The sequence below is a fragment of the Bubalus kerabau genome, chromosome 10, assembly GCF_029407905.1.
Source record: "Bubalus kerabau isolate K-KA32 ecotype Philippines breed swamp buffalo chromosome 10, PCC_UOA_SB_1v2, whole genome shotgun sequence".
Classification (NCBI taxonomy): Eukaryota; Metazoa; Chordata; class Mammalia; order Artiodactyla; family Bovidae; genus Bubalus; species Bubalus kerabau.
In genome coordinates this window covers 25549171-25617113 of record NC_073633.1, presented here as the reverse complement: position 1 = coordinate 25617113, position 67943 = coordinate 25549171, and the positions used below count along the sequence as shown (strand labels likewise).

At 53.0% G+C, this 67943-nt stretch overlaps 3 protein-coding genes and 1 long non-coding RNA gene across 6 annotated transcripts; 2 read left to right on the top strand and 2 right to left on the bottom strand.

Moving 5' to 3' along the window:
• Positions 1–10180: 10180 nt before the first annotated feature.
• LOC129620430 (uncharacterized) lies at positions 10181–15397 on the top strand. The gene is made up of 3 exons (XR_008698539.1): positions 10181–10281; positions 11259–11313; positions 12264–15397. It is a non-coding gene; the product is annotated as an uncharacterized LOC129620430 (long non-coding RNA).
• A 9172-nt stretch (positions 15398–24569) lies between these two features.
• ZFHX2 (zinc finger homeobox 2) lies at positions 24570–40647 on the bottom strand. The gene is made up of 11 exons (XM_055537026.1): positions 40508–40647; positions 40103–40256; positions 35733–37825; positions 35024–35541; positions 34218–34461; positions 32704–32778; positions 32208–32266; positions 30496–30696; positions 30027–30153; positions 26155–29619; positions 24570–25908 (listed from the first exon to the last, which is right to left on the bottom strand). Exons 3-11 carry the CDS (start codon positions 37774–37776, stop codon positions 24929–24931), a joined length of 7713 nt encoding a protein of 2570 aa, XP_055393001.1. The 5' UTR covers positions 37777–37825; positions 40103–40256; positions 40508–40647; the 3' UTR covers positions 24570–24928.
• Positions 40648–54607: 13960 nt separating this feature from the next.
• On the top strand, positions 54608–59843 carry THTPA (thiamine triphosphatase). 3 transcript variants are annotated; one of them, XM_055537025.1, is made up of 4 exons: positions 54608–55951; positions 56114–56258; positions 56333–56884; positions 57990–59843. In XM_055537025.1, exons 3-4 carry the CDS (start codon positions 56338–56340, stop codon positions 58100–58102), a joined length of 660 nt encoding a protein of 219 aa, XP_055393000.1. In that variant the 5' UTR covers positions 54608–55951; positions 56114–56258; positions 56333–56337; the 3' UTR covers positions 58103–59843. The 3 variants fall into 3 exon arrangements, with proteins under 3 accessions (XP_055393000.1, XP_055392997.1, XP_055392998.1); XM_055537022.1 differs by lacking the exon at positions 56114–56258 and having other exon boundaries at positions 54706–55951; XM_055537023.1 differs by lacking the exon at positions 54608–55951 and having other exon boundaries at positions 55976–56258.
• AP1G2 (adaptor related protein complex 1 subunit gamma 2) lies at positions 58791–67406 on the bottom strand. Its single transcript, XM_055537021.1, has 22 exons — positions 67067–67406; positions 66489–66693; positions 65962–66086; positions 65679–65820; positions 65463–65559; positions 65217–65293; positions 65004–65099; positions 64532–64612; positions 64144–64242; positions 63918–63973; positions 63636–63749; positions 63328–63468; positions 63188–63242; positions 62985–63107; positions 61512–61601; positions 61294–61421; positions 60928–61032; positions 60511–60634; positions 60295–60430; positions 59481–59644; positions 59157–59255; positions 58791–59069 (listed from the first exon to the last, which is right to left on the bottom strand). Exons 1-22 carry the CDS (start codon positions 67360–67362, stop codon positions 58968–58970), a joined length of 2655 nt encoding a protein of 884 aa, XP_055392996.1. The 5' UTR covers positions 67363–67406; the 3' UTR covers positions 58791–58967.
• Positions 67407–67943: the final 537 nt, after the last annotated feature.

The following is a 67943-nucleotide window of genomic DNA, read 5'->3' as shown; positions in this document are numbered from 1 at the left end:
GTGTGCCCCAGTTGATGTTCATTGCATCGGTGATGCTGTCCAGCCATCTCATCCTCTGACGCCCTCTTCTCCTTTTGCCTTCAGTCTTTCCCAGCATCAGGGACTTTTCCTGTGAGTCATCTGTTTGTATCAGATGACCAAAATACTGGAGCTTCAGCATCAGTCCTGCCAGTGAATATTCAGAGTTGATCCCCTTTAAGATTGACTGGTTTGATCTCTTTGCTGTCTGAGGGACTTTCAGGAGTCTTCTGCAGCACCACAGTTCAAAGGCATCAATTCTTTGGCGTTCTGCCTTCTTTACTGTCCAGCCCTCAGAATTGTATGTGACCACTGGGAAGACAATAGCTTTGACTATATGGACCTTTGTTGGCAGCCAGATTTAGGAACCATCAAGTTAAATGAATTCCTGGGATTCTCTCCAGCTCTAAAATTTAATGACTAGAACTCACAGAATTAGTAATTTGAAAAATAATATTGATTAATGTTAAGACTCAATCATCATATATCATAAAGATTCTCTTTGAAATGCTCCCTGAGAACCAATTTTTGATACTGAATTTATTATTGTTAATACAAATAATGGCTACCATTTACTGAGTGCTTATCTATGCCAGGCCCTTTCAAAAAGTACTTTTTATACATTTTCACTTAAACTTCATTAACTAGGTAATCCTTAAACCAAGGCTTTGGAAAAATTAAGCAGCTTACCCATGATCCAGGGACTGTTAAATGGCAGAGTGAAGATTTGAACTCAGGCCTCTCTTCTCCAAGCTGATGTTCATTCACTATCATTAGATTATACCATACCTGGTGTTTGGTAACTTGCTTTTTTCACTAAAAATATGTCTAGAACATCTTTTGTTTCATACATAAAGGTGGCTTTTACACTTTAGCTCATTTGTAGGTTTTTTTTTAAATCATTATTTACTACACAAAAATACATTTCTAAAACAAATTTCAAATAATACAGATAAGGGAAACCCCCTTTGATCCTCACTCCCCAGTTCTTATAACCACTATAATCGAATTCATGTATATCTTCTAGATTCTTGGTTTTGTGTGTATTTTTTTTTACTGTACTGGGTCTTCATTGCTGTGCAGGCTTTTCTCTCCTTGTGCTGAGCAGGGGCTGTTTTCTAGTTGCAGTGTGCAGACTTCTTATTGTGGTAGCTTCTCTCGTTGTGCAGCCCAAGCTGCATGCGGGCTTCAGTAGCTGCATCACATGAGCTCAGTGGTGAGGTGCCCCGGGCCTCTACAGCATGGGTTCTAGAGCACAGCCTCAGTAGCTGTGGCTTAGTTGCTCTGAGGCATGTGGGACCTTCTGGGACCAGGGATCAAACCTGTGTTTCCTGCATGAGCAGGCAAATTTTTTCCCATCGAACCACCATGGAAGCCCTTGTGAGGGTCTTATAGTTATTATTTTATTTTTACATGAATAAGAGCACACTATACATAGGGTTTTATAACTTGCTTTTCTATCTTAATGATATATCTTGAAAAATCTTTCCATATCACCGCCTAAAAATCTTTCTCAATTTTTTCACTGCTCCGTAATGTCTATAGTTTATGTAACTGTTTCCCTAATGATGGGAGTCATTGGAAACACTGCTGTTGTAAAGAGTGTTGAGTTTTTCTCATAAATGCCTATAGTTGCTGGATAGAAGTTTTAAATGTTAATGGAGACTGAAGTTGCTCTCCAAAAAGGATAGTAAGCCAGTTTATACTTCTACCAGCAGTCCATGAGAATGCCCTCTCCCTTGCCAGTACAGGACACACCACAGCTCTTCCCCTGAATTTGCTTTATGTTAATTGCTTCTCTTGGATGGTCTCTTGCAGAACAAGCCAAATATTGACAGATCTCTTTTGATTAAACTCTAGGGTAATTTTTCCCCTATTACTTTTGACCTCCGTCCTGTTCTCTGGGCCTGTTCTCTGAGATACAGACTTCTTTTTTTTTAAGAGTCTAATTGTCAAAAAAAAAAAAAGAGTCTAATTGTCTAAATCGTGTGTCTCTTCTAGAACATCCTCATTGCCTGTCTGCATCTCCCTCTTGCAGTCTAATACTACGCCTGGTTTAGGCATAACCCTGCTAACAGCCAGAATAACTTCTCTCAACTACCTACTGGCACAGGGAGAAGAGAGTTGAAGAATTACATGACACCTGGTTTTAACACATGGCTTATTTTCTGCTTTACTATTTTGTTTGGTAGCTGCTGTTATTTGCTATTTGTGATCTGTTTAGAATGGCTGGGTCAGGCTCCCTTGAGTGGAAGGCACCAAAGGTCATCACCAGCTCGTCTAAAGGCCTCCTGATTATATGGTACCTTTGGCTGGCACCCAGACTCAAAGTGTGCCTGCCCTGCTGACTTTTGGATCATAAAGCAGGCATTAGTAGACAACAAAGAGAAACAAACAGTTCTAAAGGTAAATGAGGAGAAATAAACATTGTTTGCTACATTACAGCGTTCCTTAGTAGTTGCCCTAAGTAGTTATTAGAGGAAAAAAGAAAGGAGACAGGTGAGTTCAGGAAACTTTCTGTTCCTTCCCGGATAGCTCAGCTGGTAAAGAATCCGCCTGCGATGCAGGAGACCTGGGTTCCATCCCTGGGTTAGGAAGATGCCCTGGAGACGGGAAAGGCTACCCACTCCAGGATTCTGGCCTGGAGAATTCCATGGACTCACAAAGAGTCAGACATGACTGAGCAACTTTCACTTTCTGTTCCTTAAGGGCTTCCATGATTATTTTCCTTGTAAGTAATGAAAGGATAAGTATATGGAGGGGGTAGGCGCTCTTGCAGCCCTGGGGATCTTAGTGTGTGTGTGTGTGTGTGTGTGTGTGTGTGTGTGAGGGGGTGTCCTTGAATAATTTATCGTATTTGCCTTTTTGACCATACAGCAGTTAGATAATTTAGCTTTCAACTCTTGGTGCCATGAACTGATGAAGGAAGAAAAAAGTGACAGTGAGGAGTCATTCAAGAAATTCCAGAGCATGAGAGCTGAAAGGAAGTTTAGAGGTTATTTAACAGTGGCATGTGGCTTAATGGGTTTGGGGATCTGAAAAATCCTGACCTTGACATTCAACCACTCCCTCGCTGTATACTTTTGGCAAGTCGCCCTGAGCCTCAGTTACTTCCTTTGCTTATTGAAGGTACTTTGAACATGTGGTTGTCACATGGACCAGCACCATCATTTGCATGCAGAGACTGGTTCAGGAAGTGATGTGGATGGCATAAGTTCATGAGCTTGTGAGTAGCAGAACCAGGCCCCAGATTAAGATTTCTAGACTTTTAGCCCAGTTTCCTTTCTACCACCACACAATGTAGTCTTTTTTTATTCTTTTTTTAAAAATTAATTAATTAATTAATTTTTTGCTGTGCTGGGTCTTCGTTGCTGCGAGGGCTTTTCTCTAGTTGCGGTGTGCAGGCTTCTCATTGCGGTACAGGCTCAGTAGTTCCCAGCCTCTAGAGCACAGGCTCAATAGTTGTGGCACACAGGCTTGGTTGTTCCGAGGCAAGTGGGATCTTCCCAGATCAGGGATTGAACCTATGTCTCCTGCATTGGCAAGCAGATTCTTTACCACTGAGCCACTGGGGAAAACCCATTCATTCTTTAAGTAGAAAAAGAAAAAAACATGCTACCAATGCTCCTCTCCCCTCTCCCTCCATTACTTATTCTTTGCTCTTCTTTGGGTGTAGAGAGACAAACTGGGACAGAAACCCTCCAGAAGTACAGGACAGGAGGCGGTATTCAGTGGGACAGGCTTCGTTGACTAGCTTAACAAAACTGGCAGCAAACCGGTGTTGCTGGGTCCAGCTCCAGCTCTGAGGGTGAGGAATGCACTTTGAGCGCCTCCCTTCTTTCCTGTTGTGCTCCCGCCAGCTGCGCTTGACCGGGACCAAATGGATGAGGCTGATTGGAGCCAGCATCCCATGGGATACCTCTGTCTCCTGCTCACCAGGAGCTGCTGAGAGGAAAATGTGCAGTTGGACTCTGAGATTTTTCTGCAGTCTGCAGAGGGAAAAAATGGTACAAGGGGGTGAAACTGGAACGTCCAAGGCTGAGGCTCTGGTCTCAGCAAGAAGATGCTAATGCCTGGGAATCTATGGCTCCCTTATAGCCAGATTCTGCACAGATTTTGCCCTGGATGAAGGGAGTCAGGAACGCTCACCCACTCTCCTTCCTGAGCTTGTGTCAGGGACTGTTGGATCCTGTGCTGATTAGCATGGCTGCCAGAACTCACGTCACTGGCACCCTCTGCTCTAGACCTTTACCTGCCTTTCTGGATCATATTTTATTTTTTCATACCCACCCCTCTTCCCAAAAAGCCTTATTTTTGTTAGGAGACAATGAAACAATGAAATCAGCTGGTCACTACTAATGAGTTTGCTTTCTCATGGTATCCTTCCCAGGTCCCAAATGCCATGACCTAGCCTAGGTAAGAGAAGCGCATCTGCCGGCAGAAGGCCTGAGGGAACACTCCAGGCCTGGGCCACTGGGGTGCGTGGTGTCTGCTGCTGCTGCTGCTAAGCCGCTTCAGTCATGACCGACTCTGTGCGACCCCATAGACGGCAGCCCACCAGGCTCCCCCGTCCCTGGGATTCTCCAGGCAAGAACACTGGAGTGGGTTGCCATTGCCTTCTCCAGTTCATGAAAGTGAAAAGTGAAAGTGAAGTCGCTCAGTCGTGTCCGACTCTTAGTGACCCCATGGACTGTGGCCCACCAGACTCCTCCATCCACGGGATTTTCCAGGCAAGAGCACTGGAGTGGGGTGCCATTGCCTTCTCCGATGGTGTCTGCAGCGGGCGGCATTTGCTAGGCGCGCACCCAGTCTTTTCCATTCAGCATTGTCAGGTGCTGAGAGAAGACACCAGCCCTCATGGAGGAATCCACGTCTAGAAGGGAGTCAGGGGCTCTCCTGGTGGCTCAGTGGTAAAGAATCCTCCTGCCAGTGCAGGAGACATGGGTTCAATCCTTGATCCAGGAAGATCCCACATGCTGCAGAGCAACCAAGCTGGTGTGCCACAACTACTTAGCCTGTACACCCTAGAGCCTGTGCCCTGCAAGAGAAGCCGCTGCAATAAGTCCGCAGACTGCAACTAGAAAATAGCCCTTGCTCGCTTCAGCTAGAGAAAAGCCCACGCAGCAGTGAAGACCCAGCACAGCCAAAAATAAATAAAGTTATTAAAGGAAAAAAAAGGAGGCAGGCATGCTAAAATGGTCACTGTGGTATAGAGTGTGTGCTGGAGCAGACCATTTCTATGCGGCCCCATGTGAGATGAACTGAGCAGATCCATTAATCAGGGAGATCTCAGGACCTCAGTCCTGGCCTGGGTGGTAGCCATGGAGAGCCTCACTTTAGCTGTCTGTGGACTCAAAATCTGACGAAGACCTGATACTGTGGTGGATGCAGAACTCTTGAGGGCAGTTTATGCTGGAACAAGCACAGCCTGGCATCTGAGAGGAATTTTCTTGGTGGAGCAGAAGCCTTAATAGCATTGTTCGGTCACACCCGGGGTAGGGACAGTCTCCACGTGCTCTCATCCAGGCCTCTTACCTAGTGGCAGTAGTGCAGCGTTAGTTGCTCAGTCGTGTCCAACTCTCTGCGACCCCATGATCTGTAGCCCTTCAGGCCCCTCTGTTCATGGGATTCTCCAGGCAAGAATACTGGAGTGGGTTGCCATGCCCTTTTCTAGGGGATCTTCTCCACCCAGGGGTCGAACCCAGGTCTCCTGCATTGCAGGTGGATTCTTTACTGTCTGAGCTACAGGGAAGCTGTTACCTAGAGAATAACTTTTAATGAGCACCAGTCGTGTGCAGAGTGAATATGGGAATCAGACGTACAGACTCCTTCCTTGACCCCAAAAGCCCCTGGCCACAGTTCAGGGCAAAGCTTGTAGGACCTAAAAAGGAAGGGTGAATGTTTAGTAATTACTATTAAAACAACTTAATGGTAGGAATTCAGTTACAAATAATAATGTCCTTTTTTTTTTCTTTCTTTTTTAATAAGTACTCTGTAGCTCTTTACTTGGAGCAAGTGTTAGTCGCTCAGTCATGTAAACTCTTTTGCGACCCCATGGACTGTAGCCTGCTAGGCTCCTTCCTCTGTCCACGGGATTCTCCAGGCAAGAATACTGGAGTGGGTTATCATTTCCTTCTTCAGTGGATCTTCCCAACCCAGGGACTGAACCTGCATCTCCTGCGTTGGTAGTCAGATTCTTCACCACTGAGCCACCAGGGAAGCTCTTAATAAATAGTTGAGTAAGATCAATGAAAGATAAGTTGTGTGTGTTTTTTTTTAATACTTTTTTTGGCTGCATCGCATAGCATGTGGGATCTTAGTTCCCGGACAAGGGATTGAACCCATACCCCTTGCACTGGAATCTTGGAGTCTTAACCACTGGACCACCAGAGAAGTGCCATAGGAAAGTCATTTCTGAGGACCTTGGTTAAGTGATTTGCATCCCTTGAAATAAAAGAAATCTCCCTCAACTTTGGGATCCTTGGGAGGAGATGGTGAACTAAAGGCAGAATGCCATCATTAGTCTGGCCCATGCTACTGAAAAAGACTTCTCCTGTGATAGACAGACATAGATAGGTAGGTAGATATTAGTCCTTCTTTATAGATGAGGCAACTGAAAAATGGGCTGAGTCCCCCAAATTCACCCAGCTGGTAAGTGGTGGAAGTGTCTTGTCTGTCATTCATGATCCAAGGCACTTTTCTCTACCCCATGTGACCTGAACTGAAAACATAGGCATCTCACATCTCATAACAGTACATGGTGAAGTAACTGAGGCCAAGAAAGGCTCTGTGACTTCCAGATTATGTTTTGAGTTGACCCTATCTTTATTTCTGAGAAAGATGTTTGGGCAAATGTTGTCTTCTCTGTGATCACTCCATTCAAAATTGCCCCTTGCCCTTCTCTCTATGTAGAGACCCCAACCCCCCTTCTCTGCTTTATTTTTCTCTACAGCATTATCACTATCTAACATTTATATGGATGGGGGAGCCTGGTAGGCTGCAGTCCATGGGGTCGCTAAGAGTCGGTCATGACTGAGTGACTTCAGTTTCACTTTTCACTTTCATGCATTGGAGAAGGAAATGGCAACCCACTCCAGTGTTCTTGCCTGGAGAATCCCAGGGACGACGGAGCTTGCTGGACTACCATCTATGGGGTCGCGCAGAGTTGGACACGACTGAAGGGACTTAGCAGCAGCAGCAGAGAGGGCTTGCCTACTGAACATTGCCTTATGTTCAGTAGGCAAGCCCTCTTTGGGGCTGGCATTTCAGAAACTGAGGAAGGAATACAGTGATCAGAGTGAGCCAAGACATTGTCAGTCTTGGGCCTTGTCTTCTGTCTGAAAGCGGGTTCTGATGAGCAGAAGGGTCTTGGAAGTCTGCTTAGCTGAGCTCAGCTTCAGGTCATGGACAAAGCTAATAGTAGATAACATACGGAAGAAGTGATGTGGGTGGTAGGACTCTTGGGTTCCTTTTCTCCTGTGCTTGGTCCTGGGCTCCGTTGTGGTGAGGGGGGCCGGGAGGGCTCTGAGGGCTCAGATTCTCTAGAGTGAAGTCTACAGGTTTGTCCAGTTATGGATAAACTTCAGATCTACGTAAGATGTGATGGTTATTGAGTGAGGGATTACTCATGAAAGGATTCTGGGCGTCTGTGTGCTGTGGATGCCAGAATCCTCGACTGAGACTTAGCAGCCCCAGGCTCTCATCTTGGCTCAGCAGCTCATCTTCTGGGTGGCTTTATGGAAGGCACGTCAGTTCTCTAAGGCTGGCTTTCCCTGTGTCTTCAGATTGTAAGAATCATGACAGGTTTAAAGGTCTTTAAGGCCTTTGAAGGAAGGAGGACAAGGAATATTAATTAGCACTTATTTGGTGATTCCTAACTGTCAGCTATGGAAATCCCACGGACAGAGGAGTCTGGTGGCCTACAGTCCACGGGATTGCAAGACCAGTCAGACATGACTTAGCAACTAAACAAGTGTCAGCCACAGCATAAGATGTTTTCATTGGGAGAACTAGCTCAGATATTCTTCACAACCACTTTTAAGACAAGGGAACTGAGGCCCAGGGGTTTGTCCTCAGTCAGGAACCTTTTCAGGGTTCTGGGTCTGCTGCATGAGCTCCTTCCTCAGACATGGGCCTTGGCCCTCAGGAGACTTCCAGGTGACCCTGCCCTGGGTGTTCTTTGGGGCACAACTGCTTCTCTACTGAGCTTCAAGATGAATAAATAAATAGATTTTGTTATTCAGTGGTATTAAAATGGAGATCATGAAACACAGCAGTCTTAAGCAGTGTTCTTTGTCAACAGCTGGGGACTGGGGAGGTGTATAGATTAGAGTGGTTAGAAGATCCTGGGCTTTGCCTGAACTCACTTGACCCCAGCATTTGACCTGTTGATCGCTTCTCCTTGAAATGCTTCTCCCTTGGCTTCTGTGACCCACACTCTCCTCTTAGTCTCTGTCCCTCTGTTCTTTCTTGGTCTCTTTTGGCTCAAGCAACTTCTCCCACCCTTTTATGTTAAGATATCTTAAAGAGTCTGTCCTCTTCATTTCTTACTTTACATGTTCTCCCAGAGTGATATCATTCATTCCCAAGGTTCTGACTCCATGAATTTCCTAATAATTCCTAAATCTCTATCTTCAGTTCAGATGTCTTGTTGAGCTTCCAACCCCTATATTCATTCATCTGCTTGTTGGTAATCTCTGTCTGGATGATCCAACAGACTTGAGCGTAACATTTCTAAAGCCAGCTTCGTCATGTTGCCATCTCATCTACTTCTTGTATTCACTTTCCCAGGAGATGGTTCCATTATCTTCTTGATCACCCAAGCTCAGGTCCTGATCACAGAACCTGAGCATCATCTGGATGTTTCTCTCCACTCTACCCGTATGCCATCAGTTAAGGAAAGCCGTAACTACTTCCCCTTCCTATTTCAGTTTCCACTGTTTCAGTTCCTAATCGGCTGTAACTTCTACCAGCCACAACCTCCAGTTACCCCTGCGTCATTCAAATCTAGCCTCCAATTAAATACCAAAGCCATCTCTCTGAAGCACAAATCTTACCATTATCCCCCTGCTTAAACTCCTTCAGTTGCTCTTAATAGGCTGCAGAGTAACACTGATGTTTCTTAATGTGGTGTTCACAGGAGACCTCTGGACCTTCTCCTGTGTGTCTGTGTCTTATACTTTATGCTGCTCAGCAACAATCTGCTCTTGGTCCCATGCGCTCACTGCTGCTTTTTTGCAGGTGTAGCCCAGTGCCTGGAGTAGAATAAGGGCTCATTAGTCAAATGATAGTGAATAGTATAAATATGGGACCCACTGAACCAGAAGTATCCCAGGGTTGGAGCTTCTAGAATAGGATACTAGTGAACCAACTTAGCCCGAAAGTTCCCCCAACTGAGAGGGTGTGTGGACTCTGCTGACTAGAAAATCATGCCACACAGCTTATGGATCTTAGTTCCCCAACCAGGAATTGAACCCCAGCCCACAGCAGTGAAAGCACCAAGTCTTAATCACTGGGCTGCCAGGGAACTCCCTGTAAAATTCTTTTCTGCTCTTTGATTTTGTGGTCAGGACTTGAGTCTCAGCTCTTTTCTGGGATTCAGAACCCTTAGACCTAGTCTTAAATCTGTCACTTGGGGCAAATCCCATCCCATCCCCAAGCCCAGAAGCAGTGAGTGAGCAAAGGAGCTAAGAGAATGATTTCCAGAGTCCAAGCTGCCTGATTGGAGCTCCTCCCTATCGTTAACCTCTTCTTGCCTCAGTTTCTCCATCTGTAAAATGCATGTGATAATAGTGCCTATCTCACACAGCTGTTAAATTAAATGAGTTAATATAGTTCCTGATGTAGAGGGCATGCCAAATAAATGTTGGTTGCTATTATTGTTGTCGTTATTGAAGGAAATATATTAACATTTGGCCTTAGGAGACCTCCAGATGACAGATAATTATGAGCTTAACTTAGCAGAGGTATAGAGGGAACTGAGGGCTCCTTTTCAGTCCCTAGTCCTGGGGTCTGACCTAGCAAATCATGTCTGAGTGACTCAGTGGAATGGGCATGAGTAATGCTTGTCTCTAGTAAGTTCCTGAAGAGTAGAAGAAAGACAACTGGGGTTAAAGAAGCCCTTAGGGTGTCCCCTGTCTCTGTTTGCGTCTTCTTCTTAGATGCTGTACCCTGGGCTCCCAGAGCCCTCATGCTGCTCCTCGGACCCTGGGATGGCCATGATACCCCTTCGTGCTCCTGGCGTGTTTCTCTTCTCCCGGGCCTGTATCCTAGAGAATCCAGGAGTCTCTGTGCTGAGGTCTGATTGCTTGTGCTTAGCAGTTACCCTTCCTGGACAGTCATAGTTGCCCAGGGAGCAGTGGCCTCAGTGTTTGGAATACTGAGTCCCTTTCAGCCCCGTCCATTAGATCCTGTTGGGCAGGAGTGTATGTTGGACCCAGTACTTGGAGGCACTCCAGCTGAGCTCAGGCCCAGGCCACTGCCATGATATATATGCTGGATTTCTCCATATAAAATGGACAGAGGCAGATGATTCCATCATTCTAGACATGCTCATTTTTACCTGCTTACTTTCCAAGGTAAGATACTTAAACTTCGAACCTAACTGCTAAAGAAGCTGTGCAGGATGTGAGGTACAGGGTCAACACACTGGGATGTGGGCATGCTTTACCTTAGCTCTACACTCCACACTGCTCCTTCCTCCACTTCCTCCCTTTCTGTGTTTCTCCAAAGTGCTAATTCTTTGTTTCTGGTAGAAAAGAAAATGGCAAGCCCACCTCACAGGTCCGTTTCTTCTGGTGCTAGAGCCACATCCTGGAGTTAGGGAGATGCAGAGGAAACAGAAATACAGCCCACTTAATCTATTAATAGCGTAAGTCTGCACCAGAGTTCCTCAAGGTGTGGCCCAAACAATACCTGTTCTTGCCATCACCTTGGGGAGTGGAGAGTGTTGTTAATTATTTCTGGATCCTTCCCCTGTCTTATTGAATCAAGAGTCTCCAGGAAGGTGGCTTGGGAATAAGCACTGTAAACCAGCTTATCTGTTGGTTCCTGTGCTTACTCAAGCTGGAAAATCAGGGCTGTAGAGGTTGGTGTTTAGTCTGGGGCAGCTTGAAGCAGGGGACTGAAGTCTTGGGAGGAAGGCTTAGCAACCTGACTGAGCACCAGATAGCAATGTGCTTGGGGTTTGGCAGAAAATATCCCACTTAAACATCCAGGTTTTCCTGAATAGCATGTTCTAGAGGCTGTGATGGAGACAGGAGGATGTGGGGCATTCACCAGCCATCTTGCTGGAAGGTAAGAGAGCACTGAAATGATGACCCATCTCTCCCTGTCCCCAGCCCCAAGTGATGGAATTAGTCAGATGGGGCTGACCAAAACACGCACCCTTCTAACTTCAGCTTTGTTCATTCAGCAAATCCTTTTGAGCTCCACCTATGTGTCAGGCGCTGTTATTGGTGGGTTCACTCATGAACAAAGCCAAGATCCCTACCTTTGTGGAGTTTACCTGCTGGAGGTGAGAGTAGAAAATAAATAATAAGTCAGATAGAAGGTAACAAATGCAATGGATAAAGGGAAAAGTAGAACAGGGTAAAGGGCTTGGGTGGGGTCAGGAGTCAGTGTTGAATGGGAGACCTCCTGAGTAAAGGGCAGGAGGAGGGTGGCGAGCTGGCTGTGCAGTTATGTAAGGAAGTGCACGGGGCTTAGAGAACAGTCAATGCCCAGGCCTGCAGTGGGGAGCAGATCGGGTGTGCCCTTCAGTCTGTGGCTCAAAGTCTTAAGCCCTTTTCCTAGGAAACTTACTACCATGACCCTAATTCTTTTCGTGCTTGGGACCAAAAAGGAGACCGACAGTAGCCTTAGTAGGCATGGGCTAAGCTGCAGAATTGGAGGTCAGTGCTGGGAGGAACCCCCTTCCTGTTCACTGTGTTAGATTCTTCTGGGGAGTTCTCTTTGGGATTAACCCTCACGTTCGGCTGTGGAAGTGGTGGATTCAGAGGACTTTTCATCTTCCCTGAGGGTCCTCCCCCGCACCGAGGCCATTGCTAACCAATCTCTCTCCCTTCTTTGCTGCCAATGGTGGGAGCCCTAGAGAGTGGCTGTCAGGCAGAATAATGGTTCTAGAAGACAATATACGCTCTATCAATATTGAATTTTGTAGCTCGCTTCTGCTGCCACTGTAGGAGGGAGCCGGCCAGGCTTGGCAATGTTATTTGATAATAGAATAATCATCATTTATATTGCAGCTCGGAGTGCCTCTGCTGCTGACAGCGACTCAGTGCCTGGGTGTTGGGGAGATAAAACAGACTAGAAGGGAGAGTGAACTGGCTTGGGATCCAGGACCCTGGAAAGTTGGACTTTGGCCTCTCTCACTGATCTCTGAAAGGGGAGAATTTAGCAGAGATGTCCCCCAGGGATAAAAGCAGCCCTAAAATGCTTTCTATAAAACAATGTAAAAAAAAGGGGGGGGAGGGACCCGTGACCACATCTAGGTCTTACCTCCTGCCCACCCTAGTTGGATAGTTGACTCCACTTTGTCCCCCCTTTATCACATCGTTCTTCAGCTGGGGGCGTAGCCAGCAGCTGGACAGCAGGGCACACTCTGAAGTGGCTCTGTGAGCTCAGGGGCGAAAGGCCATCCTGTTGGGCACATGGGAGGGAAGGAGGAGAGGAGTCAGCCTGTGCACTTACAGATTCTGAGATTAGAGCTCGAGGGACCTTGTGATGTGCAAATTTGGATGTCAATCTCTTAAGCAAATCAAAATTATCAAAGCTATTCTGTCTTTAAATGGTGTGGTGAGTTATCTTGTGAAGAGGGCCATCATTCTTGTGCAGTTGTTGGGTAGTTTATATATTGGATGGGTGGCTGTGAACTGGGCCAGACTCACACAATAGGACCCATGAAAGAAAGTAAAAGTCACTCAGTCGTGTCCAACTCTTTGTGACCCCATGGACTGTAGCCCAATGCCAGGCTCCTCTGTCCATGGAATTCTCCAGGCAAGAATACTGGAGTGGGTTGCCATTTCCTTCTCCAAGGGATCTTCCCAACCCAGGGATTGAAGCTGAGTTTCCTGCATTGCAGAGGTTTCTTTACCTTCTGAGCCACTGGGGAAGCCCTTAATAGGACCCATATTCCCCTGTATATTCCCACATAGTGAGGCTCTCCTGGAGGTCCAGTGGTTAGGACTCCATACTTTCACTGCCGAGGGCTCGGGTTTGATCTCTGGTCGGGGAACTAAGATCCCACAAGCCATGCAGGGTGGCCAAAAAAAAACCCCACAGTTTAATACTGTTCTTCAGCATTTGAGATGTGCCTGACCCCATCAATCTCCATTGTCTGCCAGCTCCCCAAAGGTCTATGCTGGAAAAGATAGGCCCATGCTGTGGCAGAGGGATGGGTGTTCAGAAACTCGGGGGGCTGTGGGCCCTGGCACGTCTCCAAGGCTGGCTCTGGGGTCTCCTCACTCTCGTGAGTCATATGTCCCTGCAGGTTGAAGACAGCCCATCCTCCTAAGGACTGATGGCAAGGCCAAGCAACCTTGGGGACTGCAGGTGCCAAAGTGAGGACAGGAAGAGGGAAAGTTGCTGGGAATATAGCAGGGGGTGTCCCAGAGACATCTGGGATTTCCTGACCAGGATAGGGTGGAGTCTGTGATGGGAGTAGAAGCTTGGGGTCAATACCAGTGATGCGTAGTGGGGTTGGGGTGTCCTGGAAGGGAGGGCAGAGATGGCTCAGAGCTGATGTTGTGAACCCAGGGTACCAGGAACACTTGGAGAGAGTCTGTAAAATGTGAACTCCTGCCACCCATCCACACCCCCAAGGGAGTACACTCTCTGAAGGCGGTGGATGCTGTGGGTTCTGGCAAGCGGGCGGGGCGGGGAGGGTGTTTAGAAGAGGGAGCCGTAAGGGCCAGGGCAGGGTGGGAAAGACAGGCCCAGGCCTTAGTCACAGAGGAAGAAGCAGGTCTGGGTCAAACTTCTAGATAACATGTTTGTGATAAAACCTGTGCTGGCCTTGCCTGAAATTTTAATAGCAGAAAATAGAGGAGCAGAGCTAGAGGTCAGAAAATCCCAGTCCTAACATAAATGTTCAGTGACCTTGGACAGGCTCTGTTACCTTGGACAAAGCACTTCACCTCTCTGAGTCTCGGTTCCTCTTACTCTGAAGTGAAAGGATTAGGCTCAGTGGTTGCTGAGGTGTCTTTCCAGCTCTGAAGATACAGGTCTGTGACCCTAAGGGTGATATCGTTTCTCCTCCGTGAGCTGGTTTGGTGCTTCGCTGTGCTGCACTTGGAAGACCGGAGCCTGGGCGCTGTGCTTTCTTTCTGGAATGCCACACCTGGGGCCAGCTTTTCGAGCTGCTGGCTTCCGGGCCAGGACCACCCCTGAGCACTTGATAGAGCTTTCCCCAAAGTGGGGCACTGCTTCTATGGGAATAAGTACATTACATTAGGAAGATTTTAAATCAGAGTTCCAGGTCCCAGTGAGTTTGAGAATTGGGGTTAAAAGCATTCAACACTTTTTTTTTTTACAGAATTTCTCAGCGCCTTTAACACACCACTCTACATTTTGAATCTCTTAAGATGGAAAATATAGAGTATTTCCCAAATAATTTGATTATAAGATCCATTTTTCTGAGGCGCATCTCATCAGATTCGCATGTCATAGAGCACCCTCAGGAGTTTTGCTATACTGACTGGCATCTCTTTTTCTTTAAAAACAACAACTCAAAATTATTCTTACTGTCTTTTCCCCAAATTCTTGGTCTTCAAGGTGGGTAGGAGTGTCCACTTTTCCTCCTCTGGAACCCTAAAGGGACTGTCTTTGTCACAGTCTAACTAGGGCAGCCTCGCACGCAGTGTTGTTCAGCAAACTGCCATTGACTCCTGTGAAACTGACACCCCTCATGGGTCCCCATACACGGCCGCATGTCTCCCAGCAGCAGAGGCTCACAGGGTGCCCCCCACCTTGACAAAAGGTAGGGAAGGCCAAGTCAAGAGGGCTCCTGTGAGCCCAGAGTCTGGTCTTGGTGACCTAATCTGAGGGTCATTGTGGTTGGATGGACAGGTAGTAGCTGTTGACTGGTTTGGAGTTGGTTTTCTCTAAGAGACAGGATAAAAGCAGCCAGAGTCTCCCACCCTAGGAATATATACTGATTCTTCTCCAGGCTGGATGGGGACGAGCAATAAGCTGTGTCTCATTCGGGCAGGAAAGCCTGGGTCACTCTCACTTGGACTCAGTTTTCCATGCCATTTTCCACGCCCCTGTCTCATCACTCTGTCCTCTTTCTCTTTCCTCTTCTTTTGGGTTCTCTCCATCTGCCCCCACTGTGCTCCTAAGCAGACAAGCTCTCTTTCCTCCTCCCCGATCCCAGTCTCCTCTTCATACCCCTTCTGTCCCCCCAGCCTGGCAGCCTGCCCTTTAGGAATGTTAATTAGCATTCATGGTTTAATTAATTCAGTAGCTAATTAATGATTGGGGGCTGGGAGTGGAGAGCTTGGGTGCAGGGGAGTTGGGGGCTGGAGGTGGCAGGGAGGAAAAGCGGAGGCTGCAGAAGGCATCACAGATGGCTGTGCGGTGGCTGGCACAGTGCCCACCGCCATGGATGCAAACACTCACGCGCACGCACACGCATACACTCATACACAAAAAAGGAAAGGGTGATCGAGGAATAAAATCAAAAGCAGGGAGAGAAGGGCACAGGGGCCCTGGGAACTGGGGGTGGGGAAGGCTCTAGGTCTATTTGAATCTGCTCCGGAAGTGGAAAAGGAGGAAAAAAAAAGAAACCACCACAGGCGCAGAGAGAAGAGAGCTCTCCCGGTACCCCACCCCACCCCCACCCCACCCCAGCCACCCCTCCTCCCTGGCATGGGATTCATGGGCACCAGCTGAGGACAGGGTGCCCTCCCTTTGCCTGCCATAAACATTGGCACCGAGGACCCAGACTCAGAAGGACACAACATTCCCAAAGAAAATAGTTTTCCTTTTAAGTTGCTTTGTAAAATATACATGTATCTGTTTTTTAAAAACATTGCACCCGTCTTGGTGTGAGGGCGAAAGCGAAGGAAAGAAGGTGACCGAGCCAGAAGGAGACAGCACAGATGGCTTGGTGGTGGTGTAGTGTGGTGAGTTGTGGGAGGACGAGAGGGGTCCGGCAGAGGTTGGGGGTGGGTGGGATGAGGACCCTGTTTTCCTCTCTTCGTTTTGCTGTGGATGAAGGAGAGAGAGAAAGAGAGAGAAAGGGGGTGGGGGGAGAAGCGAGACAGATGGCAGAGTGGAGAGGCAGCAGCCAGTGCCGGCACTGCCCAGCCTGGGCGGACCCAGCTCCCCCCTCTGCCAGCCTCCAAATGCCACCCTTCCCCCATCCTCCCTATCCCCATCCCCCCAGCTTGGCACTGATCTCGGAGAGAGAGGGAGGGAGGCTGGGCAAAGAGCATCTGTTCCCTCCATTCTCCCAGCTCCATCGGCTGCCAACCTAGGGCCATCGCCTGCCTCCATCACCCCTCCGCCCGCCTGCCTGCCCGCCTACCCACCCAATCCCAAATGGGTGCTGGATCAGGTGCCGAATCTGGCTGCCTCCTCGGGTATACCAGTCACTATGCATTGCTGTGTGTCTGCCACCGCTGCCTGGCACTCAAGGGGCCGTGTGTGTGTGTGTGCGCGCGCGCGCGTGCGTATGTGTACGCAGAAGTGAGTGTTATATGTGAGCCTCCTGGGCATGGGTGGGGGTTGGCACTGCGGTCGCCAGTCTAGTGTCCCACCCGAAGGACAGAGGGATGGGGTGGAAGGAGGGGAGAGGTTTGGGGCCTGGGCGAGCAGAAGCAGGTGCCTGAGTTGCTTCACGCTGCCTGCTTACAGGCATGGCCCTGCAGCTGCCACCCTTGTGCCTGTGGAGATGGAAGGAGGCAAATGGGGAGGGGGCAGTGGCGGGAGTCCTGGTGCTCTGGGAGGAAGGCTCGGTACCCAGGAGCCATTGGCATCACATCCGTCAGGCTGGCGCTCCGAGCGGGTGCCGCGGGAATGGGCCCCAGGAGGCAGAGAGGAGGGGCAGGGATGTTTCTGATGTTGCTGTCCATCTAGAGCTCAGCTCTGGGAACTGGTCGGACTGTGAGGTGGTTAGTCCTCTTCTAGCCTGGGAACGTGAAGTGGTGGAGGGAGAGGCCAGGCAAGTGCCCAGAGAGCTTCTAAGAGCCAAGAGGAGAGGTTGTGCCACCGCTCCCCAGGGAGACTCTTTGAGCTGGCAGGCCGGCCTTTTGTTGGGGCACCGAAGAGGCAAGGGGACCCGGCAGGAGGCGGGTGGGTGCTGGCAATGCCCAGGGAGCCTGGCACGGGCTCTGGTGTTGTGTGGAGCGGGGGAGGGTGGCAGTGCCTCTTGCCAATCTGGTTGAGAGGCTTGTTGTGCCAGGAGTGAGAAGGGAAGAGGCAAGATGTTGGGTGTGAGAGTGTGTGTGTGTGTGTGTGTGTGTGTGTGTGTGTGAGAGAGAGAGAGTTGTTTGGGAACACAGACTTTTTTCTGCCAGGACCTCCTTCCCGTTCCCTCTTAGGCATGGGGAGTAGAGCGACAGACGGAGAGAGGCGTGAGGACACAAAGGAGAAAGCACGCCATTGCCAAGACCCCAAGGAAGGAGGATGGAGAGGCTGGCAGTCCCGCCTGGCCCCCAGCCAGCTTCCTGCTAAAGATGGCCAGATCCTCTCGCCTGGTCTGTATATGTTACTCTGCGGGCGTGGCGGGGGAGGGAAGGGCTTGCTTGCTAGCCGGGGTCTGGAATGAGAAGGGCACCTTGCTGTGGATCCCATTTGGACGCTCCACTCTAACAAGTGAGATGTCTGGTCTTCTCCCTAGTGCCCTCCGCCCCTCCCCCCTCCCTCCACCCCAGCCCCGTTTCATCTCCATCACCACCTGGGTCCTACCGCTTGGCACCCAACCAACTAGATGCCGCCACACTTGGCAGCGCTGCACTGGCACGTGAACGGCATCCCAGACCCTGGCACTGCAGCAAACCCAAAGCCGCTGAACATGCTCACGACCGCCACTTGGTGGCAGGGAGAGGGGCGCACACGGGCGTGCCAGGTACTGGGTGGAGCCCTGCTGTGGGGCAGCACAAGGATGTCCTCCACTGTGGGGCTGGGTCTGAGCCCTCTAGTCAGCTTCGACTCCGCCTTCCTCCCAGCCAGACCCCCCTGCCTTCTACCCCCACCACCTCCAAGAAAGGGGTTGAGATGGTGCCACTATCCATATCTGAGCAGAATTCCAAGGGAAGCTAGAGCATGGAGGGATCAGGGCATGTTCAAGAGTCACAGCCAAGGCGCCAGGCTGGTGGACTCCACTCCTGTCTGGGGAGCAAGGACAGAAGAAAAAAAATCCTAAGAGGGCAAAATGAGATCCTAGAGAGAGGTCAGCCAGCTCTATTGTCACAAAGATGGTGCCAGAAGAGACTTGAAGGGAAAGACGAGAAAGAGGGAGGGGTCCTCAGGCCTTGCTGTTGGGTCGTGGGGTGGCTGGTGCCTGTGTGGATTTCGTTCTGCCCTCTGTGTGTGATTGGCTCATCTGTGGTTGAGTTGAACCGGTTCTTTCTCCCTTGCGATAAGGCCCATATTCAATAGCAGTCCTAGAAAGATGGAGAAGTGATCAAGGCCTAGAGTGGTGGAAAGGTGTAGGGAAGACAAAGGCACCTTGAACTTATCCTTCCAGAAAGACTACTCTGGGAGATTTTGTGTTTACAAATTTCTCCTTGGCTTCCCAGTTCAAGGTGGACAGATTTTTCTATTTTTGAAGTCCACTCTTGGAAGAGAGACAACAGATCAGCAGTGAGCCCTCTGGGGTAGAACGGAAGCTCTTAGGAGCAGAACCCAAGCATCAGTGGTAACAGAGACTGTCCCTACACCTCCAGATGCAGTGCCATCAGCAGTCCTGCTCAATTGGACTATGGGCCTCCATGCAGCAGGTTGGGCTTTCCTTGCTTCCAGGGTAGTCAGTGACTAGGAAGGTCTTCAAGTAGAAGAACTGGTGGCTCTGGATGATGTCATGGGAGCTTGGGTGGCTCTGATGAGGGCAGGACCTGCCCAGAGGCCAGTAAAGCCATTGCCCGGGCTGGGGGTATTCTGATTTCAACACCTCTGGAAGTGGATGCAGCTCCAGAAGGTGGTTTCCACAGCAGAGGAGAAAACAGGGAGGACTCAGCCAAGGGGGTGAGTGGGTGATGCCTGTAACTTTTTTCCTGTTCAAGAACAGCCACCAGGAGCAAAAGACACAGTCAGACTTCCAAATGTCAGGGTAATGAGGAAGACAATCTGAGGTGATGCTAGAGCCTGTGGCAGCCCTGGGTGTAGCAGGGTTGAGCCTTGGATGCTGGAAAGTGGTGACAGGTCACAGATGTCTGTGGGGCTGAGCAATACACACCCATCATTCTCAGACTTCAGAAAGCACAGTCGCTTCAGGCCTGCAGAGAGGTTATGCTGCAGGCTGGTTTAGTTGGTCCGCAGTGTGGTCTAGGAATGTGCATTTAAGACAAGCTCTCAGGTGACTGTGATGCAGAGGGACAAAACTCTTGAGAACACTGTCCTAAGAGATGGCAGTCACCTTAGAGGACAGTTAATCAGGTCTGGATTTCCCATGTCTTTTGCATCTTCCTTCATCCTCCCCAACCATATTTGTGTCCTTATGTGGTCATTGTGGTGGGATATACGTATTGTGGGTTGTGGGGAATGTGTGTTTTAGGTGTGGGCAGCAGGAGGAAAAGGAGAGATTATGAGGTCAAATCAGGTAGATTTAACTTGTGAAAACTAGGTTTCTCACTGATAGGCATTATTGCAGAAGAATCCCTCATGGGACGCTTTCAACCCCCAGGTTTGATGGTTGGCCGCCCTGTTTCTGAAACCTCACCACTGAGAACCCCTTAGGTTAGGAGTGTTGTCGGGAGATGGCTGTCTGCGGCATAGGCAATTGGGTGTGGACCGTGCAGCTCAGTACGGGCTGGGTCCTAGTTACGCTTCTTTCTGGAAGCAGGTGAAGGTCCCTGGAAGTGGAAGCAGGGCTTGGCAGAGGCCAGTGCTTAGTGAGCTGCAGCCAATGCTGCTGTTTGAGCACTTAGCGGGGCGGTCCTGGTTCGAGCACAGTGAGGGCAAGCTGGCAGAGAGAATATGCTGTGGGCTGGGATATCAGGGACGGCCTATAGATGTGGGCAGTGCTGAGCTCCTGCTGATGACTTGTTCCAGGCTTTTAGCCACTGTCTGTGTAAGAGTCTGTGTATGGCCAGGGTGGGTATGAGTCAATGCTGGTCACCTTTCCCCACCTCACTGTCTTTCTGGTCCACTGATAATCCACCTGCTTCCCTGCTAGTCTCTATCAGACACCTCTCCATGGCTGGGAGCTAAAGGAAGCATGAGGTTCAGACTGCTGACAGGGAATAATGCCGTTGAACCCTTGTCTCTCCTTTGTCTGAGGTTGTGGGGATTCTCTACACGAAGGAGAATGGTGGGGTGGGTCCTCACTCAATTGTATGTTCTTCTCAGAGTTTATGTCTTTCCCTGGGAGGCTTCCCCTGAGGATCACTTCCCATCTTGCTCTAAATTTAATGAGTGGTGGTCTAGGTCTTCTGCAGACATCCTCTCTGGGTTTTCTTTCATTTAATCTTTTCACGGTGTAGCCACGCTATAATGCTGTAACCCCTTGAGGCTGGGCCACTAGACTTTCTTATCGGAGCCAGAGCTTCGTTAGAATCAGGGCATTTCTTCCTTACTCAATCCTCTAGGAATGACATCCTGAGGTCTTACAAGTTTCTTATTAGTTGCTCCCCAGTACCTGGTCCTTCCTGTAACACAGGCTCCCAGCCTAGTTTATCCCTGTGTTTTCCCCGGAGTTTCTCTCTGGTTTCTCTTCTACCTCCCTCTTCCCAGCATCACACAGCAGAGGAGTTTAAGGTCCTCTCCATGGATTAGTGGTCAACATTTGGTCACTCCTCCTGATACTGGTTACATTTCTCTGTTTATAAGCTTTTCTGAGTTAGTGTTGTGTGAAGAAAATGACTGTGTATTGGAGGGTGTTTCTACTCAACAGGAGGGCCGCTGGAGACTCATGGCCCTTGTGCCTGTAAGCCGTGCAGCCTCTCCTTGCTGGCATCCGTGTGTATCCATGCAGCTTTCTGTGTGGTTCTGATGCTGTTTCTGAAGGTGTGCTTGCTTGTTCTGTTGGTGCAGTTGCATTTGCAGCGTGCTGTATTTCAGGTGTATGTATCTATACAGGGGTGAATGATGAGATGATCGAGTGATCAGAGTGGCCAAGATTTGGGGATCAGTGATGTGGTCTAAAAGCCCTGAATATAGGGAAGGAACAAATAGAAGGAATTAAACAGGTGGGTGCCACTGTGCCAGGAGTAACTGGCTTTCTTGGTTCTTGCGTGTGCTTCTGTAAGTCTGTGCCAGGGGCCAGCAGGTCAGGGAAGAACAGCTCTCTTTCTGTGGTCCTTTGGCAGACTCTGGCCCATTTGCCCAACAAGTCTTCAGATTTTCTCATGTTCTACAGACTTTGATTTTTGCTCCTAGTTGAGAATTGGGTACCTTAAGCTATCCCCACATAGGCTCTGGCTTAGAGCAAAGACAGCTAAGATCACAATAAGTAGGATGGACCAGAATTTGGGTGCTTTAGGACTTATGTATGTCAGAAACCCTAGGCCTTTGCCCTAAGCCGTGGAAGACCAATCTTGGGAGCCATGATTCAGGCTCACTTTAGAGCTGGGGGGAGGGGGGGGGCGGGTCCTACAGGATGCGGTGGAGGTACTGTGTCCACCACAGGAGTGGAGGTACAGTGCACGCAAGTTGGTTTACTGCTTCACAGAAGCTACACGTTTTAATCTGGGCAACTTGGCGTTCACCTGTAGCGTTCTTCATGGGGCCATGCCGACTCAGCCTCTCTCCACGGAACTACCCACTCATGTAATCTCCAGAGCATAAGTGGAGGACTTGTCTCGGGAAGGGGTTGGGGAGGAATGCTTCACGCCACTGGGAACGTGGAATGGCACCTTCCAGAAAGAAGCATGTTGATTGGCTTTAGTCAGCAGTTGGCCAGACTCTTGTGTCCCCAGATTACAGGATTCCTGGTAAGGACAGCTCTGTAGTCAGCTCCAGTTCACGACTGTGAATGGACATGGTGTCTCCGCACCAGGGAATCTGGGTGTAAGAGATTGTGTTGAAGAGCAAGAGGAGGATGAATCTGTGGCTATATTAACTCCTGGAGAAAATATTCATAGTTCAAACTAAAGCCAACCTACCCTGGCTGTAAATCCCTAAAACGCATGATACCACACCTCTAATCATGCCACACCAGCTGTTTGCCAGTGTGTTTTATAAAATATTTCCTCTTTTCCTTTTTTTTTCTTCTAATTTTTGTTTGTAACTTTTATACACAAATCACATTCCCAGAAAGCACAGAGTGAAAAAGCTTCTTTCCTTATATACATGCTGCTAAGAAAATAATTTTATACACAGAATTTCAACAGGAGAGAGCAAAGGATGGGCGGTGTGCATGAGAGATGCTGGGGTGGGGCAAGGTGGGGGCCGCAAGAGCAAGCCCGCGGTTGGGCAGTTTCACTCCTCTTGCCTGCATTTGTAACTGGCATATTTAGCATCATCAGGATAACTAATCCAGCCAACCCCTGATTTGCTAGAGTTGGAGCTTTTAATTTCAGAAATGAATGGGCCCGGAAGTGAGATTCACAGAACATATGGGGACTAGAGACCGAGCAGTTTTCCCTCCCCTCTCCCCTCCTGTCTTTTCTGCACTGCTTCAGCATGAATATGTTCGAGGAGTGACTGACAGACCACGAAATCTCAGTCCCAGGGCTGGCTGGATGAGCGGTGTGTATGTATGGAATGGTTAATGGTAGCAGAGCAGCCTGAAAGGAGCATGTGGAAGGAAACCACCTAGAAAGGGGAGGTCTTAGGGGCAAGGGTTGGAGGAGAAGCCATCTGGAGGACTGGAAAGTTTTTGCAGGCTTCTGCTAAATACCTGCTTCTCCACCCAGTGCCACTGCAGGTAGGCTTTGGGGTTGCCACAGTTACCACTTGATTCTTACAGAAAAACAAGGTTAAAGATGGTTAAAGGTTAAACCCTTCTTCTAGCTGGTTCCTCATCTGTTGGTTCCCTGGGGGATCTCACCCTATCAAAGATTGACCTTGGGCTTCAGTCATCTCCTTGCCCACCCAGCCCCTTGGATGTCATCGGCTCTATGCCCTATGAGCCTCATAGGGAGCACCTCCTTTGGGGGGGTACCCCCAGAAGCTTCTGGTTCCTGGAGGTAGATGTGGCTGGAGGAAGCTGGAAGCCAGGGCAGAGGATAGGGTTGGGGCGGGGGGGAAGAACACAGATGGAGAGGAAGGGTCCCCACAAACAAAAAAGTTCAAGAAGTGCCAGAAATGTGAAGGGGGCACCAGGAAGGCAACAGAAGAGTTTTGTGAAAGAAGTGAATGAGAGTAGATGGAGGCAACTACATGCCTAACTGCCCAGTCCAGTCCACCCTTTCCTCCTGAGATGGCCAAGCCACTGTGAGTGACACTGACTTTTCTAACCCGCAGCTGAGAATGAGGGGATGTTACCTGTCCTGAGAAAATACTCAGTTCAGGGGGCAAGGATGGGTCTCTCCCAGCTTCCAGGTTAAAGGTGGTTAAAGGTTAACCCTTTAACATTTTCCCCATTACCAGCTTGTGGCTGGGCACAGTATGGGGCAGGGCTGTACCGCTGGCAGTCTCCAGGACCGCTGTACCCAAGCAAGGACTAAAGCCATTGATCTTCCAGAGACAAGGTGGTTCAAAGAAACCCTTAAAATGGGGTGGGGTGGGGAGTGACACAAACAGGAAAAAAAAAACACTTGTTTGATGGGAGAGTTTTCAGGCTTTTTTTTTTTTTTTTTTCTGTTTTCCAAGTTTGTCATTAGTTCATTCCTCTGGTCTGGTCTCTTCATCTCTCCCACATGAGAGTTCGTGCTCTCTCTCTTTTTTTTTGGTTGTGTGTGTGTTTCAGTTTTTTTCAAAAGAACTTTGGATTTGCCGTTGGTGGGCAGCGCCGGTCCCGGAGGCTGGATCCCCATGTGGCAGGGCTGGGACAAGGGGCAGGCCCACGGCTGCTGAGAGGATCTCTGTGTTTAAAGCCTTTGAGAATAAGTTAACTGCAGTTCCCAGGATGCAGGGTGGGGGTTGGCAGAGGGGTTCCTGGTGCCGGCTTCGTCTAGAGTCCAGGCCGCAGGGGCTCCCCTGTCAGGTGAGGAGGGAGGGCTGTGAGGAGAGTAAGCCGGAGCACTTCTCCCTGCTCACCTCCAGTTTGGTTAGAGTTTCGTGGGCTCCCTGCCCATCTCAGGCTTCATCCTTGGGAGCCAGCTGAGTATTTGGGAAGAGTTTGTGAGCCGTATGGTACTCTAGCCGAGGAGGGTAGGAAGAAGGGGAAGTGGCAAAGTTTATTTTCCTTTCCCCTTCTTTGTCTTGGGTTTTCTTGTTTTCCTTTCTTTTTTTCTTTCTTTTGGCGTTTTCTCAGTCAGTGGAACAGCATGAGATAACATGTATTTGCATGGTTATAGGCGTTAAGGGGTGACTGGGAATTCAGTAGGAAAGAGGCTGTAGGAAGATGAAACCAAGGAGAGATTTTGTGCCTGGTGGGCAGGCAGACCTTAATGGATAGTCAAGATGGGAAGATGGGTGTGTGCGCCCATGGAGACCAAGGGGCAAGAATTTGCGTGTCAGTGGGGGTGGGGGAGGAGGCAGGATTCTGCTGGAGGTGAGGTGTGAAGCCCACTGGGGGTGGGAACGGAGATTCTCGTGAGGTGGGCGGGGCCGGGGGGTGAAGGATTTGCGCTCCCCACACACCCCTTGGAGGAAGAGAAGGAGACCTAAGGCCCACCCTTCCCCCACATCTTGGTTTATCTGTTTATAAAGCTAGAAGTGTAGAGGTAGTAGTCGTTTTGGGGTTGGAGTCCGTGTGAGGTAATCTTGCTTCCTCTTTGGCAAAAGCCACCGCAGCCGTGGCGGCAGTGGCAGCGTTGGTGGCCGTGCCAGGTGGGCCCCCCGGGGGCGGGGCCGCCTTGCGCCTGTGGGCCGAGGAGCGCAGGTGCGAGGCTAGGGCCTCTCGCCCACTCAGCAGCACCTCACATGCCAGGCAGTGGTAGGTACAGACGGGCACCCGCAGCGGGGCGGACATGGAGCCCCCAGAGCCCCGCCCAAAGAAGCAGAAGGATCTCTGGTGAGCAGTGGCCAGGGCCTCCCCGTCAAACGCCATCTTGCACTGGCGGCACAGGTAGCGGTGGGTCACATCCACGGTGGAGATGCCAGGGCTGCCCGTCAGCAGCTCATCAGCCTCCCCAGCCTCCCCCTCCCTGGAAGCAGGCAGTTCGGGTGGCTTCAGAGGCGCTGTGGCTGTGGGCTCGTGCGCCTGGGGCGGTGGCTGGAGGAGTGCGTTGGGGAGCAGTCCGATGAGGGTCTGAGGTATCACCGGGTTCATGGGGAACAGCCCCTTCTTCATGCCATAGAGCTGTTGGAAGTAGGCTCCCGGCAGCTGGGGGCCAAAGACCGCTGGCGGTGTGGCACCCCCTGCAGGAGGCAATGGGAAGGGCAGGAACTGGCCCCCCAACAGGGCTGGGACAGTAGCCTTCAATGCTTTGAGGTTCTTGAGGGCGTCAGCAGAGGAGTTGGTGGGGGCTGCGACTGGCTTTCGCTCACCAGAGACCTTGTCCCCAGAGGGTTCAGGAGGTGGGCCCGGGGCAGAGTCAGTGGTGCCTGCTGGAGAGGGCTTGGTTTGGTCAGGAACTGGTCTCTGAGGTAAAGGGCAGCCTGGGCTAGTGGTCTGGACCACTGTGGTAGCAGGTAGGACCGAAGTGGCAAGGCCAAGGAGGCCTGAGGAGGCTGCAGGGCCTAGGAAGATGAAGAGTGACGATCAGCCACCTCCCAGCACCACCATCCTGCCTGCTGGAGATGACCTCCTGCACATTCACGCCTTCCACCACCTAGCCTCCATGCTCCCTTCCCTCCCGCACCAGTAGGAAACACAGGGAGGCCCAGGAGGAGACTGGAGGCAGAGGAGTCAGGAAGGAAAAGGAAGGACACCCCATTAGAGGGAGATGCCCTCTGAATCCCAGCTCCTCCCAAGCTCTCACTCACCTGAACTGAAAGGAGCTAGGCTGCCCAGTGGGGGCTGGGCCAGAGTTGGGCCAGACAAGAGGACCGGGGCCAGGCGAGGCAGGGCCGGGGCAGCCCCGAGGGGCACAGAGGCAGGTGCAGTGGCGGGCGGAGCCTTGGGAGCCGGGGGTGCCTCAGGTGCCGGTGCCAAGTCGTAACACTTGCTTTCACTCTTCAGCTGGGCTCGGACTGCCTCCTTAAGCTTGGCCAGGTGCTGGCGGGAAAAGAGATGGCCTCGGCAGGAGACATAGAAGTCATATTTGACGTCACAGTAGGGGCAGTCAGTGCGCTGGGCTGCCAAGGGGCTCTCACTGCTGCCCCCAGCCCCACCAACTGCTGCCCCTTGGAGCTTGGCCTTCTTCTCCTTGGCACGAGCATTCTGGAACCAGACCTGGATGACTCTCTTGGGCAGCCCGATCTCCTCACCCAGCACCTCGCACTCCTGCATGGTTGGGGTGCGGTAGGCTTCATAGCAGGCTTTCATGATCTTCAGCTGCAGGCTGCTCATCTGGGTCCTATAGCGCCGCTGCCCCATCCCATCTGGAACTCCACCTCCACCTCCTGGGCCCCCACTGGCCCCTCCAGCCCCAGGGGACTCTGGTTCGGCCAGACTGGAAGCTGACGAATCACTTAAATCCCCTGCTGATGGACTGCAGGCCTCACTCTCTGGAGAAGCTTTTGATGGCTCCTCCGGGCCCTCGTCCTCACAGGGTGGAGGGGGAGCTGGGAGAGGTAGAGGTGGCTCTGGTGTCAGAGTGGGGGGCTCTTTCCCAGGTGGCAGGAAAGGCAGGGGCCCAGCAGCCGGGGTGACCGTGGGGTAGGGAAGAGCAGGTGCATCCCTCTTAGGGGCCTCCCTCCCAGCCCCATCATCTGCTTTGCCCAGCAAGAGGTTGAACTTGGGGAAGGGTGCAGGGCTGGGTGTAATGGGGGGCTTGACTGCCGGATTGGGCACTCCCCCAGGGGTGCTTCGAAACTGGCCCTTCCGCTCCCGGGCCCTGGTGTTCTGGAACCAGACCTGCACCACTCGCTTCTTGAGCCCCACCTCCTCAGAGATGCAGTCGAGCATCTTGCGTGTGGGATTGGAGTCCTGCATGTACCAGCGGTACAGGATCTCCAGCTGCTCGGGCAGGATGGTGGTACGCAGGCGCTTATCCCTGGGGGGCTCGCCCTCCCCACCCACCCCTGGTTCACTGCCCGTTGGGGACAGGCTACCGTCCTCGTGCTTCCGTTTGAGGGGTGGCACTGGCGGAGTGCCTGCCACCAGGGGGTTTCGTTCCCCAAACACAAGCATGGGCAGGTCTAGGAGGTGGGGGGCAGCGCTGGGCTGCACAGGTGACAGGAAGTGGAGCCGGCGGTGGTTGGCCAGGAGGTCCTGGTTGGGGAAAGACAGGGTGCACTGGTCACAGGTATGGACTGGGGAAGGCGAGGGAGGGGCCCTGCCTTCGGGCTCTTTGCCCTCTGGCTTTGTGGCCTCTGCCTGGCCCAGTTCCTCCCTGTCTGGGGGTTCTGGTGGTGGGCCCTCAGGCCCTGCTGGGGGCTCCGGGCCCTGTTCCTCCTCTGCGTCATCCTCTGCCTCTTCCTCTTCTTCCCCTCTTTCTGCCTCTTCCTCCTCCTCGTCAGCAGGCTGGTCGTCATAGCATTTCTTGAGGTGCCGCACCAAGTCAAAAACACAAGAGAAGGTCGCATGGCAGCGCCTGCAGCCGGAGGCTCCCCCGGTGCCTCCTCCACTGGGCGCAGGCCCACCATCGCTGGCATTTTTACGAGCTTTCTGGCGGGCGTTCTGGAACCATACCACCACCACGCGGCTAGCCAGGCCCAAGAGGCTTGCGAGCCGCTCCACCTCGCCGTCCTTGGGGTAGGCGCTGGTCTCAAAGAAAGACTGCAGGGCTTGGGTCTGAAACTCTGTGAACTTGGTTCTGGAGAAGCGGCGGCCTGCAGGCACCAGGGGAGGAAGATTCCCTCTGGCGCTTTCATCCTCCTCTGGGGGCCAGCGTCCTCCAGCCCGACCTCGCTCCTCAGGGGGACGGGCCCCCCCTACCTCAGGCTCTGGGATCAGGAAAGGTGGGCCCAGTTGGGGAGCAGGGGAATCCAGGGGCCCATCAGGTGGTTTGGGGGACTCTGCAGGGGGCGGGTAGAGGCTATCATAGCTCTTTCGAAACTGAGCAGCGTATCGGCTCAGGGCCTCGAAGGGCAGAAAGCGGCGGTGCACGTGCTCCTCGTGAGTCTTGAGGATAAGCATATTGGAGAAGAGTTTCCCACAGGCCCTGCAGGCCAACTTGTCCCCGCCCCCCAGGGCCTCTGGGGGGGGCGGGGTCGGGGGTGGGGGCCCAGTCTGCTTTCCTTCGTTGTACTGGATCACCAGCTCAAACCCGAAGTTTTCTAGAAGGGCTTTGGCTGCGGTGCGGGCGGCCTCGTTGGGCGTTGGGTGCAGGGGTGAGGGGGGCCCTGCCTCAGCCCCCTCTTCTGTTGTAGGGGGCCGCTCCCACTCTTGCTCGGCCAGCTCAGCCTTCGGAGGCGGGGGTGGGGGAGGAGGGGCGGCCGCCGGCAGGGACAGCAGGGGTGCAGGCCCAGCCAGTGCTAGCTTGGGCCCTACCTTGAGGTCGTGGAGGTAGAAGGGCAGGAGCAGCTGCTGCTGCTGGAGCTTAAGCAGTGACTCGGGCATGAGAGGGAAGGGGGGCAGGACTGGGGGGGTGAAGAGTGGGGCTGGGAATCGGTGCAGGTCCAAGGGAGGTGGGGGAGGGGACAGGAAGGGCAGTCCAGATAGGAAGCCACCAGGCTCAGGGCCTTTCTTCTCAGGGCCTGCCTCCCCCTCAGTCTCGCCTTCCTTGGGCTCTTCTGGGCCTCGCTCTGGCCCCTCGGCCTTGGCATCGGTCTTGGCTCCCCTGGAGCGAGTTTGGTGCAGGACGGAGCGCATGTGGATCTCCAGGGTGGAGCTCTGGTTGTAGGAGACCCGGCAGACTGTGCACTTGAAGGGCTTGTCTGTGGCGGCAGCAGTGGCAGGCGTGGTGCCAGCTTCTCGTGCTGGGCCAGAGGGGTCAATGGCGGCCTTCTTCATCTTGTGCAGGTGGGAGACCGAGTTATAATGGACCAGGAGAATGTTCTTCTGCGTGAAGGACTCCTTACACACAGTGCACTTGTAGGGCCGAGCAGGGTCGAGGAACTTGTCCAGGGCAAAGTTGGTGGTCTTCCGATAGGTCAGAGGATGCCGAGAGTCAGCCGGAGCAGGCTCTGCAGGGCGGGGCTCCCCACCAGCCCCCTCTTCCTCCTCAGCCATGGCAGGTGGAGGCGCTACTTCCTCAGCTTGGGCATCAGGACGAGGGGCTGGAGACTGGGCTGGAGATGGGGGCTGGTCAGGGCTTCCCGTGGGCTTGTCTGGGGCCTCGACTGAGGGTGGGGGAGGCTCGGGAAGAGGATCGGAACTGGCTTCTGGGGTCAGGTGAGGGCCTTCTAGGGGAGAGAGAAGGGGTTGCAGTGAGAAGGGAACCATTTCTGAGTCAGACCCCACCCACTTAACATCTAGGGTAACTCCTCCTAGCTTCGGGCTTCCCAGGTGGCGCTAGTGGTAAAGAACCCACCTGCTAGTGCAGGAAACATAAGAGACGTGGGTTCAGTCCCTGGGTTGGGAAGATCCTCTGGAGGAGGGCATGGCAACCCACTCCAGTAGTCTTGCCTGGAGAATCCCCATGGACTGAGGAGCCCGGCGGGCTACAGTCCACGGGGTCACAGAGAGTTGGACACGACTGAAGGGTCTTAGCACACATGGTCCTTGCCTCAGTTGTCTTCAGATCTACTTCGTTCAAGGACCCCAGGTCCCCTTTCCTGCCACCTTGGGAGATCTGCCATCCAATCCTTACCTGCGGCTTGGGCTCTGCTGGGCACAGGCTCAGGTGCAGGAGAGGGGGGCTCTGGGCCATCCCCCAGAGGGCTTAGAGCAGGCCCGGGCAGCACTTTGGTCGTCAAGGTCATCTCTACAGTTGTGGCCTGAGATGGAAGACAGGTCAGTGACGTCCCCCCACTGGCCCTCTACTCCAGAACCCCCGGCTCCACACCTGGTCGTGCCCAGCCTAGCTCTGGGCTCCTCTAATTTCCCACCTAACCCCTGGCTGCGGCCTCTACTGTCCTACAGCCTCAGTCGTGCCTGCAGTGGAAGCCAACTCCTCGTACGCCTCAGTGGTGCTTCCTCCCCAGCGAGCAGAGGCTGCTGGACAGGTTCAGCCCCCAGGTTGCCTCCAGCTCTCAACTCCTGTCAGATCCCCACAGAGCCACTTCCTTCAGCACACACTCCCAGCCACACAGCTGCTGGCCCCCGCCCCCTGGACTCACCACGAGCAGCAGCCTGTCCACACACTCGGGCACCACGTTGTGGAGGTGGCTGAGGTGGAAGTGCAGGGCAGACCGGCCCACCAGCTGCTCCTGGCATAGCGGGCACCGGAACGTGGGCTGCACCGCGTGCTGGGAGAGCGCGTGAGCCCTCACCTGCTCGGACTCCGGGCTCAGGAAGCTGCAGAATGGGCAGCAGAATGCCTGGGGGCACACGGGCGGGGTGTCAGGGATGGGAGGGCCCCACCACCTCTGGGCCCTGGGGTTTGTGGATGTGGCTGGGTCCCCCCACTCCTGATGGAGGAGGAGCCCCAGTCCTGAAAGCTGACTCCGCCCTCGCTTTTCTCCGACGGGAACAAAGGCCCAGGCAGAACTGCTCTCGCCTGCCTTCCTCAGCCTGCCCTCCGCTCCGGTCTCCTTCATTCCGGTTCCTCTTGCTCCCTGTCTCTGCTGCCTGCTCAGGTCTCCAGCCGACACAGGGCCCTGTCCCTACCCCTCTGGTTTAGTTTTCTTTTCTTACCTGCCCCTGCCCTGCCTGTATCTCCTCCGTGAAATGGCCCCCTTTCCCTCTGGCACTTCCTGGACCCCACAGGCTCCCTGCCTGCTCTGCCTCTCTGAGGAGCGGGCGCTCCCTACCTGTCTGCTCAGAAGCCGCCTCATTCTCCCTCAGAGACTCAGCAGCTCCCACATTCTCCGCCTGCCTTTTTCTCCCCTTTCCTTTTTAATGTAAACAAACACGACAGCTCCCCCAGTGGCCCAGGAGAATTCTGGCCTGGCTTGGCTGGCACATTCCTGCCCACACCTCCAGAGGGTGGGGCGGGGAGGCCCCTCTGCTTCCGCCTTCGTCACCTGACTGCCTGATCTCCAGCCTGCATTTCTGTCTTCCTGGCTCACTTCCTCCCCTTGCCAGTGCCATTGGTCCAGGACCGCAGGTGAGGGAGGGAATGGCCAGAATGGAAGGGTATCCAGATGCTCAGCCTAATGCACTCAGGCCTGGGAGCGGACATCTCGAAGTCAGGATGCAAGGGAGCTGAGGACATACGCCGTTACTGCAGTGTCTGCAGTCGTAACACACACGGGGTGTGCGGTCCAGTTTGGAGAGCTGGGAGGCAGGGGTGGCACCTCAGGACCAGAGGCTGGGGATCCCCCCAGAGTCAACCTAAATTACCCTTGGGTCCTGCCTAGGTAGGCATCCAGACTGGCAGAGCTTGCTGTCCGGCTCACCTGGGTCAATGGGTTAGTTCCTCTGCCCAAGGAAGGAGGTGCCAGGGCAGCGCCACCCAGGGCTCTCAAGGAGGTGAACTTCACGTCTCATCTTTCTGCTCCCAACAGAAATAAAGAACTGGGCAGCAGCTAATGTTTTATTTTTGCCTTTCTCTTTTCATTTCTTTCTTCCCTCCCTCCATCTACTTCCAGTCTTTCCTCCCCTCAATACAGTTTCTTTTGTCACCTTTCCCTCAAATTCCCACCATCGCTTCCTGTTTGTTATCTCCCTTGTGCTCCACCCTTCAGGGTCAACTGTGCTCACATCTGTAACCAGACCTAGGTGCAGAACTGTATTCAGAGTGACATGAGTCACAAGCATGACAAAATTAAGTCTACCTTTGGTCTGAAATCCCTTGTCTGTAAAGATCTACAGTTCAGCCTTTAGAGTGTGAGCAGATCTCAGTAAAATCAGAGCCCCCCCAGCTCTTCCCCGTTACCCCATTTCTGACCGTGGTCTGGTTGGCACTGTCTCCAGGAGGGCCAGTCTTGTTCTCTGCCTCTTCAGAAACTGAAGATGAAAAGAGAGATTCAGAGACTGTGACAGCCCTCCCTCTTCCTTTCACAGACCCCGGCCCCTTAAGATGGTCTGATTTGTAGCGCAGGGCTTGCAAGGTAGAGGGTGGGCCCTGGAGAAAGGGCGAAAGAGCAGAAAACTACAGAACTGCACTCATGCAGGGAGCAGGGCTTGGCAGGGCTGACCCCAGGCTGGTGGGATGGCCAGAGGGCGGAAGCACCCAGCTCTCTGTGGCTCTGCCTCCCTTCCCTCTGATGAGCCATTTCTTTTGATCATGGTAGCTCCTTCTGGACAGGAGGCCTTGCTGGGTGTCTGGATTACCAAGAGGTTCCATGAGCACCTCAGAATGTATGAGAATTGTGGGGCGGGTGTTGGGGGGTGGTGAGGAAGACAAGGGATGGAGGGAAAAATGGACCAGATGAGCAACTCACCCAACTGTTCTGTCTTATTCTGGGCATCTTTCTCAGGGGTGGGTGGCCCAGCTAAGAGGGTGACAGGAGTCTTCCCTGTGTAGGATGAAGGGAGAGTCAATTTAAAAGGATGAAGCACTACAGAAGGGAAGAAAAAGGGCAGAGGAAGCAGGACAAGCGGCCAGGCAATGAAGGAGAAAATGGGTAGATAAATCAGTAGGCAGGAGAAGACAAAAAGCTGCCGAAAAGAAATACAGAGAATGAGGGGCAAAATTACAGTGTTAAGACTGGTTACTGTTGTTTTAGTCGCTAAGTTGTAGCCTATTCTTTTGTGACCCCCTTGAACTGTTGCTTGCCAGACTCCTCTGTCCATGGGATTTCCCAAGCAAGAATACTGGAGTGGATTGCCATTTCCTTCTGCAGGGCCCAAGAAATCTTTGTGAGTCTAGCCTGGACACTTAAAGACGAGGGAACAAGCCCAGCAGTAGACAGGAACAAGACCAAACTCAGCTCCCTGTCTTGACTGATCCTGGGAGCAAGGGAGCCCAGAAATGTAGTGAGAGGCACCAAAGTGGGGAGGTGAGGTTGAAGGGAAGCAGCTGTGGTGAGTAGGAGGCGGCAGGTCTGGCTGGGAAAGGAGATTACCACTCAAGCAAGAATTGACAGATGTGTAGGAATTTATTTTCGGTGGCGGCCTAATTAAAGTGTTAAAGTTCCTTAACTCCATTCAGCCCTGCGCCAGAATCGTTAGCTATTGATCTGGGCCCCTCCGGCACTTAACTCCAGCCAGCGTATTGGCAATTCAATTAGCACCAGTCAATGCTGCCTGTTCCTGGTTCTTGCTGCCTGTGCCCTCACCCTCACCCACCGCCGGCCCCTGCAAAGCCCAGACGCCTGTGCCCACGTCTCATAGTCCTTTTCAGGCTCTTCTGCACTGCCTGGATCAGTGGTACCTGGCAGGCTGTTCCCAGTCTCTCTGGTACAACCTCAGCTGCCTAAGGGGGGCCCTTAAGCTCAGCCTTGGGGCTGAAGAGCTCCTCGGAGACAGGAGGAGGCTGGGGAGCTCATCAAGAGCATCCCATCCTGCTGCCTTCGGGCCATACCCCTGGCTCCCACCTCCTTCTGACAAGTCCTGGCCCAGCCCAAAGCTGTCTATTGTTTTTCTGTTCTTCTCCCTCCTCCTTTCCAACCAGCTCCTGCCACCCCCCCCCACCCTCAACCCCGCCAGCACTGCCAGCACACAGGTCACTACTCAAGACTCACTGGGTGGTTCCTTCTCACCTCCCTCCCTGCTCTATTTCTCCACCCCGCAAAATCTCTGCTCTTCTCTTCCTTCTCCTCCAATAGCCTCTTGTCCCCACTTCCCTCGGCTGCCCCAGTGTTCCTGAAAGCCAGTTTCAGCACCCTTCACGGCACCTTTCCACTTGCTCTGGACTGCACACAGACCCGTTTCTCATCCCTGCGCCACTCTCTCCTGGGCCCCCCGCTCCCGCCCGGGCTGCCCTTCCCTTCCTCTCCTGTCCCCTCTTCCTCACCGTGAGGCCGGAGCTGCCCATGGCTGAAGCTCAGGATGCTCTGAAGAGCCGGGAGCCCCTCGTCAGCCGCGGGGCCGCTCTGTAGCAGCTGCAGGCGCCGCTGGGCCTGGGCGTCGCGGTGGGCAGGTGCCCGCAGGTGCTGCAGCACCGCGAGGCGGGAGGGCGTCTCCCAGGCACACAGCAGGCAGCGGAACAGCCCCAGTTCCGGCCCCGCGGTCGCGGTCCCCTCCATCTCCAGCAGCAACTGAAAGCACAGAAAGAGGCTGCTCAGGCCCAGAAGGACGGATGCCCCCAAGTCCAGGGGGCTCCTTTGCTTCCCCCAGGGGAGCCTGACCAGCAGCAGCACCCCCACGTCCCTTCCTCCCTCTTGAGCCCTTTTCTTTCCTTTGGTCCCCTTACTGTGACTGCTTTTGCTCCTCCGCCTCCTTTTCTTCCTCCCACCAATCCTGGATTTCCTCCTAGTTGTACAAATAGAATCGGTTCTGTCTTCTTGAACTTCCGGCGACGAGATGGACTGAGCAGACATGAGAACCCTCCCCCCTAGTCCCAAACACCAGAAAAGCTGAATAAAGTACTGGAGTCACCTGGTCACAATCCACCATCCTTGTTCTCTTTCTCCACATCTGACTCCAAATAGCTTTCACCCTGGTGCCCGAGCCTTTCTTCTCCAATTCCGCTCCCCTGGGTTTTTATCACTTTCTCACTCTGCATCTCCTCACTCCATCCCAGTCCCCTTTTCCTCCTCTCTCTCCCCCAGGCTCTGCACAGTGTCCTTCGGATTCCAGACCTTCCTGTCCCACTCTCACCTTATAGATCTGGCTGTTCTCTTCGTGGGCTGCCCCCCGGGCATGCAGCTGCATCTTCTCCTTGCTGTTGGACTCAAAGTCACAGATGTTGCAGCGCAGGTGCAAGGTGGGGACAGAGCCATAAGGAGCCCCATCTCCCAGAGGCACTGGAGAGGGGGTGCCCATGGCCCCACCCCCCTCCCTCAGGTGGGCTGCCAGCTGGTACTTCTGAGCATGTTTGTCGGTCTTGAGGTGGAGTTGGAAGTTGGCCTTGAGCTGGGTGCCGTAGCAGCAGAGCTTGCAGCGGTGGGTGTCACCGGCCACCTCCTTCCACTCGGCCTCCGGGAGGCTCCGGCCCATGCTGCAGTGGTAGAGCAGCAGCTCCAGGCTGTCTGTGCTGAAGGCCTGGCACACCAGGCAGCGGAACACCTTCAGGGACGGGCTGTCGTCTGGGGGCGGCGAGGTGGGCAGCCCGTCAGACAAGGCTCCCAGGAGCTGACTTTGAGGCAGGTGGGTGTCTGGGGAAGGGCTTCCAGGGGCTAGGGAACAGAGACAGGTTAGTGACCCTGGGAAGGAATGGGGCAGGATTAGCTTGCTGTGTGGCAATGGAGGGGTGGGTGCTGAGGGAGCTGGCATTAAGTAAGGGCGGGGGTGCTGGCCCTCAGGAGAAAGCAGGGAACCAAGTTTGGCTCTGGGGAAGGGAAAAGAGGAGAGCACCCAGGAAGCTTACCAGGTGCAGGGAACTTGCGGGCAGGCGCTCCGAGGTGGTGGAAGCCATTGAGAAGCAGCTGGGCTTCCAGGGGCTTGTCTGGCCTCAGCCCGGGGCCAGGCAAGGGAGCCTGAGGCTGCCCTAGGGCCTGCGGTCCAAAGTACTGAAAGAGGTCAGGGGGGGTGGCAGGGGCAGCCCCCGCCTGGGGAGGGGGGCTGGGCCCCACCAGCCCGGGCGGCAGGCCCAGCGGCAGCCCCTGGTGGAGCATGAGGACGTTCTGCAGGTGCTTCTCAGAGGTCATGTGGATGCGCAGGTTGCGGGAGATGTTGGTCTCGTAGCTGCACACCTTGCACTGCCACGATGACTTGGTCTTGGGCTCCTTGTCCCCTGCCGGGGTTGGGACCACGGCTTCCTGGGGGCTCCCCTGGCCTCCGGGCCCAGCCTGGAAGCCCTGCAGGTTGGCCAGGTGCTTGTCAGACTGCATGTGGATGCTGAGGTTGCCCTTGGTGGTGGTGGAGTAGTTGCAGACCTCGCAGCGGTAGGGCTTGTAGCCGCAGTTGTAGCTCTCTCCCCGGGCGAGGCGGGGGTGTGCGCCCCCTGCAGTACAGTAGCTGCAGTGACTGTTGCTCTCAGGGTGCTTCTCCCGCATGTGCACATCCAGGGTCTGCTGGTACTTGTAGTGCCAGTTGCACTTGGGACACTTGAGCGTCTTGCAAGAGTTGCGTGAGTGCAGCAGAGACATGTGGCTGGACAGGCTGAGGCCCTGGAAGGCTGACGGGGCCAGGCTGTAGTCATCGGCCAGGCGATAGGGCTGGGTCGGGTCGCCAGGGTCTTCAGGGGAGCCCCCCAGGGCAGGGAGAGTGCCCCCCTCCTTGGAGGCGGGTGAGCTTTGGTTGAGTGGGGGGCAGAGCCCGCCATCTTCCTCATGCCCCTCGGGGAACCAGTCTGGCCCCGCCTCGCCTGCCAGTGTTGGTGATTCTTTGGCTTGGGTTGGGCTGGGGTCCCAGGTGGCTGGAGTGGTCTCGGGAGAGGGTGGGCTAAGGGCCGTGACTTCTTCCATGGGCGGGACAGGCGCCTGGGCTTCTGCCGCAGGGGGCCCGTTCTTGGTCTGGGCTGCATTGGCTTCCGCGTTCACGGTGCTGCTGTTGTCAAGGGGTCTCTCTAAAGGGCGAGCAGGCGGTTTTGGTTCCAGGAAGCTCAGCAGGGCCATGCAGGCCTCGTCCCCCTCCTGGAGCACGGCTGGGTTGCCTAGCAGGCCCTGGTGCTGAGCAGCGGTTAGCTTCGCCCCGTGAGACCGTGTGTGACCCACAAAGGCCTGGGGCCTGCTGAACCCCAGGCGGCACAGGAGGCACAGCCAGAAGAGTGCCCTGGGGTCTCCTCCCCTGCTCCCCGTGGGGCCATCTTTGGGATCTCCGGGTGGGTTTGGAGCCAGCTGGTAGCTCCAGAAGGCTCCGTCCCTTCCCTCACAGGTGGCCGGAGATGGCGCTGAGGTATCGTGGGACAGAATTTGGTCAGAAGAGCTAAAGCCTTGGATTGGGTCAAAGCCATGTTGGACGTGAAGGGCAGTGAGGTGTACAGGGGGCAGGTGGGCAAGGAGGGGCAGGCTGGACTCTTGCTTGACGCCTGCCTCACCCCGGGGGAAGCCCTTTGGTAATGGGAGCTCACTGTCACCTCCCGGGAACAGCTTGGCCACTAGGCAGGCCTCACCTCCAGTTGTGAAGAATAAGTGGTCACTCAGGTCCACAGGAGGGAGCTCTCCCTCCTCCTCCTCCTGCTCCTTGTCCTCGTCCACCCCCAGGTCCTTTGGTGGGAAGCCACCACAGCCAGGCTCCTCCTGGGGCTCCCCTATCTCCTTTGGTGGGACAAGGCCACAGCCTGACTCCAGGGGCTGCCCCCCTGCCTCCGAGGACCTCATGCTCTCAGAGGGGGAGGGGGCATCAGGGGGATCTTTGGTGACAGGATCAGAAGGGGTGCTGGGGGAGGAGGTGTCCAGAGGCAGGGACGGGGCATCATGTCCAGGGGAGGGTGTGGTGCCAGTGACAGAGGACAGGTTAAGGGTGGCCATGGCAGACGGAGGAGAGCTGGGGGTTCATTTCAGCGTGACAGCCAGGACCCTGTGGGGGAGACATGGAGAGAGCGGAGCAGTGAGGTGGCAGGAGAGACACTCAGCCAGGCGGCTGATTCTCCCGATACTCCAGGCCCACCTACTTCCCTCGGCACCATTCAAGTACCCATTGCCAACCTGAAGCTTCATTAGTGTCTAACAGACTTCAGACTCAACATGTCCAAAGTCAGAACTCTACTTCTGCCCAGAACTTGTTCATCTCCATCTCTCCTATCTCAAAAATTGGTAGCACATTTATCTGGTTGCTTATGCTAAAAACCCAAAGTTTCCTCTCACCCCTGTCCACAGGCAGGCCATTCGACAGTAACCTCTCAAGTGAGCTCAGTCCTCCATTCATCCTCCCCACGAGCACCACCTTGGCCAAAGCCACAACTGTCTCTTTCCTAAACTAGTGCAAGAGACTCCACATTGGCCTCCATTTCCACTACAGCCCCTCCTTCCACTCAGAATGACCTTTCATTTAATTATTTAATTCTTAATTATGAAAAATGCCAAACATAAAGATAGACCAAATATAAGGAATCCCTTTGTTTTTACTGATCACCCAGCTTCAACAGTCTTCAAACTTGGGCCAATGTGGGTTTTTTTAAATTAATTAATTTATTTGGCTGCATCAGCTCTTAGCTGCTGCATGCAGGATCTAGTTCCCTGACCAGGGATCGAAGCTGGGCCCCCTGCATTGGGAGTGCACAGTCTTAGCCACTGGACCACCAGGGAAGTCCCTGTTTTTTGTTTTTTAACTGAAATATAGTTGATTTATAATGTTGAGTCAATCTCTGATATACAGCAAAGTTACCCAGCTATATACATATATACATTCTTTTATATTCTCTTCCTTTATGGTTTATCACAGGATACTGAATATAGTTCCCTGTGCTATACATTAGGGTCTTGTTAACTCAGGGCCAGTCTTGTTTCATCTGTATCATCAGGCACTTCCCCTTTCCCTGTATTGTTTGAAAGCAAAATTCAGACATTATAATCACCTTTCAAAATGTAAACCATACTATATTCTTAGAACCCATCAGTGATTTCTCACTGCAAAGTGAATAAAACCCAAACTCCACTCCCTGATCTACAAAAAGGCCTGTTTGATCTGGCATCTGCCTACTTCCCGCACATCTTTAATACTCTCCACCCCACCTGGCTGGCCAGCGCCAGCCCACTGACGCTCTTCGTTCCTCAAACACAGCAAGCTCATCCCACCTTAGCGGCGGCCGGAGCTGTTGGCTCTGCCTGCAGTGCTCTTCCCCCAGTCTCTGCCCAGCGGCTCCTTGTCATGTCTGCTTAACAGCGCCTCTTCCAACAGGCCTCCCCTCTCTACAGACGCTAACACAGCCTGGGGGGTATGTTTTCTCCAGAGATCTATCACTACCTGATATTTCCTGGTTTCTTTATTTTTCCCTTCTAGAAACTAAATTCCATGAGAGCAGAAACTCTGCTTTATTGATTGTTCCATCATGGGTACCAAGAAAGATGCCTGCCACATATCCATACGTATATGTTGAGTAGATGAACTCTGGAAAAGACCCTCAGATTTTCTACACCCCGAAGAGGTAATTTCCCTAAGTCAAGATCCTCTTGCCAGAGAGGCCACAGTGAATTTCCTCTGGCCCACAGACCCCATGCTACTCTCAGATGCCTTCCAGATCCATCTCTGGTCACAGGTGGGAGCTTCTTGGCCAGTTGAAAGACAAACGCTTGTCTGAGATAATCATCCTCCCCAGAGATTAAAACAAAAAAAGTAACAGTAATAATATTAAGCTGTCAAGGTACATATACTATGGTCCCCGCACTGCAACCTTCTTTTATGGGTGACCAAGAAAGAGAGGCTGAATGAGCTGCTGACTGTCACGAAATTCCAAAGTGAAACTAGAAAAGGACTGGTGGGGCGCAGAGCTACACCCCAAAGCTGTGGCCTGGGCTCCACCCTCTACTGGGACTGGCCCTCAGACAGAGTACGGGCAAAATGAGCCTCCAAGTCTAGAAACCAGGATTCCTGAGCTCCCTCCAGCTGATTAAAACTACGCAGCCCTGCATGCTGCTCCCAAACTTTTTAATCTTGGTTCCCCACCTCTAACTCACCAGTTTCCCACGCCTCACCTTCCCATACCTCTTTCAGTGTCCCATGTGTCCTAACTCCTCTTCAGTTTGTAATATCAGCAGGTCCCTAATGATTAAACCTTTAGTGCTCAGGCCAGAGTGTTTCCAGAAAGTGGTGGGGCTGCTGGGGCTTCTCCCTGCTTGGACCACGTCTTACCCTCACCTTCAGATTCCTTGATTTGGAATGGGTCCTCCATCTGGCCCCAGTCAGCCTGGAAGCCTCCATTCCCACTTTCCTCCTCCTCCTGGGGGACCAGCCAGGCGTGAAGTCAGAGTAGGAGCCATTAAGGAGCTCCGCGTAGGGCTGGCTCCGCATGCTAATGAAAATTCAAATCAGCACCTGGGCCAAGGATAGGGGGTTGGGGGGGCTGGAGAGCTAACAGGGAAGTAAAGGAATTGGAAGGTGGTGGGGGGTGTTATCTTAGATAACCAGAAAGCAGAGGCCCTGAATTTGTGGGATACAGGCATTCCTCCTATGGAATTGTTGGGGAGCAGGGGGAAGTGGGGGATACATGTGCTGGACTGGAGGGCCTGATATTCCACTGTCACCCCCATAATGGGGGCTCACCTGCTAGGAAAAGCTGAGGCTTGGCAAAAGACGCTGAGGGCTGAACATGGTGGGTGCCGTGTCCCTGCTGGCCCACCTCACGTCCATCAGCAACTTCTCCCTAGCCCCAGACTCACAAACTCTATATCACACTGCAGAGGAGGGCTACGAGGGCCTAAGCCCCAAATCCTCTCTCCAAGCTTCTACTTCCCAGGACAGAAGAAAGACAGCTCATTCCTAGCTAGAAACTAAAGGAGCTTAGCTTTGGGCTAGCTAGTGGGTGAGACCTGGATCAGTGGAGGGAGGGTAGGTCTGCAGCTGTTTAAAATTGCAAATCTCTTCCCCACCTCCCCCTCTTCCTCAACAGGAAAGAATTTCAATTGCAAATTTATCTCTGCCTCAGTGCATCTCCGCCCCCCCCCTTCTTCTCTGTGCTTCTCCCATCACCCACTGTTTATTACAAACCTTTAACTGCAGCAATTATTTTTTTTCACTTTTTCCCCTCCTTCCATTTTCCTCCGCCTCAATCCTTTCTTCTGCCCCGCTCTGAATCTGTGACCCTTTCTTTGCCCTGCCTATCTTGACCTCAGTTTTCACCTCCTTCTGGAGATGTTGTTCAGTCTCTAAGTCGTGTCCAACTCTCTGCGAGCCCATGGACCGTAGCATGGAACCACATAACAGGTCCCTACTCACCACCCCCAGGACCAGAGTCCTGTTCTCCCTCAGACCACGGACATCCCTGCTGTGGTTCCAGGCTTTCCTTAAGGGCCTCTCCTCTCCCTCAGGGTACATCTTAGCTGTGGGGCTAGGGAGAAGGCAAGCCCTCAAAGGTCTTGGCATTCCTGTGTGTGGAGGACGGAAGGAGGAAGAGGGCAAATCAGGTGCAGGGTGGAAGTGGGGGCAGTCAAAAGGAAGGACCTGGGTAGAGGCGAGGGCCGGGGGCCCTGAGGAGAGGGGTTAGGGGAGACAGAGCAGGCGGTGGCGGCAGTGTGATTAGAGCAGAGATTGATGTGAAGGGGCGCCACAGACGGCAGAGAGAGTCAATAAAACGAGAGGATCACATTAGAGGCGACAGAGAGAGCTTTAAATTACAAGGCTGCTGCCACCGAGGGGGATGGGAGGAGGCAGGCCTGGAGCCAAGGGAGGGTGGAGAGTTCTGAGGGTGTAGTCATCCCCGGAGATGAATCTTCCAGCTCCAAAATGGCCCTCAGTCTCCAGAGCTCCCTCGCTGCCCCTCCATTCCATCTCCTTCCCTAACGCTTCCTTCCCTCTCAGGGTGGGGAGAGAGGGGAAGATGGAGAGGAAGCTGTGGGAGACAGAAGAGATTGGTTTTGGTATTGCCTCTCTCTTCCTCGGTGCAGACCCCACTCCCTGGCTGTTCCTCAAGGTGAGCAGGAAAGGATGGAGTGCTTTCAAATTTCATAGCTGGGTGGGGGGGTGGCGCTGCTAGCTGCCCCATCACGATAATCTCTGAACAGATATTCCTCAACGGGAGGAGGGCCGAGAAGCACCCTGTAAAGAGCTAGACATATGCCCTCGCTGTTCAGGGGGGCAGATACACTGTACTTAGAACAGGAAGAAGCCAGGGAACTTCCAGGAATCTTCAGTACAGCCTGTAGGACCTGAGAGCTACTGAAGATGTTACGAGAGTGACAGAAAGGCTTGGATGTGAAGCGGAAAACTGCAAAGGGGGTCTCTGAGACCACACTTGGCAGAACAGACTTCAGAATCTTGAGAATTAAGGAGCCAAAGGGACAAGGGCAAAGGAAGGACCAAAGAAGTGAGGCCTGAGGAAAGAATGTGCCCCTCACCAAGGGGCGTGGGGCCAGGCTGGCCAGGGGCGCTTGCTCTGGAGCTGGAGCCCCCTCCCATCTTGGGGACAGCTGGAGCGGGAAAGCAACAGGAGTGCTCCCTAGTGGCTACAAAGGGAACATCACTGAGGAGGGGACACCTGCTTGGTGATACAGTGGCTTTCTCCACCCAGCTCCCCTCCTTTTAAAAACAAAGCCTCCTCTCACTTTTCTTCAAACCCACTGGCAGGGCAAAGTCTTTCCCAGCAAAGTCAGCCAGAGGGCACCAGACATATTTGCTTACAATTTGCATACAGTGATTTCCAGTCAGAGCCCTCTAGACTTGTTTGCCGACTTTTCAATTGTTCCATCTATTCTCTTTCCTTGGAGCCCGTTTTGGGGAACTTTCCTTTCCTTCTCTGAAACCCCTGACTCCAAGCTGCCCCCTCCACACTCACTTTGTCCTGCCTTTCTCTCCTTTTGGTTTCAACCTGTTGCTTTCAAGAGGCAGCCACAGAGGGAAGGGGAAGATGGGAGTCTGTGAGCCCACATTAGGGGGATCAGTTGGTACCAACAGCAAATAAATTCTAACCAGATGAGATTTCTTTTCTAAGGCAGTGGAAGAACATGGGCTAAGGATTCATGCAGACCCAGGTTGAGTCCTGGCTGTCCCCACTCACCAGTCGTGCAACCTTGGAAAGTTACTTATCCAGTCTGTTTCCTCACTTGGAAACTCCCTGGCCCTCTAAGAGTGCTCACACAGAAGGGTTCAGAGCTGGCTTCGTGTCCTTTGCTGAGCATGGGTCTCTCCAGTGCATCTGCAGGATCACACAGCTGTCCTATCCTGGCTTTTGTGAAGACTAGTGCAGGTAACATGTGAAAAGTGCCCATACTGGTGTCCATCAGGTCATTTCCTTTCCTTCTCTCTGGCTTTCCCTGCACTGCCCCCCATTCCACCCCACCTCTCCACGAAGAGCTGGGCAAGATGTGTACAGCTAGGCCAATGCTTTCTTTGGTCTTGCCCCTTCTTGACCTGGCCTCTTCCTCTCATCTCTGCCCTTTAACTGAGGGCAATTCTTTGTTGAGTAGGATTTCAATCTAGTCTGCCCAGCAGCACTGTTCATTTCTCACAGGCCCTCTTGATGGCTGGGTCTAGATACACCCCATTATCCCGAACCAGAGACTGGAAGCTCTGCCCAGGTTCGCACTTGGATCAAAACTATTATGTCTTCTCCCTGCATTAAAATTATCACTGCCTCTGTCTCTAAAGCTCACCTTCTATATTTAAAAAGAAAACAACAAAAAAGGTATTCCTATTCCTCCATTTTAATTCTACCTATCTCTTTTAGATCTCTCCCTGGCACCCCAACATTTAGGGAGTGCTTACTTTGTGCAAGAGAAGTTTTGTCCAAAAGAGAGAAAATAAGAATGGCAGGGATTGAGGCAGGCAGGGAAAGGAGTATCAGAGAGAGTGAAGAAAGGGACAGCCAAGGCAGATAAGAGGAGGGAGGGAAAAGGGAGGGAGCGGTAGGGAAGGGGCAGGGAGTTGGGTCTTGATCTGCACAGGTAAATACTGCAATCCGAGTCTCCTCAAGACCTCCCAGCTTTGGCATCATATTGGGCAGAGGCCTGTCCCCATTGAGAAGGATGGAGCAAGGAGGTTATCTCTTACACTTTGCAAGATGCTGAAGGTGGGCAGAAGGGAAATAGGTGGGGTGTGAGGAGAAAGGAGAGGCTGAGAAGAAGATGGGGGAGGGAGGGAGGAGATGGGGCTAAAAGGGAAGCTACGGATTAAAACCACAAGCAGAGAGGGACATCCGTGCACACTTGTGTCACTTTGCTGAGATGTGCCGCAGCATGCCGGCTGCTGGAGTTGAGGATGTCCCAGAAAGAACAGGAGCCTCTTGCCAATGTGTCTCCCTCAATGATGCTGCAAGTGTTAGGACAGCAGTGTGCGGAGCTGTGTGGTCTTCAGGCGCACTGGAGAGACCCAGGTTTAGATAACCGCACCAAGTCAGCGCTGAACTCTTCTTCTGTATCAGCACTCCACAGTGAGAACAGGGGGCTGCACCCTTGAATTCAGATTCCGGACCCTGTCTGATCCTGGCACGGGGTCCTCTGTGGAAGATCTTTGATCTCCCTGAGCTTGAAAAGAATTACATGCAATTCTTCTAGAATTATTTGGAAGGGTACCATTGTAAATGGCTGTCTATATAAAATCCTTCTCGTTCTTTGATTCTCATGAACCCTTGTGATGGTAATGACTATTTAAATGCTATTAAAACAACAACAACAACAAATAATATCTTTAAATGTTTATCATGTGTCGGGCACTGTGCTGAGCCCTCTGGAAGCATCACGTCACCTAATCTGCCACTACAATCTGATAAAATAGATACAGCTAGTCATTCCCATTTACAAACATGGCAGCAGACTTAGATGGGTTATATAATTTTCAAGGTCTCTTACTTGGAAAATAGAGTCGAGATTGGCCTCAGGTATCCTGACTCCAGCACTCTGCTCTCAAGTTAATTTGTAAGCCTTTAAGCTTGGGCTGGTAAGTATTTGAATGAGATCTTTGAGTCTGAGTGTGCTCCTCCACCCTTGTGTGTGTTGCCTTGAGCATACGTGCTGTCGAGCTCTTCTTTGCGCTTGTCAGGGCCTTCTCCCAGTTGTTACAGTAAGATGGGCCACTGCTGTCTGTGCAGGGGCCCTGGCCATTCTGGGTGCATGTCTGTGTCTGTCTGGCTACTGGAGGTGAAATGGAGATAGCTACCACAGATTTGTGATAAATTCTGAAAGTCTACACGTGTATTCATAATAGTATATGAAAATTGAAAGTGAAGTCACTCAGTCGTGTCCCACTCTTTGCAACCCCATGGATTGTAGCCTACCAGGCTTCTCCGTCCATGGGATTTTCCAGGCAAGAGTACTGGAGTGGGGTGCCATTTCCTTCTCCAGGGGATCTTCCCGAACCAGGGATTGAACCTGGGTTTTCCGCATTGTAGGCAGATGCTTTTACCGTCTGAGCCACCAGGGAAGTCTCAATAGTAATATGAACTTAAAAAAAAAAAAAAAAAAACGGTATGGTATTGTCTGGAATCAAATTCTAGTTCTGTTCCCTATGATGTAAATGTCCTCAGGGTGGGTTGCTTAAAGCTTGTTTCTTCATAAATAGAATGGGGAATAGTTCCTTATAGAGTTGTGCCCAGTGAGATGATCATTATTGAGACTGGCACTTTGTATGTGATCAATAAATGGGAAGGATAATTGCTCATCCACCTACCTAACTCCCTGAGCTGGGGTGTGTGTGTGTTTACTGCTTTCTGCTCTTATGTGTGGCCGAGGGCCTGGCTATAGCCCTGTCCGGGCACCTCTTTGGGGTTAGCGAAGGGGCTCCCCAGGCTCTCGGTTACACCCCCTGGGGCCCTGGGTTTCCCATTTAAAGGTAGGGGTGTCCTGTGCGGGTGTGCTGCCGCGTGCCTGTTTGTGCGCGGTGGCCCGGCTGGCGCGGGCGTGTTTGGGGTGGTGGTAATTACTGGGATGGCCCAGCCCTAATGAGTGTGATCTCGTTACACTCTCACCGCCTCTAATGGAGCTAACCTCATTTCACAGCCATTAGAGATGGAGATGAGGCCCCGCCCCCAGCCCCGCCAGCTGCAGCTCCCACAGCCCCGGCCACGTTCTTCCCCTCCGGCTCGCCATTTCCCCTTGCCACCGCTCCTCTCCCTCCCGGGCCTCTGCTCCTCCCAGGCTTCCCTCTCCCCTTCCCCATTGTTCTTTCCCTTCCCATCTTTCCGCGCTTCCCTCCCCTGCCCTCCTCTCCTCCATTCCTGGCTTCCTTTACCCCTCCCTCTGCGTACCCCCGGTATGTCTGTCCGTCCGCTGCGTCTCCATCCCCCGTCCCCTTCTCCGCTCCCCTCCCCCGCGCTTCCCTGCTGCGGGCCCTCCCCTCCCCCATGGTGCCCCGTCTGGCCAAAGGACAAATTTCAAGGGGAAACCTGCAAAGACAAACAAGGAGCAGTGACTTCATTATCGTCGTTAATTTGCCACTTCAGTTCCTCCCACAAGGGTCAGAGCCGGCACTGCTTGAACTCAGGACTGAGGCGGAGGCCGAGCCAGCCGCCTGCCTTTTCCGCCTTAAGCCTCTCCCACAGCCACACGGCCTCCCTCCTCCTCTCGGCCTTCATTTCTCTGCAGGGGGTCAGGCTCCGGGTTTTACTCTTCCGTTTCGCAGACCTCGCAGCCTCAGCCTACCGCCCTCCTTTTTCATTTAAATTGTGGCCTTCCCTCCGGCTCTCCTGGCTCCAAGACACTTGGTTTTTACCTTTCTTGTTCTATTCTGCCGGTTTCCCCTTTTCCCACCCTTCCCTGCTCTGCCTCCCTGCCTCCCTGTTCTGGCCTTCCTCAGTCTTCCCTTTTCCTAACCTCAAGCACACTCCTGTCCCTAAAGCACTGGGATTTATCTCTAGGTTTGAAGACCACATAGCCTGGTGACGCGGGGAATGGGAGGAAGGAGTCTGTGGTACAAGCAAGAAAAGTGATACAGAAGGTGGAAATGGCTGGATTGAAAGGAAGACAACTGTGATAAGGGATGACAGGCACCTGAGTCAAGGCAAGCAGCAGAATCCAGACTCAGAGACTCAAGACACACTGGGTTCCAGAGAAACCACCTTACCAAGACCAGAGGAAGATGGGCCAGAGGGCCTTGGGGTGGGGGGTGGGAGGGTGTTACCGACAAGACAGGGAATGAGAAATCTGAGGATGGAAATGGTGCTCACCCCATCAGTTCCCCAGGGAAACACAGACTAACACTCCCCTCCCACCCTCTGCCCTCCTCCTTGAGAAGCCAAATGACTGACAATTGACTCTTAACCTTTAGCCCAATCCCTGCCCCAAAGGGAGAAACTGAAGGTAGCTGGCTGTGACTGGAGGAGGCACCACAGAAATGTCTACACAGGAAGTAAACATTTCTTCACCCACCCCTGCCCTTCCAACTGCACACTTCCACACGCTACACAGGACCACATTGCATATGAATGCTCTCTTCTCTCTGCAGAAACCGCGTGCTACTTATGCTTTCTAATTGCTCAGGCCCCAGTGCCATCACTGTTCCAGTGGATGGCCCTGCTGTGATTCCCAACCTGGAACCTTGTATTCCTGCCCCAGTGCAGAGGCAGCTCCTATTCTCTCATTTGACTTTGAAAGAGATATTTTGAGGGGGTGCCATGCTGTCTTGGGAGGGATTAGGAAAAGGTGCCTTCTTCCAAGTATGTACAGCTTGGTGACAGGAGAACAGGTGGATCTCGGCTCTGTCAGCCCCTTAGCTGGGTACCCTAGACAACTGGACACAGAGGCCCTGGTCTGCACGTGTGCCTGTAAGAGGGGGGCAGTGAGAGCCAATGGGATTACCTCAGGGTGCTGAAAGGCACCTCTAAATCCTTCACTCTATCTCACTGGCCTAGGGTGGAGGAGGGGTGGGCAGGCAGTCCCCTGGAGCTTTCCACAGAGAGGCAAGGGGCTCTGGAAAAGTGAGTGGTGGGATGACTGAGAAGCCAGAGAAGAAAGATGGAAAAATCAATGAAATGAGTTTCTAACGGTGAGGTAAAGGACCGCCGTGTCGACAGCCTGTCGCCTGCTGCAAAATATGAGCTGCCCAAGTCCATGGCAGCGGCTGACAGTGCATCCACCGCCACCGTCCTCGCTGGAGGCCCCCGCCCGCCAGACCCTTCTCCAGCTGCCCTGGCCATTCTTATTATAGACAGGCTCTCCCTCAGGGCTCCCAGTTTGCGACCTCTCCTCCAGGGCCTCTTTCCTAGATTCCTTTGATCCATTCAGGGCATTTTTGACTCTTCACCACAGGCACAGGTTAAGTTATAATTCCTGATTGGGTGCATCCTTTTCCTCTACGGCTTCTGTGTTTAGCAGCCTGCTCACAGATCTCAGAGTTGTGATGAGCTGTGCATCTCTTGCCATCTCCTGTTTTACTCTATACCTCTAGACTCCAACAACGCAATGCATAGTCAGAGGTCAAGGCCATCCCTCTCAGGGCTTCTTGCATCTAAGTCTGTGCCTCTTTCTGCCTTTTGGCCCACTTGGCCAACATTGACTTCCTTGTAACTGCCTAGATTTGGGCAAAATTTTGGGTCTGTATTGATTTATGAACTCTGTGGCTAGCATGTTTGCACGCATGCATGCGTATTTACGTATTTACATATGGCAGATTCCATTGTGGTTTCATGACTGGGAATGGGGTGGGTTAAGGATGCTACTTCCAATTCAAATCTCCAAATCTGTCTTTAGAAACAACTCTTAACCTTTTCTGGAAACCACCTCCTTTCTCTGCTGCTGCTGCTGCTAAGTCACTTCAGTCGTGTCCGACTCTGTGCGACCCCATAGACGGCAGCCCACCAGGCTCCCCCGTCCATGGGATTCTCCAGGCAAGAACACTCCTCCATATCTTCCTCCTGGGCTTCTAAGACTGTTTATTCATGTTTTCTCCCAGGATCTCTGCAGACTGATCTCCAGATCTGCTGATCTCCAGATCAGCCCCTAGAATCAGCCCTGGATGCCTCTGAGTGTGCCCCTAACCCAGTGTCTCCTCTCTCTGCCTCAGGTTTCACAGGCACTTCTGGTAACTGCCCTCCAGTCCTTTCCTCCAGTGTCTGCTTTCTCAACTTGCCCATTTATGCAGACTTAGGCCTGAAAGCTGGGGTGAAAGGAAGGCGGGCACCTCTTCCTTAGCCTCCTCTTATTTATTCACCATCTTGATCAACAGATATTAAGCATCCCCTGTGTGACAGACATTGTGGTAGGTGCTAGAAAACAATCAGAAACTAGACACAGGCAGCGCTGGCTCATATGGCCATCAGGACTAACCCTGGGTCTCTCACTGACAGCTTCTCTCAGAGTCCCCGCACCCCACCCCCACTTTTACCTTCACAGCCAAGTTCCATTCAAGATCCTTCCTTTTTCTGTATCTCTGCTTCACACAGCTCTCACATGGCTCCTATCCCCTCTAATCTGCATTTCCAGCTTCGTGTCTATTCCTAAACCCAAAGCCCAAAGCGAGCTTCATCTTACATTTTTAGTAACTCTCCTTCCTGCTCACAAAGCCCTTCTCCTTTCACATTCTGTAACTGCCCATTTCCACTCTCTTCCTTCTTTGCCTGTCTTTCAGTCCTACCATCCCATCCTCAATGCCCTGGTCTCCTGAGATCCTTTCCTTTTGCTCCTGCAGGCTCTAGTGAACCTCAGGTGCCCACAAACAAGACTTCATTTAGAGCTAAGAATAGCTGCAGGGAGGCAAGGTCAAGCTACCAACCTAGGAATCCTACAGATTTGACTCTGGCCCTCGCCAATATGTGTACAGATCCCCAGCAAAGCAGCAAGTTGTTCCTCTGTGGGTTTTAAGGTAACACCCGCTGCTCTGACATCATGGAGGGAGGAACCCTGTCAGGTTGCCAAGGCAACACCAGCAATTTATGACATCAGAGGCTGTAGGTCTTTGGTGCTCAGGGGCTAGAAAGATTCCAGTTCCTATCAGTTAAAGTAAATGGGAATTTCTAGTGTTTTTTTAATCTCTGTGCTCACTGTTGCCCTGGCTTGGGAATGAAATGCAAAGGCCTCCAGTAGTTTAGTGAAGAATTTGGCCAACAGAATGAGCCAAATCTCTCCTTCTCTTCACCAGATATCTTTGCGTTTCCTCTCCTCTCCTCTGGCATCTCTCTCTTTTGGGGATTCGCCCAATGGTATTTCTGCTCTGCCTTTTTTCCAAATTGCCCCTCCTGCGGTGCTCTCTTTGCATCCATCATGCTGTGTCCTCACTCCATAGGCATTTGTTTCCTTTGATACCTCATCCTCTCCTCTTCCCTACCAAGCTCCGTGCAGCTCTGATCTGCTTCAGCAGTCCTCTTTTTGCCTTCCATTCCCCTTCTTTGTACCATGTTTTCCCACCTCATCTTATTCTTCAGTTCCTCCCTTCCCCCATCTTAACACTGTATTTATTCATTTCATATTGCTTTTTCTGTTGACCTTCCTCTTGAGAAATAGTCTATCCTTTCTCTCCCTGTCTCCTTCTGTATCATTTATTAACTCATACTTTGTTTCATTCTCCCAATTTTTCATGAATCACCCCCTGATTCCTCCCCTGCCCCCATCCTGCATGAATTTTCTTCTCTTCCTTTGCAGTGTTCCTCACATCATGCATTTCTCTACCCTGTGCATTTATTTCTCTCCTCTTCCTTTCTGTCCCTGTTCACCGCTGAAATCTTCCATCTTCTGCCCATATCCACCTCCTCCTTTTACCCTTCAAGCCCCTGAAGTCTGGAAAAACAATGAGCTTAAAACAAGGTAAACTCTCCCACTCTTTATCCACCTTTCCCATTCTTTAGGCCTGAATGAACCTGGCCCTTTGCATAAGATAGCTTCTGTGACATGGATGAAAACTGCCTCCTGAAGCACACTGAATCCAAATATGATAAGATCAAGGACCCAGGAAGAAGACAAATTAGAAAGTAGAGAAAAAGCCACCAGGGTCTAGAATGAACTGAAGGACAAGGGGCAACCAAGCAGGGTGGAGCTCTGAGTCCCAGAGAATGTCCCCTTACAAAATCAAAGTTGACAGTGAATGAAACATAATGGCTCTGACTGATGAAGGGGTTATATGCCCCTGGAAGCCCATTAAATTGATTTCTTGGCCTGTTTATGTGCCTTCACAAACCATACTCCCCAACTCTCCCAGCCCCTTTGCTCCCTGGTATTTTCTGCTGCTGCAGTTAAAATGCTGAGTGAGAGGGTAAGAAATACAAGAAACTTAGGGTGACCAAAGAGAAAAGGGAGGAAGAGGGCAGATTACAGGAACAAAGGTGAAGAATAGGCAAAGGAGATCATGGGAGATGGGGATGGGGGAAAAAAGGGGGTGAAACAAAACGGGGAAATGAAAAAAATATATAATGGTAAGGTTAGGGAAGGGAGGAAAATCGAGTCAGTGATGAAGAGCTGTGTGGTGGGAAGCTCCTGGAGAGGTGGGTGACACGCAGGAGACCAGTGGTGAGGTCCTGATGGGGGACACAAGCACATGGCAAAGGGGACAGTGAACAATGCTAGGAAGTTCCAAAGTTCCCGGGGTGAAGGCCAAAGACGAGGCCAGCCTGGCTATGCGGAAAGGGCACTTGAATCCTTGAGGGAGCTACACCTATCCCTCCACTCTTCCAGGCCCCTGACCAGTGACTACCACAATCATCAATCATGACTGATAAGCAAACTCCAAGGCAGCCTGAAAAGGCCAGAGAGATCCATTCAGACCCTGAAGAAAAGGGCACGGAGTCCTAGATGGGTAGACCAGTTAGGCAGCCAAGGTGTGACACACAGTGACAAGAACACACAGCGAGAGGATCGCCCGGATAGGAAGTCACATCCGGAGACAGTGACACACGAGGGACCCGGACCCAGAGACGGAGGGTGGGGAGAATGAATGAGAGTGGCAAGATCCAGAGGTAGGGACACGGACAGCGATCGGCAGGGCAACAGGCGCAGCGTGGTCCAGTGCTCAATGATAGAGCTATTCAGAGAGAGGGACAGACAAGAGCGGAAGGAGAGTTGGGGGGCCAGGAGAGGCACACTTCACCTTGAACAGGAGCGGTGGCCTCCCCTCACCTACTAGTAGCACCTTTCAAAAACCAAAAAGCAACAAACAACCCAACTTCAGGCAAAACCTAAAAATCAAAGATTAAGGGTACCTACCTCCCCTCCCATCCTCCCACCCGTGGTGAGCTTGCCTGCTAGCCGCCGTTCCTCACCCATCCTGAGGCCGGCGGGGGGCCGCCGAGACTCAGGCCCCTCCAGACTGACAGCTCCGAGCCCCCATAGTCACCTGGCCTCCTCTTCCCTCCGGGATCCCCGCTCCCGGTACTGCTCGGCGCGACCCGTCTAGCCTCTCGTTACCCTCCGCCCGTCCGGCTGGCTCCTAGTCCAGCTTCGATGCCTTTCCGTTCCCCGCCTCTGCCTCCACCCCGGCATCTTTCTCTTCGCACTCTCGCAGGCCCTCTCCTTCCCTCCCACAACCCGGTCTCTCCTTCTCAGGCTCTCGGTCTGTCCGTCTGTCGGTCTGGGTCCCCTCCCCCAGTCCCTTTCGGTCCCTCTCCGTGCCCTCCAACGGCAGTCTCCGAGCGCCTCCTCTCCCCTCCGTCTCAAGCTTCCAAAGAGCAAGGAAGGGAAGAAGAGAGGGAGAGGAGGAGGAAAAAAAAAAAAAAACCAACCAACCCAGCAGCATCGGAAATCGATGCACTTACACCTCAGCTGGAAGCAGGGACGGGAGTCGAACCGCGGCCGCCGAGCAGCGCGAGGCGGGGAGGGGAGGGGGTGGCTCTTGGAAGGGACTTCTCCGATGTGTTGATTCCTTTTTTTCCCCTCCTCCTCCCTCCCTCCAGCGCTCACTCCGGGGCGTCGGGGACGGAGATGGAAAAAATAAATAAATAAATTCACGGCGGTGAGGGAAGTGAAGGAAAATAATCAATGCTATTTGGCTGCGGCTGAAGTGTTTTCCCGGCTTCGTGAGGGGGTTTCCATTGATTCACCCTGGGCACTCGCTCGCTCCCTGCCTCCTCCTCCTCCTCGCCCTCCTCCTCCTCCTCCTCCTCCTCCTCCTCCTCGCCCTCACTCCTCCGCCTCATTCAGTGGCTGGAGCCGAGGCGTCCCACACAATGGAATAATCAATACCCAGGCGCCCGGGGCGGCCCCACTGAGCAGGTGCAGGGGCCCGCCCGTCGCGGAGTACGCCGGGAGTTGTAGTCCGGATGCCCCCGCCCCCGCCCCCGCCCCCGCCCGCCGGCCCTAGAGCTTGGTGTCCGCTTCCCCAGACTGTAGGCGGAACCTATGACAGGCGGACTGCGGTGCTGGCCACCTGCTTGACTGTGGCTCCAGGTCCAAGCCGATGCCTGCAAAGAGCATTTTAAACACTTTCCCGAGTTCTCCTCCTCTTTCTTCTGTCTACAGAAATATACATGTGTCTTGTTATTATTACTATTTTTTTTTTAATCAGCTCTAGAGCAAGCCATGGCTTCTACGAGCTTTCCAGAACCACCAGAGACCTCGCTCTCGCTCTCTCTCTTTTTTTTTTTTCTCACTTTAACTCCCTTCTTTTTGCCTTATTAATTCCCCTCCCTTCCAGTTGGGCACTATAGAACCTTGTCAGCCGCAGCAATTACTCTGAGTCACCGGAGCTTCTGTCTCCTTCACGCAGTCACATAGTCCCCAGAGTTGGGTGCGGGTGGGGTGGGGAGAGGGCCTGGTTCCCCATCCTTATTTTCAGTTTATCAGCTCACATAAACTCCGTTATATTCTAATAACTGCTGAAACTTAATGAGTGCTTAGGGACAGTACCAAGCACTTTAACATATATTAACTTATTTAATCTCCACAACTAGTCTCATTTTACAGTTAGGAAGGCCTGCATGTATGCTCAGCCCTGTCTGATTCTTAGAGATTCCATGGACTATATAGCCCAACAGGCTCCTCTGTCCATGGGATTTTCCAGGCAAGAATACTGGAGTGGGTTGCCATTTCCTCCTTCACGGGGTTTTTCCAACCCAGGGATTGAACCTGTGTCTCTTGTGTCTCCTGCATCAGCAGGCAGATTCTTTCCCCTGGCACCAGAAACCAGGGCACAAACAATTCACTGGCCCAAGGTCACATGGCCAGTAAATGACCCAGCCAGGATCCAAATCCTGATGCTCAGACTCCAGAGCCCATACTAGCTGCTACAGCCTACTTCTATTAATAGAAGAAGAAAAAAAAAAGTCCTAGAGTTCACAGGAAAAAAGGAAGGAGAAAGAAACTAATATTTTGAATCTCTATGATGTGACAGTATGTCACTGAATCCTCACACTTATCTGTGAGGGAGTCCACATTTTACTAAAGACAAAACAGAGATTTCAGGAGGTAGAGTATCTTTCCCAACACCAAACACCAATAAAGTGAAGACCGGAGTTGACTCCAGGTCTGACTGACTTCAGAGTCTAATCTTTCTTTCTCTTTAAACTGCTGCCTCTGCCCTACTGGATTTGAACCCTATAACTCAAGGAAGAGATTAAGTCTTCTTACTTTGAGCAACAAAACTTAAAAGCAAAGGACAGATGAAAAGCAGACCAATGAAAGGAGTTAGGGGCTGGGATCCCTCTCTTCCCTGCACACTGGTTCCTGTCATTGGGTGGGTGGGGGTGGGGGGGTGGGCGATTGCAGATAAACATTCAAAACATGCCAGGTTCAAGACACCATGTCTGTAAACCAGTGTCCTCTCCACGGTACTTCCCATGAGTCATGTGTTTCCAAAAACATACTGGGTAAAGGATAAGTGTAAAGAACCTAGCCCTTCTCACCCATCATAGGAGGGAAGCCAGGAGTTGACAAGAACCACTGTTTCTCAGTAAGCTACCTTACCCAAAAAACCAGACATACAGTAGATGCCTCCAGGTAATCATAACCCTGGGAGGGAGTAAGGAGAAGCAGCATTCTCTGTTTTGTCTCCCAAAGCAGTCAGAGGGCCATTCTCATGTCTTCCTATATTTTAAATGAATACAAGTGTTTCTCCTATTCCTGACAAAGCCTGCACAGGGGCCACAGGAAACAGACAAACTGCTCAGTTTGGCATGAAAAAGCCTTTTCCAGTCTGCTCAGCGGTATTTCCAGCTTCATCTCTTTTCCCTTAAACACTGGCCAGGTGCTCTCCAGCTTTTGGGTCTTTGCTCATGCTGTTTCTACCTCCAGTCGTTGCAATCCCATCATGTCTTTAGTTTTCATCCAAAATATCATTTCCTCCTCTTACAGAAAGTCGTTGGGGGAGGGGGCTTCCCTGGTGACCTAGTAGTTAGAATTCTGGCTTTCACTGTGGGAGGCTGGTGTTCAATTCCTGGCCAGGAACTGAGATCCCTGAAGCTGCACACACACAAAAACAACTCTCCCATCCACCGTTATCCTGAACATTCTTGGGGATGTTTCAACTCCCCTTTAAAACTCCAGAGTCTAGAGTAACTAGACTGGTCTTAGCTATCTTTTTTCTTCCCCCAGCTCATTGCCTGCATTTAATGGGCCACCACAATAGTCAATTAAGTATCTGCTGGACAGGGTCTGAGTGAGTGGCTTGTATTCCAGGCCCATCTGCCAACGAAGTGAGAGGGTTGAAGGCGGGAATGGGGTCTGAGTTCCTTTTCCATCCGACTTAACTTTAGATAGACTCCCACAGGCGTCAATCGAAGCTTTCCTGTCACCATAGCGACGAGTGGGGCAAGAAAGCAAAGTTTCCCTTCGGAACTACATCTCCCATCATGCACCCGGGCTCCAGGGTGTCAGGCTCAGCCTGCGGCCTGAGACCCGGGCCGCCCCTCGGGAGCTGGGAGAGGTCTGGAATGAGGAGCAGAGCGGAGGGGGCCATCCTTGCTCTTGGCCCACCGTGGAGGTTGCGGCCCCTCACAACTTAGCAGGCTTTTCGGCCCAAGCCTGCCCTCGGCATCGCTACATCGGGCCTAATATGGCCGCTTGTGCTGGGACCTCCCCCGTGCGCAGAGAACCGGGCCGAGGTCCGGAGCCAGGAACTGCTTCCGGCATTCCTCGCGGGCGTGGCGTGGGCTTCCTTCCCCTTACTCCAGGTCCCGCGAGAGGGAGACCCTAGGGCTTTCAGGTGAGACCCGAGGCTCCGCGGGTCGGTGTTCTGGGGGGATCGGGCGGGGTCATCTCCCGCAGTGAGTAGCCGTACTCCCGGGGTAGCGTATGTCGAGCGAGGGGCGTTGAAAGGATACCCCGCTACACGGCTTGCTTTCTAGAGACCCCTTGGATTTTCCAGGGAATCCTTTGGATTTAGGACATCAGCAGGAGAAGGGATCTAACTGGAGACTTGTGCCTGTTGCTGAGCCTTAAAAAACATCAGAGACAGACAGGGCCATCCATCACAGAAGGAGGAAGGACCCCCGACAGACAGCCCTGCGACGGTGTGTGCCCCTCACAAGTTCTTCCGGGGGGAGGGATCTTCGGGAGCTCATCAGTGTTTGTTGATTGATTGCAGGTAGCATGGCCCAGGGCCTGATTGAAGTGGAGCGAAAGTTCGTTCCCGGGCCCGGCACAGAGGAGCGGCTGCAGGAGTTGGGGGGTACCCTGGAGCACCGAGTCACTTTCCGAGACAGCTACTATGACACCCCTGAGCTGAGCCTCATGCGAGCTGATCACTGGCTGCGACAGCGAGAAGGCAGTGGATGGGAGCTCAAATGTCCCGGAGCGGCAAGTGTCTCAGGACCCCACACTGAGTACACGGAACTCACAGCTGAGCCTTCAATTGTGGTCCAGCTGTGTGAGGTGCTGGGGGCTGAGGTCCCGGGGGCTGGGGGCGTGGCGCCTGTGTTGGGCCCCCTGGGGCTGCAGTTAGTAGCTAGTTTTGTGACGAAGCGCAGTGCCTGGAAACTGGTGCTGTCCGGAGCTGACGGAGAGGAGCGGCTGCTCAGGGTGGACCTGGATACAGCTGACTTTGGCTACGCTGTGGGTGAGGTAGAGGCGCTGGTGCACAAGGAGGCTGAAGTCCCAGCTGCCCTGGAGAAGATCCACCACCTCAGCAGCCTGCTTGGTGAGGGAGAGGCTCTTCTGTCCTTCCCTTGTTCTTCTTCTGAGTGTACCCACTGGGCCAATTGTCGGGGATGTCTCGAGGCTATTTCTTTAAGAGGAATTATTTTAGCAGTTTTCTAGAGGACCCAGTTTGCTCAGGGCTCTATCAAATCCGGTTTGTCTTTTGCAGTAGCTGGGTAACCTGCACTGAATCTTTCCGTGTGTCTCTAATCCTCCCCAGCCATTTGCTCATGTCATTCTCATACCTCCAGCCCCTCCAGGTATCCTTCGATTCCATTTGTCAGTTCTCTTCTTCAATCTTTCCATCCATCCTTTCTCCCCTCAACTCCTGTCCTCTGATTTTTATAATGAAATCCTCATTGGTCCTACTGGCTTGAGTAAAAGTCAAGAATGTTGTTCCCATACGACAGAAAGCGGGGCAAAGCAGGTTGGTTCTGTTCCCAGGCTTAGCTCCCCTGTACACAGTTCATCCATGCAAGTACAGGGTTGTGCCTCCCACGGGGCCTTACAGCCCTGGGATGTTGCTCTTGCCTCCTCAGCAAACCTACACTGAGTTCCCTGCTATCGGCCCAGCATGCTGCCAGGCACTAACAATCAGACACTGGCTAATTGTGGCTCCACACCACAGAGGCTAGAATTCTCTGCAAATCCCTCCTCATTCATGGTCGTAGCTGCTTCTCCTTTCTACACCCCTTGGTTTCTTTCTGTGTGTGCATCTCTGCATGTGCTTCATTACCAAGCTAATGAGCTTTGGCCTGCCTGGAGAGGCTTTAATCTTGATTGGGGGGCAGGAGCAGTAACTGAAATGAGTTGCTATTGAGGCACCCTCTGTCTTCCTGGCACCTGAGTGCCCTTCACCACTTCTCCTTGCCAGAGGAGAGGCTCGTGCTTGGCTTCCTAGGCCCACTTCTGCCTCAAGTGGCCCTCTTCGGCCCCGCTTCCCCAGGCCAATCAGGGAGTAGGCTGGTGGGTTAGATAAGCTGGTTGGCTGGCGTTCGGAATCTCAGTGCTGCCTTGGAAACAACTTGGGGTCCAGCTTCGTGGGCAGGGAGAGGCACAGTATTTGTGGCTGTCTGGTTTTCTCCTCATTCTCCTTTTGCCTGTAGGTGTGCTGGCGCAGGAGAGGGCACCTGCCAAGCTGATTGTGTACCTGCAGCGCTTCCGGCCCCAGGACTACCAGCGCCTGCTAGAAGTGTACAGCTCCAAAGAGAAGCCTTAGGGGACTGGAGATCTGGACATGACACGGGGCTGAGAAGCTTTATTCCTGGGCTCACCGTGCCTCTTCCCTTCTGGCTCCCCTTCCCACAGTGACTCCTCTCGCTCCAGCTCTGCCTGTTCCTTCACCCTACCCTCCGCTATCCTTCCTGGAGCCTTCCCTGGCTGCCTCCTCTCCCTCATCCGTCAGATGCAATCTGTGGGCCGCCCCTCTCCCCTGGCCGCTAAGCAGCCTCCATTGATTTCCGCTCGTGTTTATAGGATTTCCACTTAGCCGTGATCAGTAGTTAAGCACAGGAAAATCCCTTGCCACCCCCCTCCCTTGGTCGATGCCATTGATTCTGCCAGCGGCTCCTAAACTGTCTTACAGCTGAGTTAGAGAGGAGGGGAGGCAGCAGGGATTTCCCTGCCCGGGGCTACAGGGAACAGCAGCAGCTTGGGGAAGCTGGTGAGGATTCCTGTTAGAGATCTAGAACTTCTGGTTTGATGTTACCCCTGTGCCCTGCCCTGGCCTAGAGAGTAGAGTGCCTCCTGTGGAGGTTTAGGGGCACATCTGCTCCCCAGCCAGAAAAGGGGTAGAAGGAAAACCTTCCTTTGTTGAAACCAGTTCCAAAAGCTTAGGGCAAGATACCTACTTCCTGTGTAAGAAGGCTCTTCCCTGTCTGTTATTCACATACATTTTCTACCTCAAATATGGCTTTGACCCCTAGGGCTTTATTGGCTTTCATCATTTGTGGGGTTCCCCCCACCCCAGTTTCTGCAGCAGCAAGGACAGGACCAGAGTGCCACCTGCTGGTCACCCTCAGATATGGATCCAAGTAGCTCCTGATCTGGGGGCACAGGAGTTCAGGCTTTGAGTGGAGGCTGAGTTATTGCCATGTCTCCACCGGCAAGTTGTTCACCTCAAAGATTTCCTGTACCGACTGGCCAAAGTGGTCGTAGGTGAGGCGCAACTTCAGCCGCAAGGGGGCCTAGGAATAGGAGAGCGAAGACCAGGGTAAGCACAGATGACTCCTCCCTGCCCTAGGTCTTAGCCTCGAGGGGCTCCTGGAGCTCACCTTGTTAGGATTGAGGATTCTGAGCAGTTGGGTCATGGGAAGGCCACCTTGGGCTGGAACAGTGTCTCCACTGGGGGCCTGTAGCTGCAGCTGGAAACTCTGAACACAGGAGGTTGGACAGAGCACACAGTAAGGCAGCTGGCTGGCTCAGGCAACCACTCCACACCCAGTAGTTTTACACCCTCTTCCCGCGACTCCCCAAGTGCCTGTCTCTGCAGTCGCTCCCTTCTCATCTCACCCTCCCTCCACCCCCAGCACCTCCTCTACTTAGTGGCTTTTTCTCCTGGAGTATCCAGGCTACCTGAGTCCTGGTCTTCTACAAACCTTAGGCACAGCCGCCTGGCAGATGAAGTGGGTGACGTCACCCCCTGAGGTGTTGGTGGCAGTGACAGTGATTAACAGCAAAGTAGAGGTTCCAGGGGGTCGAACAAAAGAAAGATTCAGCTGAAGTCCTTCACGCTCAAATACTTTGAGATTTGGGATGGGAGCTACCGTAGGGAGAGAGAAGTGACTCAGTATATGGGCTGAAGATAACAGTTCATTCATTCATGCAAGAAAAATTAAATGAGCACCCACTGGGTGCAGAGAACTGCTCCAGATGCTAATGATCGAGTGGACAAGAAGATGAGGTCCCCAGTGGAGCTCATAGCTTAGGAGAGAAAAACAATAAACAAGAAAACAATCACAGTCTGTAACTGGTGCTTTCAAGGAAATAACCTGTGGGGGGAATTAACTTAAGCAGGAGAGGGAGGGAAAGCATCTGACATTTCAGCTGAGGCTGAAGATGGAGAATGAGCCAGTTATTTTAATGTGCTGGGGAAAGAACATTCCATGTGAAAAGAATATGAACACCAAGGGCTTGAGGTAAGAGGGCCTGGGAGTTGAGAGGGGCCAGTGGAGCGGGCAGTGGGAAAGCCTGTGAGGTGGGCAGGGAGGAAGCAGGACCCCGGGGCCAAAGACATTGGAGGGTGTCCAGGAGGGGACTGTATGATCTAATGAATCCTTTTACTAAGATGGGGATGTGATGGGAGCACACAGCAGGGACGAGGGAATCCGAATCTCGGTCCTCAGCTTAGAAGGGGAAGCATCTATTTCCACCGCCCCTTCTTTAAGACATCTCCCCTTTGCTGAGGCTTACCAGGGGGTGGGGGAGTGCAGGGAAGGTCAAGGAGGTGTATCAAAGTGTCTCCTGGGCTGGGATCCAGAGGGGGAGGGTGCTGGGCATTGTCAGAAGGGCCATCCAGGAGATCTAACAGATCCAAGAGCTTTGAGGCCTGGAGAGAGGGCAGAAGGGTCAGGGCTCGGTATGGAAGCTGGACCATGCTCTTCCCCCAGGGCTCCCCTGGCTTCTCACCTGGGTCTCTGTGGGGACAGGGGCTGCTTCCGAAAGCTGGGCTACTTCTTTGCTTTCCTTTGCTTCCTCATCGACCTGAGGGCCACCCCGCTCCACAAGAGGCATCTTTTCCAGGACGGCAGCCCTGAGAGGAAGAAGGCAGGTGTACCCCTCTGGGTAGACCCTGGGGTTTTCACAAGAGATGTGTGGGAGGAGGGGTAAGAATATGAGAGACCTGGGCTCATGGTGGGTCAGAAGTACCCCTCTGATTTCCTACGACGGAACAGTTTTACTGGCTTTCAGATGAACAAGGAGGGTGGGAAGCCCACTTAGCGTCCATGAACTGTGGGCGGGCACAGGTAAGGCTGCGACCCCTGCACCCAGAAAGGGACATAAGGAGCGAGCTGGGGGTTGGGTCCCACACCGTCAGCGGCGCACCTCAAGTGGTCGTACTTCCGGAAGAGGGCGTTATACTCCACCGCCCGCTGCTGCAGCTCCACGTTCTGGCAACTCCCGTAGATGGACATCACCTGGCAGATGCGGCTGGGCCACAGGATGGTCTGTGACTGGGACGGGCCATCTGTCCTGCCCTTCACCTCTAGGATGCAGCAGGGAAGGAAGAGGCCCCCACAGAGCAGGGAGAGACCCACGATACTTGGCTCAAAAGGACCCAAGGACAGGGGGCTGGGGATGGAGGTGCAGGCCTGGAGGGTAACTCAGAAACTGGGGGCCATGGTGAAGGGACATCTCTCGCTGGAGGTACGAAGAAGAGGCTCTGTGGGAGGGGCCGGGACCCAGTCTTACTTGTTGTCCCCATGGAGCCGGGTGCTGAGCTTCATGAGGGCCGTGAGGGCATATCCCCTGGTGGCTGGCAGGGACATCTGGGACTGCAGCACCCTTTCCAGCAGTGCCAACACCTCCTCTTTCTCCACCTTCCAGGGAGCACACAGAGAGTGATTCTGGGGCCGGCTTTGACTCCCCTCACATGTCCCTCCTCAGTGTACCCCCAACGCAGGACCCACTTGCAGGGGCTCGGTTTCCTCACAGGTCCCCTCCAGCAGGAGGTCTCCGTATTCCCCGATGCACCAGGCTGCCACCTGCACCAGTGGCTGCTGTGGGGGATGAGAAACATGCTGAGAAACAGCGTCTGGGTCCCCTCCTCACTTCCAGACCCCGTGACATCCCTTTAGGCAGTGCAGAGATAGTAGAGTTTGCAGGGGTGGGGAAAGGGAAGGGCCTTGGCACAGGGAGCAGTTATGAGCAGTTGTGTTAGTTCCGGGCTCTGTCCTGGCTCCTGGGCTTCCTCTGCCCTCTAGTGGCCAAGTATAAGAACTACATGGCTTACAACAGATCTCACGATTATACTAAGTGAAATAAGCCAGAGAAAGACAAATGGTATGATATCTGTGAGAAATCTAAAAGATATTGCAAATGAATCCATACACAAAACAGAAACACTCACAGCAATAGAAAACAAACTTATGGTTACCAATGGGGCAAAGGATGGGAAGGATAAATTAGGAGTATGGAGATAAACTGATACAAACTACTATATATAAAATAAATATGCAAGGGTTTACTGTATAGCACGGGGAACTACATTCAGTATCTTGTTATAATCTATAATGGAAAATAATCTTGGGACTTCCCTGTCAGTCCAGTCATTAAGACTTTGCCTTCCAATGCAGAGGGTATGTGTTTGATTCCTGGTTGGGGAGCTCAGATCCCACATACCTCAGGGCCAAAAAATATATATATATATATAAAACAGAAGCAATATTGCAACAAATTCAATAAAGATTTTTAAAAAATGATCCACATTAGGAAAATAATCATCTTATAACTGGATCCCTTTGTTGTACGCCTGAAACTAACACAGTATTGTGAATCAATTGTTTCAGTTTTTAAAAGTGCTGTAGGATAAAATTCAGAAAGAAATACCAAAAACAAAACAACCCCGCCCCCCTCCCATGGCCTAACCACAAGGGGTGCGGTGAGGATGAAGTGAGGGGGTCCTCCTTTGAGGAAGGGGTAGGTGGTTTCTGCCTAGCCTACTAAAGTAATATGGAAAGGGGTATTGGCATATTGGTTATTGGTTGGCATCTGTGAATTCACTCAGCATTCAAGGTAGTAATAAGAACTAATACATGCAAAAAGAGCTTTTATCTATATCCTGTTTGACCAAGACAGCTCTGGGTGGTAGGCAGGGTAGAATGCTGAGTAGACCTGGTATGAAGAAAGTTCAATGAGTCATCTGTGGTTGCACAGACAGTAAGTAACAGAACCAGGACAGAAGTCCAGGTGTTCTAACTATAAGCAGGGCTCTGTACTTCATTGACTCCTCTACTAAGTAGAAAGCTGTGAGGATAAAAAAGAGAGCGAGACAGAGCTGTGACTCTAGGGGAAAAACAGTTGGGAATCTGGTGTATGGAGCAGGTAGCCCAGGAAGGGATGAGACGGGTGGACAGCCCTGCGCCTGGTGGAAGGAGCAGTACCTGGGAGATGTCCTCAGCCAGGGCGCTGTAGAGGCGGCGCACAGAGTAGGCGTGGAGCTCCTGGGCACCCCCAATCAGCTGGATCAGGTTGGCCACTGCATCATCGCGCACATAGGTGCCTGCCTGGAGGGGTGAATGTGGCTTGGTCAGCGTGGTGAACCCTGCCCGCCCCCACCCAGCTCTCAGCCCAGCCCCTGCCTCACCGTTGTCAGCACACGGAGGATGGCATCTATGTGCCACCGCTTGGTTGGGGCGAACCTAGGGAACATCATGGCTCTTCAGTCCTGGCAATGACCCTCCCTGGATTCCACCCTCTCTACCTCCTGGGCACCCATCCCCTCACCTCTCTGCTGCCAGTAGGATGCCAGAGGCACAGTCGGCCCGTAGATCAGGGGGGCAGGACTCCAGAAAGCCCTGCAGTTCCTGGGTCATGGCTCGCACGTTAGAGCTATTCACCAGGGCCAGGCTCAGTTCCAGGGCCCGCCTGGAGAAGAAACGTGTGTTTAGACAAGGTCTCCCAGGTCACCCCATGACATTCTTTGGGGCCCCCTTTCCCAGGCACCTGTCTCCTTAGTCCCTTTTCTCCAGCTGCTGAGCTGGCCTGGTGCTTGGGCCCTCTACTCTTTGCTATGGTTCCTCTGCCCTGCTTACCGGCTGAGGGAGGCATCAGGTTCCCACAGACATTCCACCACGGTGGGCCGGTGCCGCTGCACGGCACTGTGGTCAGACTGCACCAGCTTCAGCAAGGACGTCAGCGCCACATATCTGGTCAGAGCACGAGGGTCCTTAGCATACCCTGCCGTCAGCCCTCTACCCACCCGTCCTGCCCTGGCATGGAAATAAGAGGCTGGTGAATCCGGAGATTCTGGAAGAAGGAGGGCAGAGGGTCAAGGACTCAGTGGCACAGCCCTGCCAGACACCTGGGCCTATTACCTAATGTTCCTGTCACTGTTGAGTAGGAAGCGGCCAAGAATGTTGACAGCTAGAACCTATGGGAGGCAGAGGTTGGGAGTCAGGGAAGGAGCAGCCTGCTCATTCAGCAGTGGGGACTGCATGGCACAGGGTGCCCAGGGTGGGGAGGAGAAACTGGAGAACAGGACCTGTCTCCCTGGCTGGCGTGGGTGGGAGGGGCCCAGGGGAGGGGCCTCGGGGACGGTACCCTTAGGCCCGCGGCAGAGCGGATGTCCATGATGGTCAACACCGTCTCAAACAGAACCGCATTGCCTGCATTTCGGCTGGTGTCCGTGTTTGTGGCTACCTGCGTGGATGGGAGAGAAGCTCTAAGGGGCTCCGTCCTTTCCTCATGTCATCCCTCAAACAGCTTACAGAAGTCTAGCCATCCCCTCCACCCCCGCCCCCCCTCCCCAACTATGTGCCAGGGACTACTGCACTGCAACAGACTGTGTCCCTGACCTCCGGAGAGACCACAGTCCAGAAAGAAATGGAGACACGATCATTTGGCCACTGCATGGGGAGTGGTCATGGGAGGGACGCCGAGGCCAGTGGGATCACAGAGCAACACCCATAACCCAGGCCCCCACCCCAACCTGGGCCAGCAAGTCATTCATGGTCTCACTGCTCTCCTCGTGGTTCCGGCCCAAAATCCGAAGCAGACGAAGTATCTGGACCTGAAATTGGGTTAAATAAAAGTTGGGGGTAAGGGGCTGAGGACAGAAATCCAACGTTGAGAGCACTGTGAGGGGTCTGGCTGGCCCCCAACGGCCTCCTTGCGCTCCCTCCTCCCAGCCTCCTCTGTCCCCTTGGGCCCTGGGAGGGTTCAGAGATGAGTGAGGCCAGGAGATCTGGGGACAGTCTTTTGAAAAAAAAAAATTGTTACCAAGTTGGATTTTCTAGTTTTCAGGCACTCCCCCTCCCTACACTGGACCTGGGATGACCTGGTGCCTGCTACCCTCCTGCCCAAGTTACTGATGAACCAAAGTATTGTCTGGGAGGGGACCACTGGCCATGGGCTGCCTAAGCTTTTTGTTCCAGGGATGCAGCAGGGAAGGATCAGCCCACCTGCAGGAATGGGTCGCTGACTCCAGACACGCTGTGTTCTGCGGAGCATCCTGTCATCACCAGAGTCCGGAGGGTGTGCACCAGCTGGGGTACCACCTGCAGGGAGGGCAGAGCCTGACCTGGGCATTCTTCCTAATCCTCTCTCCCTTCAGCCCCCTCCAACCCCACTGCCCTTCTCCTCCTGGCCCGGGGCCCACCCCTTCACCAGCCCACCTTTCGAAAGTGCTGGAGGGCTGCAGGGCTTCGTTCGCAGAGCTCGGTGATCAGCGTGACAGTGCCCAGCAGGATGCCTGGGTCAGGGCGAGGGAGCGAATGGTGGACAGGGCGCAGGGGAGTCTACTGTGTGCGTGTTTGCATGCACATGCTGCCCTTCACCTGGGAGCTACTGTTCCTGTCCTAGGGCTCCCTGCTGCCCACAGCCAGAGCTGAGGCAGTGGACGAGGAGCCCTGTGGCCTTACCATGGTGGCGTTCATGAAGCAGCTGGGCACAGGGTGGGAGGAAGATGTCAGAGAGTTCAGGGACCTTCCGGATCATGTGTACTGCAGTCAGAACAGCCTGCAGAGGTCAGGGGCTCAGAGAGGGCGGGGCTCTGCCAGGATGGAATCCCCCACCTCTATCATGTGGCAGACAGGACAGTTTGTGCAGGAGCAAGAGCCTAGAACCTGCTGTCTCACCTTCTTGCGCACATAGGGGCTGGGCTGCAGGAGCAGCTTCTCCACCTCTGGGGCCAAGTCCCGGCACATCTCAGCAGAGCCCATGGTGCTCAGTGTGCACAAGGCTAGGCCTTGGACAGCCTCAATCCCCTGGCTCAGGTCACTGCAGAGTTTGGGGAGGACAGTCAGTCAAGCCTCTGAGAAGTCCAGTCCTCCAGTACCTACAGCAGGCAAACCCCTGGGATTTCCCAGTTCCCCACTCTCCCATCTCCCTGATTCCAAGTGCTTCCCAGAACCCTCTCACTTCTTGATGCTGTTGGTAATGAGCAGGTGGGCATCCTGCCTCTCATCCAGTAGAAGCATGGCCCCCAGGTAGCCCACCCTCTTGTCTGTGAACCTGGGGGAGGCGATCAGTTTCAGGCACTCCATCTACAGGGAAGCGGGCAGACCAGGAAGGGGTAGGGGTGAAACCGGAGGCACTAGCGTGGCTTTTCTTTCTCCTTTACACCAGGTTAACCTGTGGGGGCAGCATACCCCAGGACCGCCCCGTTCAACAAGAATAGAGGTTTAGGAGATTTAGTTTCAAGGAAACCGAAGACTGGGAGAGAAGAGGAGGGGCCTTGAATGGCGCTGGCCAGAGAATGAGGGGTTCAGTCCATCTGATGACCAGTTGGGGTTGTAAGGGCAAGGAGATCTGCGGTACACCCTGTGAGGGCCCAGAAACTCCGCAGAATAAAGAAATCGAGAAACAAGTAAGTGAGGGGGTGTTCGCTACCGTGCCCCACTAGCTTCTCTCATCAAACTCGGACGGGAGGCGTCCACGCCCAGTACCTGTCCAAAGTGGGCGGGGTAGCCTAACATGTGGACGTAGAGCAGTTTGGCCAGCTGGCGGTGGTTGTGCAGGGGGTCCCCATCGCGGAAGGAGGCCCGGATGTGGGCGCACTCTTTCTGGATCACCTCCCGCTCCTGGGCCTGGGTCTTGGCCCCACGAATCTCCTGGATTAGATCCTGAAGCTTCAGGGAGGACGCCACCATCCTGGCGGGCAGAGCCCGGAAACGGAGAGGGCCTTAACCCTCTGGCAGTAAGCATCCGGCCTTTTCTGCACAGGCTTGCAATAAACCAGATTCCTGAGGGCCCGGGTCCCAAGACACCCTAAAACTGATCCCTGTCCCCAAATCCCGCCCGAGACCTCCATTACGCATGCGTCCTCGCCCCACCCCGCACCCGTCGCTACCGAGCCTGCGCTGGAACCCCGCCTATTTCCCCCCAAAGGCGGGTCTCCACCTGGCTTCCCATCCCTAGTTCAATTATTCCCTTCCTTCTAGAGCCCGGCGCTGTTTCTTTCGCAGAGACCCCCGTCCCCTTCTCAGGCGGTGTCAGCTTCCCCACACCAGGACGCCAGCCTCACCTGGCTTCAGTCTCAACTCCGCTGCTCTCCCCCCAGCGCTTCCTGGTCCAAGCCCTGAGGAAGGTCCGGGCTTGGTCTGATCCTTCCGTCTCCCCGCCCCTATTGTGGGACCCCGCCCCTCTTTGGCCGCCGTGCAGAGCAATCTTGAATCCTCTGACCTCAGGCCTTTGTGATTTAGAGTTTAAGGGAAGGATCTTTTTAACTACTTCGAGGCGGCGAGACTGTCTAACAGGCCTGGGACTTCCCAAGAGGCCTCCTTCACTGGAGAGCTTCTGAGAGCTTGGGTTTGAATCCATCGCACCCAAAGGAGAGGACAATTCCCCCCCCTTTTTTTGAACTTTTTTATTAATATATTTTTTTTGTTAAATTTCTTTTTTTTTTTTTCCTGCAAGACTTGGTGTTGGCGGCACTGCTGTAGTTTAACGTCAATCCCAAATTCCATGAAATAGAAATCAGAAGTAAAGGTTGAGAGGGGAGGAAGGAGGGAGGCAGGCCAAGGAGTAAACAGAGTTTGACTAGAAAAAAAAGAAGAGTTTGTGTGTGGTGGGCATTCCCAGGCAAGGCCATTCCTTGAGGGAGGGGGTTGGCAGGCAGCTTGCCTCTGCCTCATGCAGGGGAGGGAGGAAAGATCCCCTGGGGACCCTCAAGCCCCCTCTTCCTAGGGCTTCCTGTCCCCAGGGGAAAAGCTAGTACCAGGGATCAGCCACAACCTCCAACAGAGCTCTCTACCCACCTCTCACCTGGGTTTGGCTCTCACCTCTCTGCTCTGCCTGGCAAGTGTGTGAGAGATTGGCTTCCTTCGATCCCCTCCTTCCTGTTTTTTTCCATTTCACAAGATTCTGATATGATGGGGGAAGGGATCTAACCCACTTAGAGA

Excerpts from the sequence above, each read along its gene's own strand:
- ZFHX2 (XM_055537026.1), bottom strand. The coding sequence starts at position 37,776 with ATGGCCACCCTTAACCTGTCCTCTGTCACTGGCACCACACCCTCCCCT. Across the intron at positions 30,154-30,495 it reads TGGACAGGCTGCTGCTCGTG|GCCACAACTGTAGAGATGAC; the intron begins GTGAGTCCAGGG and ends CTTCCATCTCAG. Across the intron at positions 25,909-26,154 it reads CCTAGCTCCTTTCAGTTCAG|GCCCTGCAGCCTCCTCAGGC; the intron begins GTGAGTGAGAGC and ends TCATCTTCCTAG.
- THTPA (XM_055537025.1), top strand. The coding sequence starts at position 56,338 with ATGGCCCAGGGCCTGATTGAAGTGGAGCGAAAGTTCGTTCCCGGGCCC. Across the intron at positions 56,885-57,989 it reads CCACCTCAGCAGCCTGCTTG|GTGTGCTGGCGCAGGAGAGG; the intron begins GTGAGGGAGAGG and ends TTTTGCCTGTAG.
- AP1G2 (XM_055537021.1), bottom strand. The coding sequence starts at position 67,362 with ATGGATTCAAACCCAAGCTCTCAGAAGCTCTCCAGTGAAGGAGGCCTC. Across the intron at positions 63,243-63,327 it reads ATCCTACTGGCAGCAGAGAG|GTTCGCCCCAACCAAGCGGT; the intron begins GTGAGGGGATGG and ends GATGTTCCCTAG. Across the intron at positions 60,635-60,927 it reads CGGAAGTACGACCACTTGAG|GGCTGCCGTCCTGGAAAAGA; the intron begins GTGCGCCGCTGA and ends TCTTCCTCTCAG.